The following is a 71,838-nucleotide window of genomic DNA, read 5'->3' on the forward strand; positions in this document are numbered from 1 at the left end:
TTCCGGATCCCCCTTTCTCTGACAAAACCACGAGGTGGTGCTGTCCGCGGATGCAGTACCTCATCCAGGGCACCTGGTGGTGCTGTCCGCGGATGCAGTACCACATCCAGGACACCTGGTGGTGCTGTCCGCGGATGCAGTACCACATCCAGAACACTCGGTGGCGCTGTCCGCTGGTGCAGTACCTCATCCAGGGCACCTGGCGGTGCTATCCGCAGGTGCAGTATCTCCTCCTGGACACCTGGTGGCGCTCCTCCGACCCCACAATCCGCTGTAGTATTATAATGCAGACTCTGGGGGGCGCTCTCCATTGCAATGTCACTGTGAGGCCGAATGGCGACGCTGTTCCCAGTTTGTTAACTTTTTCCGCAACTTCTGACTTTGTGCAATGTCCTTGGGCTCGGCTCGCAGCTAGTGACTTGCCAGTCAGTGCTCAACAGCGCAGCCTAGATTATACATTTCATAAATCCTTTTCAATCAAATTATAACTATAAAGACAAAAACAGAAAATGCAATACACAGGAGCCTGAATGACAATGTTTATTTATAAAACAACTTGAACATCAAAAATTCCCAATCCCTTTATTGTGGAGTGAACTGAAAGAGGCGACACGAGGTGGGGCAACAAACCTCATCATAGAGAAAAATCTGAACAAGTCAGGCGCAACATATCGGAAACACAGAGAGTGCAGGTCAGACAGAGGTTGAGATAATCAGACAATCTGGGCGTGGATCCTTCAGATCTAAATTACAGATGGAAAGATTTTTAAAAATCTATAAAATTTTAACCTATCACATTTCTACCCCTCCAATTCTGATAAGTCTGACTGGACTTGAAACGTTAACTCTATCATAGAGTCATACAGCACAGAAACAGGCAAAGGGCTCATCGTGTCTGCACCAGCCATCAAGCACCTATCTATCCTAATCCCATTTCCCAGCACTTGGCCCTTAGCCCTGTATGCGATGGCGTTTCAAGTGCTCATTTAAATACTTCTTAAATGTTGTGAGGGTTTCTGCCTCTACCACCCCCTCGGGCAGTGTGTTCCAGATTCCAACCACCCTCTGGGTGAAAAAATCCCTCCTCAAATCCCCTCTAACCCTCCTGCCCCTTACCTTAAATCGATGCCCCTGGTTATTGACACTTTCACTAAGGGGGAAAGTTGCTTCCTATCTACCCTATCTATGCCTCTCATAATTTTGTACACCTCTATTAGGTCCCCCCTCAGCCTTCTCTGCTGTAAGGAAAACAACCCCAGCCTATCCAGTCTCTCTTCATAGGTGAAAATCTCCAGCCCAGGCAACATCCTGGTGAATCTCCTATGCACCATCTCCAGAGCAATCACATCCTTCCTATAGTTTGGCGACTAGAACTGCACACAGTACTCCAGCTGTGGCATAACCGGCGTTTTATACAGTTCCAGCATAACCTCCCTGCTCTTATGTTCTATGCCTTGGCTAATAAAGGCAAGTATCCCATATACCTTCTTAACCACTTTATCTACCTGTGCTGCTGCCTTCAGGGATCTATGGACATGTACACCAAGGTCCCTCTGATCCTCTGTACTTTCTGGGGTCCTACCATTCGTTGTGTATTCACTTGCCGTGTTAGTCCTCCCAAAATGCATCATCTCACAGTTCTCGGGATTAAATTCCATTTGCCACTGCTCTGCCCATCTTACCAGCCCATCTATATCGTCCTGTAATCTAAAGCTTTCCCCCTTTCTGTTTACGACACCACCAATTTTCACGTCATCTGCAAACTTACTGATCATACCGCCTACATTCACATCTAAATCGTTAATGTGCACTACAAACAGCAAGGGTCCCAGCACCGATCCCTGCGGTACACCACAGGCTTCCAATCACAAAAACAACCTTCTACCATCACCCTCTGCCTCCTGCCATTAAGCCAATTTTGGATCCAATTTGCCAAATTGCCCTGGATCCCATGCGCTCTGACCTTCTTGACTATTCTCCCATGCGGGATCTTATCAAAAGCCTTACTGAAGTCCATGTCGACTACGTCAACTGCACTACCCTCATCTGCACAACTAGTCACCTCCTTGAAAAATTCAATCAAATTTGTTAGACATGATCTCCCCCTGACAAAGCCATGCTGACTATCCCTGATTAATCCCTGCCTCTCCAAATGGAGATTAATCTTGGCCCTCTGAATTTTTTCTAATAATTTCTCTACCACTGATGTTAGAATCACTGGCCTGTAATTACCTGGTTTATCCCTGCTACCCTCCAGTCCTCCAGCCCTCTGGCACCTCTCCTGTGGCCAGAGAGGATTTGAAAATTAGGGTCAGAGCCCCTGCAATCTCCTCCCTTGCCTCACACAACAGCCTGGGATACATCTCGTCTGGGCCTGGGAATTTATCCACTTTTAAGCCTGCTAAAACTTTTAATACCTCCTTCCCTTTCAATGCTAATTTGTTCAAATTTATCACAATCCCCTCTCTGATTTCTACACCTACATCGTCCTTCTCCATAGTCAACACAGATGAAAAGTAATCATTTAAAACCTCGCCTATGCCCTCTGGCTGCAAGCACAGATTACCACTTCAGTCCCTAATGGACCCTACTCCTTCCCTGGTTATCCTCTCACCCTTAATATATTTGTAAAATGCCTAGGGATTTTCCTTTAATCTGCCCGCCAGTGTTTTTTCATGCCCCCTCTTCGCTCTCCTAATTACTTTTTTAAGTACCCCCCCTACACTTTCTATACTCCTCTAGGGCTTCCGCTGTTTTCAGCCCTCTGTAGCTGCCATAAGCCTCCTTTTTTACCTTATCCAATCCTCTATATCCCTTGACTTCCTGAGTTCCCCGGACTTGTTGGTCCTACCCTTCACCTTTTTGGGAACATGTTGGCCCTGAACTCTCACTGTTTCCTTTTTGAATGACTCCCACTGGTCTGATGTAAACTTTTCTACAAGTAGCTGTTCCTAGTCCACTTTGGCCAGATCCTGTCTTATCATATCGAAATCAGCCTTCCCCCCCAGTTCAGGACCTTTATTTCTGGTCCATCTTTGTCCTTTTCTATAACTACCTTAAATCTTAGAGTTATAGTCACCATCCCCGAAATGCTCCCCCATTGACACTTCTACCACTTGCCCAGCTTCATTCCCTAAGATTAGGCCCAGTACCGCCCCTTCTCTTGTAGGACTTTCTACATGCTGGCTCAAAAAGCTCTCCTGGTTGCACTTTAAGAATTCTGCCCCCTCTAAGCCTTTCACACTAAGACTATCCCAGTTAATATTGGGGAAGTTGAAATCCCCTACTATTATTACCCTATTATTTTTACACTTCTCTGTGATTTGCCTACATATCTGCTCCTCTATCTCCCCCTGACTGTTTGGAGGCCTATAGCCCACTCCCAGCAAAGTGATTGCCCCCTTTTAATTTTTAAGCTCCACCCATACGGCCTCATTTGAGGGACCTTCTAAGATACCATCCCTCCTCACTGCAGTGATTGACTCCTTGATCAACAGTGCAATGGCACTTCCTCATTTACATCCTGCCCCATCACACCTGAAGATTCTATACCCTGGAATATTAAGCTGCCAGTCCTGCCCTTCCCTCAACCATGTCTCGGTGACAGCAACAATATCATATTCCCATGTGTTAATCAACACCCTCAATTCATCTGCCTTAATTGTAAGCCTCCTTGCATTATTCTCTTGTGCCTTAACAGGTCTATATTTGCTCTGTCTTCCAGACTGACTTAGTTTTTCTTCTATACTTGGCTGTGCATCACCCCTACTGTACCTCCACTCTGTATCCCATCCCCCTGGCAAATTTGTTTAAACCTCCCTGCCCCTAACAGCACTAGCAAACCTACCCGCAAGGATGTTGGTCCCATTCTTGTTCAGGTGCGACCCGTCCAACTTGTACAGGCCCCACCTTCACCAGAAACAGACCCAGTGATCCAGGAAACTGAAGCCCTCCCTCCTGCACCATCTCTCCAGCCACATATTCATCCTCTCTATCCTCCTATTCCTATACTCACTAGCATGTGGCACAGGGAGTAATCCAAAGATTACAACCTTTGAGGTCCTGCTTTTTAATCTGCTACCAAGCTCCCTAAATTCTTGTTGCAGGACCTCATCCCTCTTTCTACCTATGTTGTTGGTACCAATGTGAACCACAATCTATGACTGTTCACCCTCCCCCTTCAGAATGCCCTGCAGCCGTTCTGTGACATCCTTGACCCTGGTACCAGGGAGGCAACACACCTTCCTGGAGTCACATCTGCGGCTGCAGAAGTGCTTGTCTGCACCCCTCACTATTGAGTCTCCTACCACTATTGCTCTTGCACTCTTACTCCTCCCCTCCTTGTGCAGCTGAGCCACCCACAGTGCCGTGAACTTGGCTCTGGCTGCACTCTCCAGAGGAACCTTCACCCTCACCATTTTCCAACACAGAAAAATGGTTCTTGAGTGAGATGCACTCTGGGGCTTTCCTGACTACCTGCCTCCCTTCTCCTGACTGATGGTCATCCATTCCCTTTCTATCTGCGCTTACTTAAGCTGTGGAGTGACCACATCTAAAAACATGTTATCCACATAACTCTCAGCCTCGCGGATGCACTGCTGTGTCTCCAGCTGAGGCTCAAGCTCCGAAACCTGTTGCTGAAGCAGGTCAAGCAGAACCTGTTGAAGGGCCATGAGGACTTGAAACGTCAACTTTGCTCTTCTCCGCCGATGCTGCCAGACCTGCTGAGTTTTTCCAGGTATTTCTGTTTCTGTTTTTGTTTTGGATTTCCAGCATCCGCAGTTTTTTGTTTTTATCCCTCACAGGTAAACTCCGCTCCTGCTCTTTATACAGCCGCCCTGCTCCCTCACAGGTAAACTCCGCTCCCTCACAGGTAAACTCCGCTCCGCTCCGCTCTTTATACAGCCGCTCCGCTCTGCTCTTTTTTGTTGTTTTTCCTATATTATTTATTTAATTCCCCCTATCCTTAAGTTACTAATTTACTAATAATCAACAAGTGATTGTTACTTAGCTGGTTATATAAATCTAAAACCAATCTAAAAGCTGAAATATTCACCAGCCAATCACCTGCCTGCTCTCCTATGACGTCACTCTTTGTTTATTCGGTGTTGGTTTGAATTGCTGTTTGGGGGGCAGCGGGGATCTCTGTCTCTCTCCCCTGCCCTTTATTCACTCTCTCTCCACACTGTTTTCACCCAGGGCTGCTCTCACTCCTCCTCTTGCACTCTCCTCTAGGTGCTGCTGACTGCCTGTCCCATGGTCCTCCTCTCGCACTTTCCTCTGTTTCTCTCTCCCCTTGATAACAAGGCAGCATTTCACCGAGTGTGGCATCAAGGAGCCCCAGCAAAACTGGAGTCAATGGGAATCAGGGGGGAAAATCTCCGCTGGTTGGAGTCATACCTAGCACAATGGAAGATGGTTGTGGTTGTTGGTGTTCAGTCATCTCAACTCCAGGACATCACTGCAAGAGTTCCTCAGGGTAGTGTCCTCAGCCCAACCATCTTCAGCTGCTTCACTAATCACAGAATCACACAGTGCAGAAGAGGCCCTTCGGCCCATCGAGTCTGCACCGACACGTGAGAAACACCTGACCTACCTACCTAATCCCATTTACCAGCACTTGGCCCATAGTCTTGAATGTTATGACGTGCCAAGCGCTCATCCAGGTACTTTTTAAAGGATGTGAGGCAACCCGCCTCCACCACCCTCCCAGGCAGTACATTCCAGACCGTCACCACCTTCTGGGTAAAAAAAGTTTTTCCTCACATCCTCCCCTAAACCTCCTGCCCCTCACCTTGAACTTGTGTCCCCTCATGACTGACCCTTCAACTAAGGGGAACAGCTGCTCCCTATCCACCCTGTCCATGCCCCTCATAATCTTGTACCCTCGATCAGGTCGCCCCTCAGTCTTCTCTGCTCCAACAAAAACAACCCAAGTCTATCCAACCTCTCTTCATAATTTAAATGTTTCATCCCAGACAACATCCTGGTGAATCTCCTCTGCACCCCCTCCAGTGCAATCACATCCTTCCTATAATGTGGCGACCAGAACTGCACACAGTACTCCAGCTGTGGCCTCACCAAGGTTCTATACAACTCCAACATGACCTCCCTACTTTTTTAATCTATGCCTCGATTGATAAAGGCAAGTGACCCATATACCTTTTTCACCACCCCACTACCATGCCCCTCCGCCTTCAGAGATCTATGGACACACACGCCAAGGTCCCTTTGTTCCTCAGAACTTCCTAGTGTCATGCCGTTCATTGAATACTTCCTTGTCAAATTAATCCTTCCAAAGTGTATCACCTCACAATTTTCAGGGTTAAATTCCATCTGCCACTTATCTGCCCATTTGACCATCCCGTCTCTATCTTCCTGTAGCCCAAGACACTCTACCTCACTGTTAACCACCCGGCCAATCTTTGTGTCATCCGCAAACTCACTAATCCTACCTCCCACATAGTCATCTATGTTGTTTATATAAATGACAAATAATAGGGGACTGAGCACAGATCCCTGTGGTATGCCACTGGACACTGGCTTCCAGTCAATAAAGCATCCTTCTGTCATCACCCTCTGTCTCCTACAACTAAGCCAATTTTGAATCCACCTTATCAAATTACCCTGTGCATTCGCCTTCTTTATAAGTCTCCCATGTGGGACCTTGTCAAAGGCTTTGCTGAAATCCATATAAACTACATCAGCAACGCTACCCTTATCTCCACACCTGCTCATCTCCTAAAAAAATTCAATCAAATTTGTTAGGCATGACCTCCCTATAGCCATGCTGACTATCCCTGATCAAACCTTGCCTCTCCAAGTGGAGATAGAGTCTCTCCTTCAGAATTTTCTCCAATAGTTTCCCTACCACTGACGTGAGACTCACTGGCCTGTAGTTCCCTGGCTTATCTCTACAACCCTTCTTAAATAGCGGAACCACATTAGCTATTCTCCAGTCCTCTGGCACCTCCCCCGGATTCTCTCTCCCCGAGTTCCATACCTTCTTCCTCATTCTCTTGGAAGATGGATGTGAAGTATTCATTCAACACTCTACAGATGTCCTCTGGCTCCACCCATAGATTGCCCCTTTGGTCCCTTATGAGACCTACTCTTTCCCTGGTTATCCTTTTCCCATTGATATACTTATAGAATATCTTGGGGTTTTCCCTACTTTTGCCAGCCAGAGCTTTCTCATATCCTCTCTTTGCTCTCCTAATTGCTTTCTTAAGCTCCACCCTGCACTTTCTGTACTCGACTAATGCCTCTGCTGATTTGCTTCCCTTGTACCTGCTAAAAGCCTTTCTTTTCCTTCTCATCGTAACCTGAATATCTCTGGTCATCCATGGTTCTCTGGGCTTCTTACTCCTTCCTATCACCCTGGAGGGAACATGTTGTGCCTGTACCCTCCCCATTTCCTTTTTGAATGCCCCCCACTGTTCCTCTGTAGATTTCCCCACAAGTAACTGTTCCCAGTCTACCTTGGCCAGATCCTGCCTTATTTTACTAAAATCCACTCTCCCCCAATCCAAAGCATTTTTTTGCAACTTGTCGATTTCTTTGTCCATAACAAACTTAAACTGTACCATGTTGTGGTCGCTATTGCTAAAATGCTTGCCCACCACCACCTCAGCCACCTGTCCGGCTTCATTCCCCAGAATTAGGTCCAGCAATGCACCATCCCTTGTTGGACCCTCTACATATTGACCTAAAAAGTTCTCCTGTACACATTTCAAGAAATCCACTCCATCCAAGCCCTTAACATTATGTCTATCCCAATTAATGTTGGGAAAGTTGTAATCACCTAATATAATTACCCTATTGTTATTGTTTTTACACACCTCCACAAATTGTGCACATATTTGCTCCTCAATTTCCCGCTGACTATCGGGGGGTCTATAATAAACACCTAACAATGTGGCTGCCCCTTTTTTATTCCTAAGCTCTACCCACAAAGCTTCATTCGATGCCCCCTCCAAGATGTCATCTCTCCTTACTGCAGTAATGAACTCCTTAACTAATAATGCAATGCCTCCACCTCTTTTACCCCCTCCCCGTCTTGCCTGAAGATTCTATATCCCGGAATGTTGAGCTGCCAATCCTGCCCCTCCCTCAACCACGTCTCTGTGATGGCTACTATATCACAATTCCACGTGTCAATCCTCACCCTTAACTCATCCGTTTATCTGTAATACTACTGGCATTAAAGTAGAAGCCATCCAGCCTTGCCTTACTCCCTTGAAGCTTAATGCAGCTGTATTCCCTCTGACTTGATTGTTTTACTGTATTATAATATGTCCCTATTCCGCTAACATTCTGTGTCCCCTTCCCCTGCCGTATTAGTTTAAACTTCTGCCAACAGTACTAGCAAACCCACCCGCAAGGATGTTAGTCCTGCTCTGGTTCAGATGTAGACCGTCCCGCTTGTACAGGTCCCACCTTTCCCAGAAACGGTCCCAGTGATCCAGGAATCTAAAACCCTCCCTCCTGACCTTCCTTCCATCATAAGGTCAGAAGTGGGGATGTTCGCTGATGATTGCACAATGTTCAGCACCATTCGCAACTCCTCAGATACTGAAGCAGTCCATGTCCAAATGCAGCAAGTCCTGGACAATATCCAGGCTTGGGCTGACAAGTGACAAGTAACATTCATGCCACACAAGTACCAGGCAATGACCATCTCCAACAAGAGAGAATCTAACCATCGCCCCTTGATGTTCAATGGCATTACCATCACTGAATCCCACACTATCAACATCCTGGGGGTTACCATTGACCAGAAACTGAACTGGACTAGCCATATAAATATTGTGGCTACAAGAACAGGTCAGAGGCTAGGAATCCTGCGATGAGTAACTCACCTCCTGACTCCCCAAAGCCTGTCCACCATCTATAAGGCACAAGTCTGGAGTGTGATGGAATACTCCCCACTTGCCTGGATGAGTGTGGCTCCCACAACACTCAAGAAGATTGACACTGTCCAGGACAAAGCAGCCCACTTGATTGGCACCACATCCACAAACATTCGCTCCCTCCACATCCGACACACAGTAGCAGCAGTATGTACCATCTACAAGATGCACTGCAGGAATTCACCAAGGCTGCTTTGACAGCATCTTCCAAACCAACGACCACTACCATCTAGAAGGAGAAGGGCAGCAGATGGATGGGAACACCACCACCTGGAAGTTCTCCTCCAAGTCACTCACCATCCTGATTTGGAAATAAAGCGCTGTTCCTTCACTGTCACTGGGTCAACTCTCTTCCTAACAGCACTGTGGGTGTACCTACACCACATGGACTGCAGCGGTTCAAGAAGGCAGTTCACTACCATCCTCTCAAAGGTAATTAGGGATGAGCAATAAATGCTGGCCTAGCCAGCGACACCCACATCCCATGAAAGAATAAAATAAAAAGAAATGCTGCCAGATCGGCTGAGTTTTTCCAGCATTTTCTGTTTTTATTTCAGCTTTCCAGCATCCACAGTATTTTGCTTTTATTATAAAACACTGGTTCAGCCACATCTGGAGTATTGTGTCCAATTCCTGGAGAATTGTGCCCAGTTCCTGGGGTGTTGTGTCCAATTCTGGACACCACACTTTAGGAAGGATGTGAGGGCAGTAGAGAGGGTGCAGTAAAGATTTACAAGAGTGGTCCAGGATTGAGGAATTCCTGTTACCAGGATAGATCGGAAAGGTTGGGGCTGTTTTCCTTGGAGAATAGAAGGTTGAGAGGCAATTTAAGTGAGGTATTCAAAATCATGAGGGGTCTGGACAGAGTAGATGTGGAGAGTCCATTCCCAATGGCTGCATGGTTGAGAATTTGGAGGACCCCGATTTAAAGTGATTGGCAAAAGAAGCAATGACGACACTGGGACAAACATTTTCACTCACAAATGGTTAGAGTCTGGAACACACTGACTGAGAGTGTGGTGGAGACAGGATCAATCACGTGGTTAGGGTCTGGAACGCACTGACTGAGAGTGTGGTGGAGACAGGATCAATCGCGTGGTTAGGATCTGGAATGCACTGACTGAGAGTGTGGTGGAGACAGGGTCAATCGCGTGGTTAGGATCTGGAATGCACTGCCTGTAAGTGTGGGGAAAGCACGTTCAGTTGTGACTTTTGAAAGGGCATGCGAGTGCATGAACTGAGTTGCTCTGGCACAGACCCAATACAGACATCCTCAGCTACATGGCCTCCTCCTGCACTCCCATTATTCTATGATTCCATGGTTTTATCACTCACGGACACACAGTCACCACCCCCCACACCTCCCACCATCATCCCCCCACCCACAGTCACACAACAGATACAGGCACGATACAGAGACACCCGTACAGACAGACATATATAAATACACACACACACACACACACATGCAGACACAGACAGGCACACAGAAAGAAAACAGACACTAGGCAGATCCCCAGTGAAAATACACGACTGATACACACATACACAGGTACAAATAAACAAACACAGACACAGATACACAAAACACACAGACAGTTACACGTAAACTATACATACAGACACACTCACAACTCCCACTTACATAGACACACAAAACACACAGAAACAAGACACCTAGTGACAGCACACAAGTGATGCACATACGGATATAAATAGACACACACACACTGACACACAGCAACATTGATCTCCCTGGGTCACCAGCACTGCCCTGGATGTCAAACATCCATTCTGTGCTTTACTGACCAATCATCATGTTATTTGGTACCAAAGAGGTTAAAGTGATTTGCTCTCAGTTCCTGATTCAATCTTGAACAGGAAGGAGGCAACTCCCACCCATGGGAGGTGAGGCAGACAGTTTAGTAACTCAGGCAGCAGATTTCACTGTATGTCAGGAGTTAGCAAATCGGCCCTAAAATGGGAACTATTGAGACAGATTTCGATGTGCAGTAAAGAATTCTCATGGTATTTTCACAAACACAACTTGCACCAGCTGTTCAAATCTATAAAAGCACAAATCCTGCCACAATCAGAATTCAAAATGTTTCATTTGAACTGCAGCTGCTCATAGCTGGTGAATGTTGGGCGTTTGACAGGATTCTTCATCTATGGCTCCCTGAGGGGGACGAAGATCACCCCAAGTCAGCTTTACTCTGTATCTAACCCCGTGCTGTACCTGTCCTGGGAGTGTTTGATGGGGACAGTGTAGAGGGAGCTTTACTCTGTATCTAACCCCGTGCTGTACCTGCCCTGGGAGTGTTTGATGGGGACAGTGTAGAGGGAGCTTTATTCTGTATGTAACCCGGTGCTGTACCTATCCTGGGAGTGTTTGATGGGGACAGGGTAGAGGGAGATTTACTCTGTATCTAACCCTGTGCTGTATCCATCCAGGGTGTGTTTCGTGGGGACTGTGTTGGGGGATTTTTTGACCGGTCAGTTTAGCAGAAGCCTTTGGCAGGATGGCAGATGGAGTCACGAGCTCCCCTTCCTTCAGTACTGTGCCCCCCACTGGCACCGAGGCCCAGACAGCATCTGGCCCTGTCTTGCCCTGCTTTTCTCTCTCTGAGGTAGGGTGAAGGAGGGTGATGACCTGGCAGGGAGGCTTCAATACACCTGGTGTAGATCACACAGCCTAAATAAAAAACAGCCTATGCTGTGTATTTGCTGAGCAGGCCAGCAGCTGCAGGGCTTCTCCCAGTGACAGGCTCGGGTTAATGGCCACCATCTTTATAGGGGGCAAAATGGAGCTGGACCATTGTATCTAATGGATCCTTTCCTGATTTAAAAGCTTGCCTTCCTTCAGGCTCTTCGACTATGTGGAGCATCTCCCTCACTATGTCTTTCCCTGCGCTGGGACTTCTCTGGTCTTGAAAGGTCCGAGGAATACTCTGGTACAAAATTTCAACACTCGGAGTCCAGATGCAATATTCAAGTGGTTCCTTTATTACACATGCAAGGAGCAAACACTGGGCAATGCAGGCGCTTCTCCACCGAGGTTTCAACTGAGCAGAGTTTATATATTTTTTTACTATCAGTTACAACTTAATGGTATTCGTTAGACAAAGGCCACAGCACAATGACCTCCCCGGTGGGCTGATAATTGTGTTCCTGTACAGTAATTGCAGTGCAGAGACTGGGCATTGTCTTTTTTGAAGATGGCTATCAGACGGTGCGAAATGGCCTTCCCCAACTCTTGATCGAGTTATCCCGTGTCCCCGCCCGTGTGAATCCCATTTCCTAATTTCAAATTTACAGCTGAGCCCTTTGTACAAGTTTTTAGCTTTGATGTAAGGCTGCGACTGTTTGTGTATGCTTTGGTGCCTTAGCTGCTGGTCCTGGCTAGTACTTTAAAATAAATCCAAATTTTCTGCATCTTCAGTCCCCCCTTTCGGATGCGTAACCGTTAGGTTAAGCTAGCCAATTAATCTGCGTCCGATGATCTTCCTAATGTCCGGGATTTCTGTCTTTCCGGTGGTGCGCAGCCACCAAGACAGGAGGCTGGGACCCTACTACACTAATATTGTGTCCTGTCCCAGCAGCCAATGTTGCTCTTTGAACATTATTTTTACCCTTTGTCTAAGGGCTTTCTTCTTACAGGTGTGACATGCTGCAATTCCCCACGCCAATGCTAACACTAGCTGCACAGTGACGAGTATATGAGAGATTATTCTTATCCAGGGGTGTATATCCACATTCAGCTCCCAGTCCCACACTTGCTCCCACCATGTCAGATCTCTCAATTGTTCTTCCGTATCATTGATTAGCTTTTTAAACACCGCCTGTAACACGTAATACTGTTTCATCACCTTTCGTAAGTCACCTTTAATCTTTGTCAGACTTTCAGGAAGGTGGGGAATTGGGGTCTGCTTAGGTTCCTCATACTGTTCCAGGGTATGGTGGAGTGTGTCGGAGGCGTTGACTGAGACCTGGCACCTTTGTTGGACGTACACCATTCGCGTGTATCCGATAATAACTGGGAGCCGGGGTTTAAAGCAGAAGTTGGGGGTGGTGATGTTGCAATGTAGGCTCAGTAGCTGTCACACAGTATTCCCCCTTTCCCTTGTATCCTGAGCGGGTGTGATGGTTTTCCCTGTGGGTAATTTTGAACATACAACCCTCCGTTCGGTTATACCTGCATTCGTCCAGCCCCCCAGTTCCGAATGGATGGGGGCAAATTGTGAGGCTACCTTCCCTCCTGCACCCGCTCAGTGATACCCCGTGTATACCCTCATCATCCTTGTGTATGGTATGCATGTCTATGGGGTAGTACCGGAGGGAGTCATTGTCCCGGATTAACCCAATGTTCTCCACTTGGTACTGAGGGTGCGGACCCATGTCTGCTGTGACTGAGGGGATTGCCCATACCATGTCTATCATGTTCATTTGGTTTGTGGTGCACTTCTGACCGGATACACCCTGGTCATTCCTTTCAACGTACAGGCATCAATGCCGCCTGGGTCCTTGGCCATCGCCCGCAACCGGGCACTGTTGACCCAGCCAGGTACCTCCACCCTTTGGGTCGGGGCCAGATTGTGTCTTAATTGCCCGATCATCCACTGGCCATAAGCGTGGCACAGCTGGCTTTTTTGGGTGCTGTCCTCTTGCCTTTCCTCCCTTTCTATTAATTGGTTGGTGGTTTTGGCATGGGTCTCTATAACGTGTACACTTTCCAGTACAGATGCCACACTCTTGCCCCCTCGGGCCGCTGCTGAATCACCGTCCTTCGCTGCTCTTATGAGCAGCTGCCTCATCATCCCTTTAAGATTCGTGACCTTGGAGTTAATTCCTTGAATGTCGAGAGAGTTTACCAGGGAAGTACCTGTGTTCACCCCTGTCAGTACATTGTTAACTCACCCTCTCTTCTGGTGGTGGAGAGCAGCAAGTCCCCTGAATCTAGTGGCGCCCATGGCGTCGGCCACCTGATTAATCACGGCCTTACTCAGTAATTTGTATAGTTTCCGTAGGGGTGCATGGTTACTGCAATATGCAGGCAGTTGTATACCTGCCAGGTTCACAATTACCGGTACAGTTTCATGTTTAATATTATCATACAATAGTTCTCCGTCCGTATACAGTACCAGTCCATTCTATGGCCCAGGGGTCATGTCTGGGCAAGATAGTCTCTGTGGTGTTGTTGTGTCCTGTGATAGCGGGGTGGTGTCAGTCCAGGGGTCCGCCGTTGTAGTCAACTCTGCGTGTTTGGGCCTCAAGATCCAATGCCAGGTATCTGTCATTCCTAAGTCCTCCTCCCCGGGGCAGTGACCCCAGTTGTTGTTGTGAAGGTAAATTGCGAAAAATCTCTCACACATTGTATCTGGACCTGTGCCCCCTTCGCACATGTCCAGGGTCCGTCCGAACCATCGCTGATCTGGAAGTATATTGGGCTTTCATTTTTCCATCGGAGTTCCATTCCCATATGCGAGTTCTGCCCTAGGCTCTCTCCATCGCTCATTCCAATGGATAGTTGCATAAGCCCCAGTGCCACACTTGAAGAGCATTGGCCTTTCCATTGTGACATTCACACCTCCTTTCACGCAATATCCGTCGCTGACATTCTTGTAATATAAGCCCATACCGGCCGCTGCTTCACGGTTTACATTCTGTATGCCGGAGGCTGCGATAGCCAGGGTAATGATCATCGATACCCAGCTTTTTTCCATCTTGGCGTGGAGGTTACCTGGTTATTGTTATTTCTGTAATGAAGCACACTGCTGGTGATCACCAGGGGTTAGGTTGTATATAAGAGGCAGCTTTCCCCTTTTCACCCCTCCTTGTGCACAGCCCACGGCGACCCTCCCCGTAGTTGAGGATTCCCCCTTTGTCTTTCGGATGGCCAGTCCTCCAGATCGGGAATGAATCCTAAACCACTTGGCTAACACAGGATGGACAGCTCGTTGCCCGTTTTCCCCCCACTGCCCGGTAATTCAGTCTTTCTTACTTACATCCACCTTTTCAGCTGCGACCAGTGTTTCCACCTACCTTTTCCCTTCATATCGACACAGGCACATGAATCGCTGGTCAAAATAATTTCGTATGGTCCGGTCCATTTTGGGGCAAAACCTGGTTGGCTCGGGGTGATTTGAACAAACACCATGTCTCCGACCTCAGCTGGTGGTGACGGAGGGGTCCTCCTTTTGTCCTTTCTTCTAAATCCCTGATAGCCTGTTGGTCCTTCACTTCCTGTTGTAATTCCTTTAACTGTCCATCCAATTGCTTAATATAGTTTTTAATTTTATCTCTGATGGGTCCCATATCCTCGCTTCCGGTGGCTATCCCTCTGGCAAGCGCATAGCCCCCCCCCCGGTCATCAACTCATAAGGGGTTAACGCAGTTGTCCTGTTGGGGGTAGCCCTCAGTCACATCAATATGGAGGGGAGTATATCCGCCCATCCCCTACCAATTGCTGTGATTGCCTTTCCAATAGCGTTTTTTAATGTGCGGTTCATACATTCTACCATTCCTGAGCTTTGTGGATGGTAAGGTGCGTGAAATTTCTGTTTTACTCCGAGCAGCTCACACGTCCTTTTCATAACACTGCCCGTAAAATGCGTTCCTAGATCCGAATCTATCTGTAAAGGGATTCCCCACCTTGGTACTACTTCAATAGCGAGGATCTTTGCGACTGTGGTGGTGCTGCAGTCCCTGGTGGGGAAAGCCTTCACCCATCCAGTGAACTGGTCGATTATGACCAGGCAGTATTTCTTTCCCCTGCTGTCGGGAAGGGGGTCCCGTAAAATCTATCTGTAGGTTTTCCCATGGGCCCTTGGGGCGCGGCTGGTGCGATAGTCTTACTCTGACCGGTGCAAATGATGCATCTCTGACACTACTTGGCTATATCCCTGCCAATGCCAGTCCACCACCAGTTCTGAAGCAGTCTATTGAGCATACTGCCCCTTCCACTGTGGTCTGGTTCGTGATACAGTTTCAACAGGGTGTATTGTCTACAATGCAGGGCCATTGCTAACAACCCTTTCCTCCAAATTCCGTCTTTTCCTGTGGTGGCCCCCTCCCTTCTCCATTTTTTCTTCTCCTCAGGATCTGTATCTGCTGTAATTTCTGCACATTCATCTCCTCTGGGCTATATGCAGCCACCCGGACTATGCACGCTTCCTGTTTCTCAGCTGCCTCTTTGGCCGCTGCGTCTGCCAGTATTTACCCCTTTGTTGCTGGTTTCCCACCTTCCTATGTGCCTGTATTTTAATAACTGCTGCCTCTGCGGGCGCCCGAGCTGCTTCCACTAACTCTCGTACTACATTCTCGTGCCTTATGTGCCCCCCTCCTAAGGTGATGAATCCCCTCCTATTCCAGGCTGCCATGTAGTCGTGGATTACCCCAAATGCATACCGGCTGTCAGTGTACACGTCCACCCTCTTGCCTTTAGCTGCTTTGAGGGCCTCCGTAAGGGCAATCAGTTCAGCTACCTGAGCTGACAGGGCCCCTTCTAATCCCCCTTTTAGAATAGCCTCTTCATTCTGGTCTACGACTGCCCAGCCAGTCCGAAATTGCCCGTTTATGTATCTTCCAGATCCATCCACATAGAGGGTCAAATATGGGTTCTCAAGTGGTTCATCTGAGTTGCCCACCTCCACCTCTTGGCCTAATCTCATCTGACACTGGTGCAGTTCCCCTTCGGATATCATTCTATTTGCTGGATTAACTTTAGTAATCCCTTATGATCTGTACGGCCTTATCTTTTCTTAGTAACACAGCTTCCCATGCCGCCCGTCTGGAGTCTGACACTGCTTCCAGTTTCCCAGTGTTTAACAACGCCACTAAAGTATGCTGGGTGTGCAGTGTTATTTGTCCAGACATGGTGACAGGTTCACACTCCTGGACTGCCCACGCGACACAGTCTAACTCTGCCACGCATCTGGACAGTCCCTTCACTACAAGGGACTGCTGAGTGGAATAATATGCTACGGGTCTCATACTTTCTCCTCGTTGTCGTGTCACTACCTGCATTGTAAACACCCCCATCCATCCTGCTGTAAATGTGGAATGGTCGGGACATGTCGGGTAGCTTGAGGGCCAGTGCTGACATGAGACCAGCCTTCAACTCTGCATACGTTGTCTCTTGCTCTGGTCCCCATTCGACCTTTCCTGTCCCGGGTTTTTCTCCCTTTACTAAGCTCTGTCTCGGCGCGGCCATTGCTGCAAACTGGGGTAGGTAGTTGCGGCCGTAGTTGAACAGCCCCATGACCTTTCAGACCCCCTCACTGTGGTGGGGCGAGGCATGTCCGCGATGGCCATTTTCCTGTCCTGTGGTAGGATCTTGTTTCCCTGACTGATCTCGTGTCCTAAGTACTTAACCAGTGTTTGCCCTACTTGTGCCTTTTTGGGGTTTATCTTGAATCCAGTATTTTACAGTGTCCTTAAGACTGCCAAGAGGGCTCCGATGTGGCCCCTTTCTGATTCTGATGCTCTTAGGATATCATCTACATATTGTAAAATTGTACTGTTGTACGGCTCGACGTCGCACTGACTCAGCTTCTCACTCATAACCCGATGGAAGATGTTGGGGCTGTTGTGGAATCCCTGTGGGACCCTCGCCCAAGTATTCTGTCTCCCTCCCACTTTGAAAGCAAATTTATCTTGGGATTCCTGGTCCAGTGGTATCGACCAAAATCTATTGGCTACATCTAAAACAGTAAATATTTTATGTTCGGGTTTTTACAATGAAAGCACACCTTGGGTTTAGGGATGGCTGTCGCAGTGGCCCACCGTTTGAGTGGGGTCTGTAACCTTCACTGCCGACACCTTTATCTTAGTTTTCCCTATGTGGTTATCTACCCCGGTGGCCCATCTTTCTAGCTCATCATATGTGTTCTTGTCTACTAGCCCGGTGTCTAGGATTGCCTGGTGGGCCCGTGCCCGGTGTTTAGGATTGCCTGGTGGGCCCGGGCCCGGTGTTTAGGATTGCCTGGTGGGCCCGGGCCCGGTGTTTAGGATTGCCTGGTGGGCCCGGGTCCGGTGTCTAGGATCGCCTGGTGGGCCCGGGCCCGGTGTCTAGGATCGCCTGGTGGGCCCGGGCCCGGTGTTTAGGATTGCCTGGTGGGCCCAGGCCCGGTGTTTAGGATTGCCTGGTGGGCTCGGGCACGGTGTTTAGGATCGCCTGGTGGGCCCGGGCCCGGTGTTTAGGATTGCCTGGTGGGCCAGGCTAAGGCCATCCTTGTACAATTGCATAAACTGTACATCGTCTTTGTCCAAGGCAGCACCTACACCCCCGTAATTACAATACGCCTCAAACTTCCGATTGCCATATTCCTGGGCACCCTCGCCCTTTTCTTGTTTTACTCCAGTCACTATATTCCATTTGACTGGGGGTGGCCCTAAGACTTGTGCCATTTCTGCTCGAAAGGCTGGGAAATCAGCTTGCTGCTGTGCCTGGTCTGCAGCGATATCATTACACCAGGTTCCGTCCTGATACGCTTGCTGCAGCCTTCCCCAGTATTCATCTGGACTAACCCGTGAATGTCCCTGTTATGGAGACCATGGCATTGCCGTATTTCCTGCAATTTTTGCCAAAACGTCTCGTCTCCGTATTTAGGTTTTAGTTGGGGTAATTTTTCCAATAGCTTCATGGTGTCGCTAGGTGACAGGGACACGTATGTGGTTCTTAGTTGCGCTGGGAACCCCCTTATAGCTCTCTGTCCGTGTATTGGTGCCTGGGTTGGCTGCCCATTTTGTGCTGGTACGGCCGCTTGAGCTGGTCTGCCTGGTTGTCTGGGCACCGGGGGCACATACTCTATCTTAATTGGGGCCACGGGATATGGGGGTGCTGATTCCCAACCTGCTTCCCGTTGTTCCTCATATCTCGCTGTCTGTTCCACCAGCCCGTTCCAATCTACATTATCTGTGTATTGTGGAGCTGCTGGTGGCTGTGTTAAAGCTGGCGAAACTGACATGAGATTTTTTGGCTCTTTATTTTGGGATTCGTTGGCCAACATTCTATTTACTTTCTTACTTAACTCTACATGATGTCTTCACATTAGGATCCTTGCTTTATCATCTGTGTCTTTTTTCTGATTATCCCACCATTTTCTCTGATCAGTGGGCGAGTCAAATGTGTTCCAATTGTTCTTTATAATTTTGCCTGTCAATTTCTTGTTTTTGTCAGCTAAATGCCGTGTCAGGGATCCCTCTGGTCCCCACTCGAGTTTGTCACTACTGGCCATCTCTGGGTCAGACGGTCAGGATATAGTTGTCGTCAGCGGTACGGTTCTTACCTGGGTCCTTTCTGACTGAGCTCGTTACTTGCGACTAATACCAGATGTAATTATAACAATCTATAATACAAGCGTTTCTACCCCACCCTTCCCTTGAACTGTTGCCTGGAGTCTAGGTTTCAGATGCGCGGGGCGCCTGACACTTCTTGGGTCCAGACGGAGTCGGATTTAGTATGAATAAAAATGTACTCACACTGTGACTCGTCCCAGTTCCCCGTCGGTGTCCTGTGTCCTTTGTACCCTGCTCGCAGCGCCAATTGAAATGTCCGAGGAATACTCTGGTACAAAATTTCAACACTCGGAGTCCAGATGCAATTTTCAAGTGGTTCCTTTTGTCTGTGACATCTTTTGGTTATCTCCACCTATCACTGGCCCTTTATCCAGCTCTACTTATCTCACCCCCCTTTAAACCAGCTTATATTTCACCTCTCTTCAATTTTTACTTAGTTCTGTTGAAGGGTCATTCGGACTCGAAACGTTAACTGTGTTCCTCTCCGCAGATGCTGCCAGACCTGCTGAGTTTTTCCAGGTATTTTTGTTTTGGTTTTGGATTTCCAGCGTCCGCAGTTTTTTGCTTTTATCTTGGCCTTCCCCATCTCTTGATCGAGTTATCCCGTGTGCCCGCCCGTGTGTCTCCCATTTCCTAATTGCAAATTTACAGCTGAGCCCTTTGTACAAGTTTTTAGCTTTCATGTAAGGCTGCGACTGTTTGTGTATGCTTTGGTGCCTTAGCTGCTGGTCCTGGCTAGTACTTTAAAATAAATCCAAATTTTCTGCATCTTCAGTCTGTGTTTAATTCTGGGATACCCTGTGAATCTATTTTAGGTTCCAGTGGTCTTTCTTGGGCCTCTTTTAACTTTACTGGCCTGGCTTCGGCCTTGTGACATTCAGGCAGCCATCGCTTGATGGTTATGGGTGCTATTTCACCTTTTTGGGCCTCTTTTCCTTCACTGGATAACACCTTGCTGCAGCCAAATTCGTCCAAAGGAAGAAATCGATTCCTGCTAGTTCAGGGGACAGGGGAAATCCCGACTGTAACAGGGTCTGAAACAAGGTCACACTCTAGGTGGACCTTGTGGAGGTGGGGGAGGGGGGCAAACACAGATCCTCCTCCCACTCCACTGATCAGGGCTTTGGTCTTCAGGGAGCACTCGGGTGGCGGGGGGTGGGGTAGGTTTAAGTTTCCCTTCAACATTAAGGACTGAGTGGCCCCTGTGTCCCGGAGCAGTACAACAAACTTGGGACGGGTAGGGGGACACTGTTCCTGAAAGGCTGAAACTCCAGAAGCTCTCAGGGGTTTGACTGGCTCAGTCACACACAGTGCCGTGCCCTCCAAAGGGTAAGTTTCAGTAGCGAGGGACTCTGCCTGCTCTGCTGCAACACCCATGGTGGGGGGGTGGGGGGAGGGTCATTCGGGGCACGACTCATGGAGCCCGATTAGACCAACAGGCTTCACTCGCAATCTCCAGCACTCAGGCCTGGAATGGCCTATTTTATTGCTGTGAGAACACACCGGTCTCCGGAGGTTCTGCTCTCAGGCTTCAGGGGGCCTTCTTGGACCCTCCTTTGCGTTTTCCTTTCCAGGTGGGGGTCTTTTCTATCTAGATCGCCCTGTTTCTCTTACAAATGCTCATGGGAATGGCTTGGAAAGAGTCTGCCTGAGTTTCCAGGTCTATGAGTGGAGATCACATCTGTCTGCTGGATTCTTTGCTCCTCCAAGTGCATTCGAAGGTTGGAGGGTAGGCAATTTTTTAATTCCTCCAACAATACCAACTCCCCCTCATAGGTGCGTGGGATTCTTAAGGATCTGATCCATCGGTCGAATGTGATTTGCTTCAGCCGTTGAAACTCAATGTAGGCCTGTGCTGGCTTCTTACAATCATTCAGGAATTGCTGGTGGTATGCCTTTGGAACTAACTTGTAGGTACTTAGGATGGCAGCCTTGGTCTGCTCATAATTCATGGACACATCAGGAGTCAACATGGAGTAGACCTTGTGGGCTCTCCCTGACAGCTGCTCTTGAATTAAAAATGTCCACATATCCGATGGCCAGTTTAGCATCTTTGCTATTTTCTCAAAAGTGGCAAAAGATGACTCCACATCACTCTCTTCAAATTTGGGAATGAATCTCGCATACCTCAGGGCTTCTGAGAGTAGTTCCAGGTTAGAGAGATAGGGAGTGCTACCAGGTAGAGAGCGATTTTCCCTGGCAGGCTCCAGCTGTCTTGGTCTTTCTATCTCCTTGAGCTGCTAGCTTCATTTCCAATTTTCGGAGCTGGAATTCTCTTTCACTTTCTTGTTTCTTTCTCTCTCTCTCTCTCTCTCTCTCTCTGTTTCCTGAGCTTCCCTTTCTTACATTCTTTCCCTCTCCTGTTCCCTTGCTCGTGCTTTTCTTCCCCTCTCCTGAAATTCTAGCTGTGTTCCGAACTTTTCCAGCTTGAAATTGGGCTGGGGGATGGGATTCAGAATCATGTGAGCTCCACATCTAACTGCTCTACCAGTAACATGACATCCAAATGTCCCCCCAACAACTGGATCAATTCACCCCTCCTCACTTGGCTGGGCAGTTTTAACTGTACCTCCTTAGCTACAGCTTTCAGTTGTTCTGTGCTAAGGGCCGCCAATGATTCACTCTTCAAATTCCCTTGTTTGACCTACATCTGGGCCTCAAAAGTTGATATTTTCTTAGTGTTAGGGAAAAGGAATTTGCTGTGGTAAATTACTTGTGCTTTAAAATTTGTTCCAGCCACTGAATTTTCCTTTTAGCCTCTAATTGGCGCTTTTAGCCTCAGATTTGGCTCATCTCTTAACTTGGACTCTGGTCAAATTCACATGGGTTATCCTGGACGTGCCCCCAATTTCTGTTATGGACAGGAGGGAGTTTAATTTAAACAGCCCTGGTTTCTCCTTTCACCAGCAGTCCGTAAACAGAAAGATGTTTGGATTTTGATTTCTCCCTTTATAAGCGGTGGTGTATTTCCCAACTCCTCAGTTTTGGCATGATCCAATTTCTATTAATAACCCCACAGAAAACTCGATATAGGGTAAATGCAGAGGGTTAGTTTATCTGCACACACTCAAAACGCAGGAAGGAGTTGTCGCTATGCATTCAGATAATAAACGAGGGATAGAGAAAGAAAGATTTTACAGGCTAAGACCACAGAGCAAAGAATTATTATTTCACGTGAGCCCAGAGTCCAGAATCAAAGTCTAATGGCGTATTCCTTAACAGAGGTCGGCAGGTTGAAAACTGATGCTGGATTATTAACTGTTCCAGTAGAGATGAGATAGGAACACAGAGATGAATTAGTCTTATAGGTGATAGTATATAAGTTCAGACATTCCAGTAGAAGCAGTATAGATGGGGGCCGGGCATTCAAATGTGGACGGAGCCCCTTTTCTATGTTGCAGCTTGGTGGATGGTAGATAGCAGACTGACATGAAGTACTGCAAGACAGTATAAATGGTGCTTCCAGCTAGGTGGGAGGGTGGGGGAGGATGGGGTCATGTTACATGACTCTCAGCTCCCCACTTTGGCTTTGACTAAGGATGTATATTCCTTTGTCAGAGTTCCTGAGATTGCTAATCTTCCAACCAGAACAGCAGAGTGTGTCTGAGCAGAGTGTGTGTCTGAGCGGAGTGTGTGTCTGAGCGGAGTGTGTGTCAGCAAGGAGCTGGAACCTCAGTTTAACATCTCATCTGAAAGACAGCCCCTCTGACAGTGCGGTGCTCTCTCAGTACTGCACTGGAATTCCAGCCTTGATTTTTGTGCTGAACCCTGAATCCTGTGATTCAGCGGTGAGTGTGCTTCACTCTGAGCCATGGCTGACAGAGCCTTTTACCCTTGACCCCACTGTTCCTGCAAACTACCATCTCATCTTCAACCCTCGTTTCACCTCCAAAGCCCATGAACATGTTGTCACCTCATAAATCTCTTCCCACCTTTCTCAGAACTCCATGTTTGAATCCCTCCAATCAGGTTTCTAACCCCTGCCTTGGTACTGAAATGGCTCTTATCAAAGTCACAAATTAAATCCTATGTGACTGCAACAGGAGTCAACTACCTTTCTTTGTCTTTCTCAACATGTCTGTAGTCGCCCATTTAGCTCAACCCTTCCAATCACCCCCAGCCCTTTCGTTCACCTGAACACTTCTGACCACTCCCCCGGCTTTTCTCATTTCCTCATGAGGTCTCCAATCTTCCCCAGAACTCTGCAGTCTTTCCAATCTCTCCCTCCCACTCTCCACTCACTGGCTGCTCCCTGGTGTCAAAGGGCCTGAGGAATACCCACTTTTCTGGCTTTTCTAAACATCCACCCACTCTCTCCTCGTCTCACATCAACTCTCGAATGACAATGTCCAACCTGATCCCAGTGTACGTACCATATACTGCAATTTTCAGCTGTAGTCTAGCACATATGCCATACCTACAGGTATATGCTACATACATACACCATACATACAGGTATACTTTACATGCATACACAATACCTACTGGTATACTCTACATACATACACCATACCTACAGGTATACTCTACATACATACACCATACCTACAGGTATACTCTACATACATACACCATACCTACAGGTATACTCTACATACATACACCATACCTACAGGTATACTCTACATACATACACCATACCTACAGGTATACTCTACATACATACACCATACCTACAGGTATACTCTACATACATACACCATACCTACAAGTACACTCTACATACATACACCATGCCTACAAGTATACTCTACATACATACACCATACCTACAGGTATACTCTACATACATACACCATACCTACAAGTACACTCTACATACATACACCATGCCTACAAGTATACTCTACATACATACACCATGCCTACAAGTATACTCTACATACATACACCATGCCTACAAGTATACTCTACATACATACACCATGCCTACAAGTACACTCTACATACATACACCATGCCTACAAGTATACTCTACATACATACACCATGCCTACAAGTATACTCTACATACATACACCATGCCTACAAGTATACTCTACATACATACACCATGCCTACAAGTACACTCTACATACATACACCATGCCTACAAGTATACTCTACATACATACACCATGCCTACAAGTACACTCTACATACATACACCATGCCTACAAGTATACTCTACATACATACACCATGCCTACAGAGCTGGAAACTCTGACAGATATGTTGAGTTCACGCCAGACCCACATTCAGCATCTTCCACACCATGTGCTGCACCATCAGGCCTATCCAAACCCTCATTAGAGACAATAAGGAAATAAATAGATGAGAGTTTGAGGGAAAGTTTCCATTTATTCTGTTCAGACAGAGCCTCAGATCTACTGCTGATTGAACCAACTCTTTTTCATGAAATCATGACAGGAGATTGCAACAAGAATAAGGTTTCATTTATCCAGAGATTCACAATGACAACAACATCTTGAATGTATATGGAGTCTTTAATAGAGAAAAACCTAATGTGCTACAGAGTCATAAAGGGAACAGGGACAAAGATCTAAGGAACGACACATTAGGACAGGTGACAAGCTGCTTGATCAAAGAGGAGGATCATTAAAAAGGCGAGAGAGATTGAGAGGCAAATTAGTTTAAGGAGAGTTTTCCAGATGGTTGAAGGCACAGGTGAAGGGATGGGGGATGGACAAGAGGCCAGTCTGACAAACAAAGATTTTTTGTATGGGGGCAGGTAGTGAGGCTGGAAGAGGTAACAGAGATAAGGAAGGGTAAGGCCTAAACACAAAGGTGAGAATTTTAAAATTGAAGTATTGGGGGTCAGACAGTATTAATTAGCAAAGACTGGGGTGCTGGTGAATGGGATTTGGTGTAAGTTGGCAAAGTTGGATGACTTCAAGCTTATGGAATGTGGAAGATGAGAAACCAGCGGGAGTGCATTTGAATATTCAAAACTGGACATAACAAGACCTGGAAGAGAGTTTCAGCAGCAGATGCACTGAGGCAGCCTCAGTGGTGGTTGTGGTTGTGGTTGTGGTGGTTGTGGTTGCGGCGGCGGTTGTGGTTGTGGTGGCGGTTGAGGTTGTGGTGGTTGTGGTTGTGGTGGTTGTGGTTGTGGTTGTGGTGGCGGTCGTGGTTGTGGTGGCGGTTGTGGTTGTGGTTGTGGTGGTAGTGGTGGTTGTGGTTGTGATGGTTGTGGTTGTGGTGGTGGTTGTGGTGGTTGTGGTTGTGGTGGTGGTTGTGGTTGTGGTTGTGGTGGTTGTGGTTGTGGTTGTTGTGGTGGTTGTGGTTGTGGTGGTGGTTGTGGTTGTGGTGGCGGTTGTGGTGGTGGTGGCGGTTGTGGTTGTGGTTGTGGTGGTTGTGGTGGTTGTGGTTGTGGTTGTTGTGGTGGTTGTGGTTGTGGTGGTGGTTGTGGTTGTGGTGGTAGTGGTGGTTGTGGTTGTGGTGGTGGTGTTGGTGGTGGTTGTGGTGGTGGTGGTTGTGGTTGTGGTTGTGGTGGTTGTGGTTGTGGTGGTTGTGTTGTGGTGAAAGTAGGTGTCTTAGTAATTGGAGGAAATTGTAGCTCATCCAAGAACAGAGATTGGAATATGAGTGTGACAACTCCAAGGCAGTGGAGAGGTTGAGTGAGGTGATGGTGAGATCAAGCTGGATGTTGACAGTATAAATGTGGATGATGACCCGCTGACAGCGGTAACGCTGTGGGAGTGATAGAGAAGCTATTACAGCAGGTTCTCTGCTTACGACTAGATACATAACAGTGGAAGCAGCTGAGGGCAGGACCCATTCAGATGCTGAATGGCGGAGAGTTCTTGGAGAGGAGGGTGTGGTTAAGCGTGCCCAAGGGTTCAGAGAGTTTGAGGAAATGGAGGGAAAGTGCAGAAACTGAGCAGCGTAGCAGAGCAGGAAGCAGCATCGATCCAGGGAGGAATAATGAGAAATATGAACAGATTTGATGTTGAACTGAAAAAAGAGATGTGATAAGAGGAGTTCAGGGTGGATAAAAGGAATTATAAAAATGGATGGAACGAATGGGCCACTTTATTTTTTGGTGTTGGCTTCAGTGTTCTTGCTGCACCAGACCACCAGTGCCACCATGATAGGAATGATACAGATTGGAGCGATGATCAGCCCCAGCACAATGTTTTCAGGAGGGTCAATCAGAGTTCGATTCTCCACCATGTTGCAATCCTTAAAGTACCGAGTATGCATCAGAATTAATAATTGTTCACCAACTGCATTTGGCCAATAGGAATTGCAAACCTCCATTACCCTTTCTGAGCAATCAGTCAGGTTACTGTACAGACTGAAAAAAAGAGAAGAGGTTAGTGCATAAACCTGTGCAGTTAGACAGTGAGTGACTCTTACCCTGAATAAACAGTGAATCTGTACAGTTACACAGTGAGTGACTCTCATCCTGAATAAACAGTGACTCTGTACAAAAACAAACATACCTGGAAAAACTCAGCAGGTCTGACAGCATCTGCGGAGATGAATACAGTTGACATTTCGAGGCTGAGTGTCTCTTCGTTATAACTGAGGAAATAGAGAAATGATGTGAAATATAAGCTGGTAGAGGGGGGTGAGACAGGTGGAGCTGGATAGGGAGCCAATGATAGGTGGAGGCAAAGAAGAGATTGCCAAAGATGCCATAGACAAAAGGACAAAGGGGTGTTGACGGTGGTGATATTATCTAAGGAATGTGCTAATGGGGACATTAAGGGTAGAAAGCAGGACAAACTAGTGGCAGATGGCCCTAGTGGGGGTGGGGTGGGGGGAAGGGATCGAAATGGGCTAAAAGGTGGAGATAAAACAATAGATTGAAATAAATTTTAAAACAGGTGGGAAAAGAAAAATATATATTTTTTAAAAGTATAAATTATTGGAAAAGGGTGGATCAGAAAGGGGGTGGGAATGGAGGAGAGAGTTCATGATCTGAAATTGTTGAACTCCATATTAAGTCCAGAAGGCTGTAAAGTGCCTAGTCGGAAGATGAGGGACTATTCCTCCAGTTTGCATTGAGCTTCATTGGAACATTGCAGCAGGCCAAGGATGGACATGTGGGCATGAGAGCAGGGTGGTGTGTTGAAATGGCAAGCGACAGGGAGGTCTGGGTCATGCTTGCGGACAGGCTGAAGGTGTTCTGCAAAGCGGTCACCCGGTCTGCATTTGGTCTCTCCAATATAGAGGAGACCGCATTGGGAGCAGCGAATGCAGTAGACTAAATTGAGGGAAGTGCAAGTGAAAAGCTGCTTCACTTGGAAGGAGTGTTTGGGCCCTTGGACGGTGAGGAGGGAGGAAGTAAAGGGGCAGGTGTTGCACCTTCTGCGGTTGCATGGGAAGGTGCCGTGGGAGGGGGTTGAGGTGTTGGGGGTGATGGAGGTGTGGACCAGGATGTCCCGGAGGGAATGGTCCCTACGGAATGCGGACGGGGGCGGTGGCGAAGGAAAGATGTGTTTGGTGGTGGCATTATGCTGGAGTTGGTAGAAATGGCGGAGGATGATCCTTTGAACACAGAGGCTGGTGGGATGATAAGTGAGGACAAGGGGGACCCTGTCATGTTTCTGGGAGGGAGAGGAAGGTGTGAGGGCGGATGTGCGAGAGTTGGGCCAGACACGGTTGAGGGCCCTGTCAACCACCGTGGGTGGAAAACCTCAGTTAAGGAAGAAGGAAGACATGTCAGAGGAACTGTTTTTGGAAAGTGGCATCATCAGAACAGATGCAAAGGAGGTGAAGGAACTGAGAGAATGGGATGTAGTCCTTACAGGAAGCAGGGTGTGAGGAGCTGTAGTCGAGGTAGCTGTGGGAGTCGGTAGGCTTGTAATGAATATTGGTGGACAGTCTATCACCAGAAATTGAGACTGAGAGGTCAAGGAAGGGAAGGGAAGTGTCAGTGATGGACCACGTGAAAATGATGGAGGGGTGGAAATTGGAAGCAAAATTAATACGTTTTTCCAGATCCAGACGGGAGCATGAAGTGGCACCGAAGCAGTCATTGTTGTACCGGAGAAAGAGTTGTGGGAGGGGGCCGGAGTAGGACTGGAACAAGGAATGTTCCACATACCCCATAAAGATACAGGCATAACTGGGGCCCATGCGGGTACCCATAGCCACACCTTTTATTTGGAGGAAGTGAGATGAGTTTAAGGAGAAATTGTTCAGTGAGAGAACAAGTTCAGCCAGACGGAGGAGAGTAGTTGTGGATGGGGATTGTTCAGGCCTCTGTTCGAGGAAGAAGTGGAGAGCCCTCAGACCATCCCGGTGGGGGATGGAGGTGTAGAGGGATTGGACGTCCATGGTGACGAGGAGGTGGTTGGGGCCAGGGAACTGGAAATTGTTGATATGATGTAGGGCGTGAGTGGAATCACGGATGTAGGTGGGAAGAGACTGGACAAGGGGAGAGAGAATGGAGTCAAGATAGCAAGAAATGAGTTCCGTGGGGTAGGAACAGGCTGACACGATCAGTCTGCCGGGACAGTCCTGTTTGTGGCTTTTGGGTAGGAGGTAGAAGCGGGCCGTCCGAGGTTGGGAGACTATGAGGTTGGAAGCTTTGGAGGGAAGATCTCCAGAAGAGATGAGGTCAGTGACAGTCCTGGAAACAATGGCTTGATGTTCAGTAGTGGGGTCATTGTCCAGAGGGAGGTAGGAAGAAGTGTCTGCGAGTTGACTCTCAGCCTCTTCGAGGTAGAGGTTAGTGCGCCAGACAACAACAGCACCGCCCTTGTCAGCAGGTTTGATAACAAAGTCAGGATTGGACCTGAGAGAACGGAGTGCAGCAAGTTCGGAAAGAGACAGGTTAGAGTGGGTGAGAGGAGCAGAAAAATTGAGACGACTGATGTCACGCCGACAGTTCTCAATGAAAAGATCAAGAGCAGGTAAGAATCCAGAGGGAGGGGTCCAGGTGGAGGGAGAATATTGGAGGTGGGTGAAAGGATCCATTGAACGGGGAGAGGGCTCCTGCCCAAAGAAGTGAGCACGGAGACAATGGCAGTGGAAGAAGATTTCAGCATCGTGCCGAGCCCGAAATTCATTGAGGTGAGGGCATAATGGTATGAAACTGAATCCTTTGCTGAGCACTGAACGTTCAGCGTCGGAGAGGGGAAGATCAGAGGGCATGGTGAATACACGGCCGGGGCTGGGATTGGAAGACGAGATGGGGTCAGAGGGATGGGCAGGGGTGGAGGGTCCTGGATGGGCGTTGGTGTCGATGAGTTGTTGGAGCTTGTGTTCCTTAACACCTGAAAGAAAGAGACAAAGTTTCTTGTTGAGGCAACGGATGAGACAAAGAATAAAATGAAACTGGGGGCACGGACAGCTTAGAGATAGGGTGAGGCGGTGCTGCTGGAGGGAGAGGTTGAGTGTGTTCATATGGCGGCGCATGGCACTGAGTGTGGATCTCAGGATGCGATGAGAACAGCAGTCCGAGGAGCGTTGTATGTCCCGGAGATACCTGTAATCCTGGGTGGGTTCGAAACATGAGGGACGGAACTTCAGTTGGAATCCACATGGGGTACGTCGGAGACGGAGACAGTCACTGAGGAATGAAATATGGCTGTGAAAGCGAGTTTTAGTAAACACCTTGTTAAACCCAGGGGAGAAATGGAAAGTTATGAAGGTGAACAGGGCAAAAGATACAGGCGGAAATCCTGTCGGAGAGAAGAGCAATACTTCTTCAAGGTAGACATCCCTCGGCGTGACATCAGTCATCTCAATTTCTCTGCTCCTCTCACTCACGCTAACCTGTCTCTTTCTGAACTCGCCGCACTCCGTTCTCTCAGGTCCAACCCTGACTTTGTTATCAAACCTGCTGACAAGGGTGGTGCTGTTGTTGTCTGGAGCACTGACCTCTACCTCGTAGAGGCTGAGCGTTAACTCACAGACACTTCCTCCTTCCTCCCCCTGGATCATGACCCCACTACTGAACATCAAGCCATTGTTTCCAGGACTGTCACTGACCTCATCTCTTCTGGAGATCTTCCCTCCAAAGCTTCCAACCTCATAGTCTCCCAACCTCGGACGGCCCGCTTCTACCTCCTACCCAAAAGCCACAAACAGGACTGTCCCGGCAGACTGATCGTGTCAGCCTGTTCCTGCCCCAAGGAACTCATTTCTTGCTATCTTGACTCCATTCTCTCTCCCCTTGTCCAGTCTCTTCCCACCTACATCCGCGATTCCTCTCACACCCTACATCATATCAACAATTTCCAGTTCCCTAGCCCCAACCTCCTCCTCTTCACCATGGACGTCCAATCCCTCTACACCTCCATCCCCTGCCAGGATCGTCTGAGGGCTCTCCGATTCTTTCTCGAACAGAGGCCTGAACAATCCCCATCCACAACTACTCTCCTCCGTCTGGCTGAACTTGTTCTCACACTGAACAATTTCTCCTTAAACTCGTCTCACTTCCTCCAAATAAAAGGTGTGGCTATGGGTACCCACATGGGCCCTAGTTATGCCTGTCTCTTTATGGGGTATGTGGAGCATTCCTTGTTCCAGTCCTACTCAGGCCCCCTCCCACAACTCTTTCTCCGGTACAACGATGACTGCTTTGGTGCGGCTTCATGCTCTCGTCTGGACCTGGAAAAACGTATTAATTTTGCTTCCAATTTCCACCCCTCCATCATTTTCACGTGGTCCATCACTGACACTTCCCTTCCCTTCCTTGACCTCTCAGTCTCAATTTCTGGTGATAGACTGTCCACCAATATTCATTACAAGCCTACCGACTCCCACAGCTACCTCGACTACAGCTCCTCACACCCCGCTTCCTTTAAGGACTCCATCCCATTCTCTCAGTTCCTTCGCCTCCGTCGCATCTGTTCTGATGATGCCACTTCCAAAAACAGTTCCTCTGACATGTCTTCCTTCTTCCTTAACCGAGGTTTTCCACCCACGGTGGTTGACAGGGCCCTCAACCGTGTCTGGCCCATCTCCCGCGCATCCGCCCTCGCACCTTCCTCTCTCTCCCAGAACCATGATAGGGTCCCCCTTGTCCTCACTTATTATCCCACCAGCCTCTGTGTTCAAAAGATCATCCTCCGCCATTTCCGCCAACTCCAGCATGATGCCACCACCAAACACATCTTCCCTTCACCCCCTCGGCTGATTTCCGCAGGGATCATTCCCTCCGGGACACCCTGGTCCACTCCTCCATCACCCACTACACCTCAACCCCCTCCCACGGCACCTTCCCATGCAACCGCAGAAGCTGCAACACCTGCCCCTTTACTTCCCCCCTCCTCACCGTCCAAGGGCCCAAACACTCCTTCCAAGTGAAGCAACACTTCACTTGCACTTCCCTCAATTTAGTCTACTGCATTCGCTGCTCCCAATGCGGTCTCCTCTACATTGGAGAGACCAAATGCAGACCGGGTGACCGCTTTGCAGAACACCTTCAGCCTGTCCGCAAGCATGACCCAGATCTCCCTGTCACTTGCCATTTCAACACACCACCCTGCTCTCATGCCCACATGTCCGTCCTTGGCCTGCTGCAATGTTCCAGTGAACCTCAACGCAAACTGGAGGAACAGTACCTCATCTTCCGACTAGGCACTTTACAGCCTTCTGGACTTAATATGGAGTTCAACAATTTCCGATCATGAACTCTCTCCTCCATTCCCACCCCCTTTCTGATCCACCCTTTTCCAATAATTTATAATTTAAAAAAATATATATATTTTTTTTCCCACCTATTTTTAAATTAATTTCAATCTATTGTTTTATCTCCACCTTTTAGCCCATTTCGATCCCTTCCCCCCCACCCCACCCCCACAAGGGACATCTGCCACTAGCTTGTCCTGCTTTCTACCCTTAATCTCCCAATTAGCACATTCCTTATCACTACTGTCAACACCCCTTCATCTTTTTGTCTATGACATCTTTGGCAATCTTTTCTTTGCCTCCGCCTATCATTGGCCCCCTATCCAGCTCCGCCTGTCCCACCCCCCTCTACCAGCTTATATTTCACCTCATTTCTCTATTTCCTTAGTTCTGTTGAAGAGTCATTTGGACTCAAAACATCAACTGTATTTCCCTCCGCAGATGCTGTCAGACCTGCTGAGTTTTTCCAGGTATTTTTGTTTTTGTTTCAGATTTCCAGCATCAGCAGTATTTTGCTTTTATCTTAGTGACTCTGTACATTTGGGCAGTGAATGTCCCTTACCCTGCTGAATAAACAATGACTCTATACAGTTACACAGTGAGTGATCCTTACCCTGAATAAACAGTGACTCTGTGCAGTTACATAGTGAGTGATCCTTACCCTGAATAAACAGTGACTCTGTGCAGCTACATAGTGAGTGACCCTTACCCTGAATGAACAGAGACTCTGTGCAGTTACATAGTGAGTGATCTTTACCCTGAATAAACATTGGGGGGAATTTTCTGTGCCCACTGCTGTCGGATGTGATCGGTGGTGTGAGAGGACGTTATTGCGCGATTGGTTTTCCGATGGTGGGAAACCAGTTTGCGATTGTCCGCCTAGCCTGCCAACGGCCGACCCTATTTCCTAGCATTGGGTGTCAGGAACCTCCCGTACACACTCTCTACATTCCTGTAAATCCCGCCCCCATCCACATTGGCCTCCCTGACCACCTCCTTCCCACCCCCAGGGTCCCTGTCTGCCTCCATGCCCCCCACCAACCACCTTCGCCCTCCCTTCTACCGGTACCGATGCACCCTCACCTTCCCACCCCAATGGCTCACTCTGCTCCCTGTCACACTCATCATTCCACACCCACCCTGAGTTCACTTCCCAGGAGACAGCTATAGACTCCATAGGCCTGTCCCTTGTACTTTCACCTTGACATTCCACCCCCCACTTACTCCCTCCTCCACCCTTACTCCTTCCTCCACTCTTACTCCCTCCTCCACCCTTACTCCCTCCTCCATCCTTACTCCTTCCTCCACCCTTACTCCCTCCTCCACCCTTACTCCCTCCTCCACCCTTACTCCCTCCTCTGCCCTTACTCCCTCCTCCACCCTTACTCCCTCCTCCACCCTTACTCCTTCCTCCACCCTTACTCCCTCCTCCACCCTTACTCCCTCCTCTGCCCTTACTCCCTCCTCCACCCTTACTCCCTCCTCCACCCTTACTCCCTCCTCTGCCCTTACTCCCTCCTCCACCCTTACTCCCTCCTCCACCCTTACTCCTTCCTCCACCCTTACTCCCTCCTCCACCCTTACTCCCTCCTCCGCCCTTACTCCCTCCTCCACCCTTACTCCCTCCTCCACCCTTACTCCCTCCTCCACCCTTACTCCTTCCTCCACCTTTACTCCCTCCTCCACCCTTATATCCTCCTTACCCCAGACATCTTCCCCCCTCCTCCTCCTGGACACCTCCCCCCACCCCCTGAACTCCCTCTTTCCCCTAGATACCTACACCCCTCCGAACTCCCTCCCTTACACCTACCTCCCCACTTGCAACATTCTGCCATCTTACACCCCCTCCCCCAATAATCCTGCCTCCCTTTGGGCATCCTCCCTCCCCCCACCCCCCAACCCCCCCATCCTCATTCCCGACACCTTCGACACCCCCTCTCTGAACCTCTCCCCCTTCGTCCCTCCCCCTCAACCTCACCCTCCGCCCCCCTCCACCAACATCTTTGTCCCGCCCCTTCCAACCTCACCCCCTGGTAGACCTTCCTCTCCCACTCACACCTCGACCTTCCTCTCCCCCCCCTCCCATCGCTGACCACCGCGTGGTGAAACCTGGGAAGTTCTGAAGCCTCAGCAAAGTCGAAGCTGCTGCGCGGTGGAGCCACGTCCATGAGGATCCGCCCAGCGTGCGATGCGCGCGTTCCTCCAGGGACCGGGAGCTGTCGGGCTCCAGCATCTCCTGCTCCTCGGACGTCCGCAATCTGAACAAGGCCCTAACGGTAAGTCCCGGCTTCTGCACGTCACGCTTATCCAGACGTGTTCTGGTCCAGACATGTTTCCCGGCCGACGTAACGGTAAATGGGGCATGGGGGAGCGAGGGGGCATGGGGGGTGAGGGGGCATGGGGGGGTGAGGCGGGTTGGGGTGGGGGGACAATTCCAGTCGGGCCTGACTTTGCATCCCATTAGCTGGATGCAAATCAGGTTCACGCCGGCCTCCATCGGGACTCACGATGGCGGACACGTCATCGCAAGTTCCCGCTGTGATTTTGTGCCAGGGTGAAACCGATTCCTGCCTCTCCTACCAAATTCTCCACCCTCCTCCCCCCAACCCCCCCCCCCCCGCCCCCCCCCCCCCACCGCCTTCCCCCCCCACCCACCATGACACCCACCGCCAATGTGAGAGGACGATTCTGGTCAGTGACTCCGTCTGATAGGGCCAATGAAGCTGAATGGATAGATGGTAGTTTAATATAATGGAGCTTTATTTTCCAAATCACCCACCTGGCTATGGCCGTCCAGTTACACCACTGTTGATCGCCAATATTCTTAATCTGTCGTTCAAATCTTGTAGCGCAGATTGTATAAGCTAAGTCGAACAAATCAAGGTGGAACAAAGCTCCCGTGTCGTTGCCTATTAATTGAATAATTGATTAGGCATTACAATCATTGGCACAGTGACTGCTGAAACAATAGGACAATTTCCAGCAGAAAATCTTGTCAACTGAGAGGGAGGATCATAACCGAAGGGAGGAATAAATGAGAGGAGGGAAAATAACCGAGGGGGGGATTAACCGAGGGTCGTGGAATAACTGACGGGGAGGGGAAAATAACTGAGAGGGAGGAATATAACCAAAGGGGATATATAACCGAGAGGAGGGAATACAGCTGAGAGGGGGGAATATAACTGAGGGGGAAATATAGCCGAGAGGAGGGAATATAACTGAGAGGAGGGTATATAACTGAGAGGGGGGAATATAACCGAGAGGGGGGAATGTAACTGAGAGTGGAAAATAACCGAGAAGGGGTAAAGAACCAAGCGGGGGAATATAACAAAGACGAGGGTTAAAAGGGAGTCTTCTTATTCTTAAACTCCCCCACAAGAGGAAACATCTTCCCAGTTTCCACCCTATCTAGTTCCCTCAGGATCTTATACGTTTCAATAAGTTCACCTCTCATTCTTTTAAACTCCAATGGGTATCGACCCAACTTGCTCAACCTTTCTTCATAGGATAAGCCCTTCATCCCAGGAATGAGTTGAGTGAACCTTCTCTGAACTGCTTCTAACACAATTATATATTTTTTTCAAATAAGAAGGCCAAAACTGCACAAAGTATTCCAGATGTGGTCTCACCAATGGCCTGTACAGATGCAGTAAAACTTCCCTACTTTTATATTCCAATCCCCTTTCAATAAACACCAACATTCCATTTGCCTTCCTAATCACTTGCTGTACCTGCATACTAACTTTTTGTGATTCATGTACCAGGACACCCAGATCCCTCTGTACCTCAGAGCTCTGCAATCTCCCTCCATTTAAATAATATGCTGCTTTTCTATTCTTCCTGCCAAAGTGGACAAGTTCACATTTTCCCACATTAAACTCCATCTGCCAGATTTTTGTCCACTCCTTTAACCTGTCTACATTCCTTTGCAGGCTCTTTACCTCCTCTTGACAACTTACTTTCCTACCTAGCTTTGTGTCATCAGCAAATTGAGCTACCATATGTTTGGTCCCTTCATCCAAGTCATTGATATAGATTGTAAATAGTTGAGGCCCCAGCACTGATCCCTGTGGCACTGCACTTGTTACAGCTTGCCAACCCCAAAAATACCCATTTATCCCCACACCCTGCTTCCTGTTAGCTAATCAATCCTTTATCCATGCTAATATGTTACACCCTATACCATGTGCTCTTGTGTGACGCCTTATCAAATGCCTTTTGGAAATCCAGGTATAAGACATCTACAAGCTCCCCTTTATCCACCTTGCCTAATACTTCCCCAAATAACTCTAATATATTAGTTACACCATGATTTTCCTTTCAAAAAGCCATGTTGAGTCTGCCTGATCCTATTATGATTTTCTAAGTACCCTGCTATAACCTTCTTAATAATAGATTCTAACTATTTCCCCGTGACAGGTGTTAGACTGAGGTGAAAACCCCTATTTCTATCCAAAAGAGAATATAGGACCTCAAATGACATTTTAGGTTGTGTGAAAAATGGATTTTTTTATATTTTGGGGGACTATTGTGTTATTCTTTGGAAAGGTCTGTGGGTTTGAAAAAGTTCAAAGGCCACTTGGCCTTTTCGCCTGCCCGCCAACCATAAGGTTGGACGTGCAGAGAAAAATAACATTTAATCGGGACTTTAATGGCCTTAATAGGCCTGTAATTGTTGGCGGGCACGCTGCCAACTCTCGTACGTGCCCACCAACCGAAATATGGTGCAAGTGTGCGATGACGTCGGGATGCTTGCCTGATGTCATCGCGCGTCATTTTACGTTCGTTCGGGTCAGGCGCACATGTGCCCGCCTGACGAGCGTAATAGTCTGGCCTCTGAGAGCGTGTGTGTGTGATTTAATTCAGCTGGTCAGTGACTAATAGGAGATATGTTGTCTGGGGAGGTTGAAACATGAAAAGGATAGAGGTATTAGGTTTGAGGTACAAGTAAATAGGTTAGATATAACATTTGTATTTTTAGATAATTTGAGAGTTTGTTTGAATATCAAAGGAGAGTCAGGGGTAACAAGAAACATATTTGCATCTTGCAGGAGTTCCATGGGTAAATGGAAGGGGGTATTATATTTTATTGACCCGAAAGTGAAGACAAAATAGAGACATGAAAGATTTTATATTTGGAAGGATTTGAGTTTCAATGAGGTGTGAGAACAATGGAACCTGAAATGAAAGGGGAAAAGGGTATTTTGGAGTTGCTGTTTGTGCTGTTGAGCTGAAGCTGCTGGATCTGGGAGAGGATGCAGTTTGAATCAACCATCCAGCCAAGCGAGAAAAGCCTTGGGCTGCAAAAAGCAGTTTTATTTTGAAGTTTGGATTTTCACAGCAGAGTGGAAGAGAGCTACAGGTCATGTGGTATGGCTTTATTGCAGCTACAGCTGTTTGCCTTGGGTAATATTATTGGATTTCTTATAGTTAAACATCAATAAGGGCGTGTTGCCTGGAAGGCGTTTTAATTGTGGGTCTGACCAAGTGGAGAGTCTTTCTGGGGGGAATGTTTGTAAGACTAACCTTAATTGTGCAACTGTAATCTTGAGTGCTTAAGTTTTCTTATATTCTTGTTAATAGAACTTTTACTTTTATTTTTTAAAATCCCAAAAGTGTTACTGGACCTCTTATTGCTGGGATCGGTACCTCTTCTCGTTTTCAGAATACAAAATAAAAGGGCATGGCCCATAAGCCAAGTTTCCCTCTGGGATTTGGTTTGCACAGCAATTAACATCAGCTGTGGTCATAACAAAAGTCGAAGTAAGCATTGTCCCCCTGACTACTTCCATGGGCAATGGATTATGTAACTCACTGGATTTTGTTGGACTGTGTAACAGTTCCCAGTTTATGCAGATACAGGGAGGGTTTTATTCTGAAGGAAGGTGCCACACTCACCCTCTGAATTGTTGAAATTGGGTGTGAGAGTTTCTTGCTCTGTATATGCCATTGTGGATTCAGGCTTTGATACAGGATTAGGATGGAATCCTGGTGCTATTGTGGAGCCTACATCCATGGTTGCATTAAATTGGTACAGGTTAGTATTGTTGGTCATGATTTCAGCGAGACCTGAGAAAACAAGGAAAGATGTCACTTTTAGATATTAAGTAATAATATTTAAATTGATAATTAAACAGTAAAAGTCAAAAATACTGTCACAATTCATCGTATTAAATACAAAACATTGCTTCATGTTCATTAGTGAGAACAAAACTGGAATGACAGTAATTTGGAATAAAAGGCAAGGATGGACAAAGGCATATTGGCACGAGAAAGGGGCACCCCATGGGCAGAGAGATCAAGAGTAATGATGGAGCAGAGCGATTCACAAAAGGACTTAGTCATAGAACATGAGTGAGCAAAAGAGTTTGGCCCCGTTATTAGATGGGAAGCGGTTTTGGAGTGAGGGATGGTTCTAGTTGGGAAAACTGGAAATATGGGTTTGCTTGAACACTGTGAAGTTTTAACTTCAGGGCATAGTTGATATTTTTCCTCAGATTCCTGCAATGTAATGAGCAGGTTTGCTGTTGGGGTGGGGGACTTGGGAGGGAGGGATCACAAGGTCTGGGCAGGATGGGTGGAATATGGTTGGAAGGGACAGGCAATCTTGGGTAAAAGCAAAAAGCTAAAAGCTACTGCGGATGCTGGAAATCCAAAACAAAAACAGAATTACCTGGAAAAACTCAGCAAGTCTGGCAGCATCGGCGGAGAAGAAATCAGTTAACGTTTCGAGCCTTCATGGCCCTTCGGCAGAACTGCAGCATAGTTTCAACAAGGGAGAAATATAAATTGGTTTAAGGTGGGCGGGGGGTGGGGGGGGGGGAAGAGACACATTGAGGGTGTGGTGTGAGCAGATAATCAAAAGATGTCACAGACAAAAGGGTCAAAGAGGTGTTGAAGGTGGTGGTCTTTGTCTGAGAAAAGTGCTAATTAAGAATGGAAAACAGGATATTCAAAGTACAGCTCTAGTGGGGGTGGGGTGGAAAGACTAAAGGTTTTAGTTTTAGATTTAAAAATAATGGAAATAGGTGGGGAAAGAAGAATCTATATAAATTATTGAAAAAAAAGCGGGTGGGGGGGGAAAAAAACGGGGTGGGGATGGGGGGAGGGGGAGTTTAAGATCTAAAGTTGTTGAATTCAATATTCAGCCCAGAGGGCTGTAAAGTGCCTAGTCGGAAGATGAGGTGCTGTTCCTCCAGTTTGCGTTGGGCTTCACTGGAACAATGCAGCAAGCCAAGGACAGACATGTTGGCAAGAGAACAGGGTGGAGTGTTAAAATGGCAAGCGACAGGGAGGTTTGGGTCTTTCTTGCGGACAGACCGCAGGTGTTCCGCAAAACGGTCGCCCAGTTTGCGTTTGGTCTCTCCAATGTAGAGGAGACTGCATTGGGAGCAACGAATGCAGTAGACTAAGTTAGGGGAAATGCAAGTGAAATGCTGCTTCACTTGAAAGGAGTGTTTGGGCCCTTGGACGGTGAGGAGAGAGGAAGTGAAGGGGCAGGTGTTGCATCTTCTGCGTGGGCATGGGGAGGTGCCATAAGTGGGGGTTGAGGAGTAGGGGGTGATGGAGGAGTGGACCAGGGTGTCCCGGAGGGAACGATCCCTACGGAATGCCGTCAAGGGGGGTGAAGGGAAGATGTGTTTGGTGGTGGCATCATGCTGGAGTTGGCGGAAATGGCGGAGGATGATCCTTTGAATGCGGAGGCTGGTGGGGTGATAAGTGAGGACAAGGGGGACCCTATCATGTTTCTGGGAAGGAGGAGAAGGCGTGAGGGAGGATGCGCGGGATATGGGCCGGACACGGTTGAGCGCCCTGTCAACGACCGTGGATGGAAAACCTCGGTTAAGGAAGAAGGAGGACATGTCAGAGGAGCTGTTTTTGAAGGTAGCGTCATCAGAACAGATGCGACGGAGGCGAAGGAACTGAGAGAATGGGATGGAGTCTTTACAGGAAGCGGGGTGTGAGGAGCTGTAGTCGAGGTAGCTGTGGGAGTCGGTAGGCTTGTAATGGATATTGGTGGACAGTCTATCATCAGAAATTGAGACAGAGAGGTCAGTGACAGTCCTGGAAACAAATCGAGATCTTGGAAATTGTTTCCAGGACTGTCACTGACCTCATCTCCTCTGGAGATCTTCCTCCCACAGCTTCCAACTTGATAGTCGCCCAACCTCGGATGGCCCGCTTCTACCTCCTACCCAAAATCCACAAACAGAACTGTCCTGGCAGACCGATTGTGTCAGCCTGTTCCTGCCCCACGGAACTCATTTCTCGTTATCTTGACTCCCTTCTCTCTCCCCTTGTCCAGTCCCTTCCCACCTACATCCGTGATTCCTCTGACACCTTACGTCACATCAACAATTTCCAGTTCCCTGGCCCCAACCGCTTCCTCTTCTCCATGGATGTCCAATCCCTCTACACCTCCATCCCCCACCAGGATGGTCTGAGGGCCCTTAGCTTCTTCCTTGAACAGAGGCCCCAACAATCCCCATCCACCACTACTCTCCTCCGTCTGGCTGAACTTGTTCTCACACTGAACAATTTCTCCTTTAACTCCTCTCACTTCCTCCAAATAAAAGGTGTGGCTATGGGTACCCGCATGGGCCCCAGCTATGCCTGTCTCTTTATGGGGTATGTGGAACATTCCTTGTTCCAGTCCTACTCCGGCCCCCTCCCACAACTCTTTCTCCGGTACATCGATGATTACTTCGGTGCTGCTTCATGCTCTCGTCGGGACCTGGAAAAATTTATTAATTTTGCTTCCAATCTCCACCCCTCCATCATCTTCACATGGTTCATCTCTGACACTTCTCTTCCCTTCCTTGACCTCTCTGTCTCAATTTCTGATGATAGACTGTCCACCAATATCCATTACAAGCCTACCGACTCCCACAGCTACCTCGACTACAGCTCCTCACACCCCGCTTCCTGTAAAGACTCCATCCCATTCTCTCAGTTCCTTCGCCTCCGTCGCATCTGTTCTGATGACGCTACCTTCAAAAACAGCTCCTCTGACACGTCCTCCTTCTTTCTTAACCGAGGTTTTCCATCCACGGTCGTTGACAGGGCGCTCAACCGTGTCCGGCCCATATCCCGCGCATCCTCCCTCACGCCTTCTCCTCCTTCCCAGAAACATGATAGGGTCCCCCTTGTCCTCACTTATCACCCCACCAGCCTCCGCATTCAAAGGATCATCCTCCGCCATTTCCGCCAACTCCAGCATGATGCCACCACCAAACACATCTTCCCTTCACCCCCCTTGACGGCATTCCGTAGGGATCGTTCCCTCCGGGACACCCTGGTCCACTCCTCCATCACCCCCTACTCCTCAACCCCCACTTATGGCACCTCCCCATGCCCACGCAGAAGATGCAACACCTGCCCCTTCACTTCCTCTCTCCTCACCGTCCAAGGGCCCAAACACTCCTTTCAAGTGAAGCAGCATTTCACTTGCATTTCCCCTAACTTAGTCTACTGCATTCGTTGCTCCCAATGCAGTCTCCTCTACATTGGAGAGACCAAACGCAAACTGGGCGACCGTTTTGCGGAACACCTGCGGTCTGTCCGCAAGAAAGACCCAAACCTCCCTGTCGCTTGCCATTTTAACACTCCACCCTGTTCTCTTGCCAACATGTCTGTCCTTGGCTTGCTGCATTGTTCCAGTGAAGCCCAACGCAAACTGGAGGAACAGCACCTCATCTTCCGACTAGGCACTTTACAGCCCTCTGGGCTGAATATTGAATTCAACAACTTTAGATCTTAAACTCCCCCTCCCCCCATCCCCACCCCGTTTTTTTCCCCCCCCACCCGCTTTTTTTTCAATAATTTATATAGATTCTTCTTTCCCCACCTATTTCCATTATTTTTAAATCTAAAACTAAAACCTTTAGTCTTTCCACCCCACCCCCACTAGAGCTGTACTTTGAATATCCTGTTTTCCATTCTTAATTAGCACTTTTCTCAGACAAAGACCACCACCTTCAACACCTCTTTGACCCTTTTGTCTGTGACATCTTTTGATTATCTGCTCACACCACACCCTCAATGTGTCTCTTCCCACCACCCCCCCGCCCACCTTAAACCAATTTATATTTCTCCCTTGTTGAAACTATGCTGCAGTTCTGCCGAAGGGCCATGAAGGCTCGAAACGTTAACTGATTTCTTCTCCGTCGATGCTGCCAGACTTGCTGAGTTTTTCCAGGCAATTCTGTTTTTGTGTAGGCAATCTTGTGGTTAGGGGAAGATGACAGATCACGGGGAGGCCAGTGATGGTGGACGTTGGGGGAGATCTGGGGGCATAGATCCTGAAGGTGGCAGTTTACAGGGTGAAGGAGCTGGGTTCCTGTTCACCATCAGCTCTGGAAAGGAGCTTACTTGATGGATCCAGTCCTGTCTGTTAATACCTGTCCAGCATCTCATGGCTAGGAAACCCTCCCAGTGTGAGTGAAAACTCTAAACCATGTCCAAGCGAAGGCTCAGGACCTCCTTAAAGGATTTCACTGACCGACCCTCCTCTTGAGAGCAACTTGGCCACCCAGCCTTCACCTATTTCATGAGGCAGGCTGGACTTCTGTTTGAAATTTTTAACATCTTAACTTTCCAACCAACTCAAAACCAGCCATTTTTATGGGTTAAAATGACCTGAAATGAATCAGAGGGATTCTGAGAGTAATTGTGGGATAGAGCAGGGGTCTCAGAGAGTGACTGTGGGACAGAGGGGGTCTCAGAGAGTGACTGCGGGACAGAGGGGGTCTCAGAGAGTGACTGCGGGACAGAGGGGGTCTCAGAGAGTGACTGCGGGACAGAGGGGGTCTCAGAGAGTGACTGCGGGACAGAGGGGGTCTCAGAGAGTGACTGCGGGACAGAGGGGGTCTCAGAGAGTGACTGCGGGACAGAGGGGGTCTCAGAGAGTGACTGCGGGACAGAGGGGGTCTCAGAGAGTGACTGCGGGACAGAGGGGGTCTCAGAGAGTGACTGCGGGACAGAGGGGGTCTCAGAGAGTGACTGTGGGACAGAGGGGGTCTCAGAGAGTGACTGCGGGACAGAGGGGGTCTCAGAGAGTGACTGCAGGACAGAGGGGGTCTCAGAGAGTGACTGCGGGACAGAGGGGGTCTCAGAGAGTGACTGCGGGACAGAGGGGGTCTCAGAGAGTGACTGCGGGACAGAGGGGGTCTCAGAGAGTGACTGCGGGACAGAGGGGGTCTCAGAGAGTGACTGTGGGACAGAGGGGGTCTCAGAGAGTGACTGCGGGACAGAGGGGGTCTCAGAGAGTGACTGCAGGACAGAGCGGGACAGAGGGGGTCTCAGAGAGTGACTGCGGGACAGAGGGGGTCTCAGAGAGTGACTGCGGGACAGAGGGGGTCTCAGAGAGTGACTGTGGGACAGAGGGAGTCTCAGAGAGTGACTGCGGGACAGAGGGGGTCTCAGAGAGTGACTGCGGAACAGAGGGGGTCTCAGAGAGTGACTGCAGGACAGAGGGGGTCTCAGAGAGTGACTGCGGGACAGAGGGGGTCTCAGAAAGTGACTACGGGACAGAGGGGGTCTCAGAGAGTGACTGCGGGACAGAGGGGGTCTCAGAGAGTGACTGTGGGACAGAGGGGGTCTCAGAGAGTGACTGTGAGACAAAGGGGAAACTGAGGGGGGTACTCGGTGGAGATAGAATCAGAGGCAGTTATGGAAATATTGAGATGTTTCCGATGTCATGACTCACTGGGGACAGTGCACTGCAATGTCAAGCCCCGAGCTGTGACAAATGTGAAAAGTATGACCAAACCACCTGATTGCCCCAATTCTACATAACTGTTTAATTTAGGTTAACAGAATATGAGCACTAGGTTTGTAAACTTAATAAATAAATAACTGTTTATTGAACAAATTATCCTTAACTAGTGACAAAAGAAAGAAATATGAACTGCTATCTTCTAATTCTATAACTTAAACTCTACCCCTTCTTAAACCCCTATACACATACACACACATGCACACACACACGCACACACACATGCACACACACACGCACACACACACATGCACGCACATGACACACAAAACATGGATTTTAAGGATGGGATAAAACAGTTCAATAGCACCAATTCTGGAGTACAGGATTTGATGGGTTGATTTTGATCAATGTCTTCCAAATCCCTTTCAGTTCTTGTTGATGATGCGAGGCGGTCTTCCAACACTTTCAATATTTAGTTCACTGGTTGAGAGCTTGTCTTTCAATGTCTCTAACAGTGATTTTTCCCCTTTGCCTCTTGACAGGGGTTTTCAGAGAGAGAGAGAGCAGGTTAAAGAGATATGAGAAGAAAAACCAGCTAGCTGTTATTGTGGAATTACTGGAATCTTCCACACACAGGAGAAAGAGGTTTTATGTCTTGTTCCTTTCAGGCTAGCAGCTATTCAACTGCACTGCCCTCACATAAAAACCTAGTCACCTGGTCAGGAGCCAATTAAAATGCTGTTGCCAGGCAGCTCCCTTGGTCCAGGACTCATTTTAAGCACCACCCTGTCTTTCATGGTATACTCTGTTCCAGGACTGCAACATTATATATATCTCTCATCCTGTTCCAGTGGATATGGCATTCAAACTGCATCCATCGTAATTCTAATCCACAGTCCAACAGAAATAAGAAGATATGTTCCTCACACCAAGAACAGGATATTGTACTATTACTGTGAAAGCTGCCCCCGATTCCTTGCCAACTCATTAAATGCAGATTCCTGTTCCTGTTGCAGTTTCCTGATGAATGATCCTTAGACAATGACCGAACAATGGACTTGGTCTCACTAACTGCTCACAGAATGGATACTGCAATCTATCAGAAACTTTTCACCTCAGTGTGACAAGGAGTCTGCCTTAGTTCCCCAAAGGGAATGTACATCACCCCAATTTAGCTCATAGCCACTGCAAAAACACTGGCAGGCCCTTGTTTGTGATGCTGAAATGTAATGTTATGGGTTTCTTTGGTTTGAATAACTCTAGCTGAAGGTTCTCGTTTTCCATGCGGAATTCTGCCACCATCCTGAGCTCATCCCGGAAATTGGCCATGATACTCCCAACTCTTCCAGCTTCCTGTAGGGCAGTTCCCAGCATCCATCAGAACCGGCTCAGAACCTGCAACTGTACTGTCTATCCTGCTATTGGCTAGTCTATCTGTTTAACTTAGCGTCTGTCTGCCCCTCTCTCTGCTTGCCCCTCTCTCTTTCTGCCCTTCTCTCTGTCTGCCCCTCTGTTTGCCTGCCCCTCTCTCTCTGTCTGCTCTTCTGTCAGTCTCTCCCTAGGTCTGTCTGCTCCTCTGTCTGCCTGCCCCTCTGTCTGTCTGCCCTCTCTCTGTCTGCCCCTCTCTCTCTGTCTGCTCCTCTCTCTGCCTGCCCCTCTCTCTGTCTGCCCCTCTCTCTGTCTGTCCCTCTGTCTGCCTGCCCAACTCTCTCTGTCTGCCATTCTGTCAAACTCTCCCTAGGTCTGTCTGCCCCTCTGTCCTCTGTCTGCCTACCCCTCTCTCTGTCTGCCCCTCTCTCTGTCAGTCCCTCTGTCTGTATGCCCTTCTGTCAGTCTGCCCTCTCTCTGTCTGCCCCTCTGTCTGCTGCCCCGAGGTCTTTCTTGTCAATGGCTCCTCCATAAGTTTTTAAACCATCACAATTAGATGAAATTAAATTTCTCATCATCTCTTCCAATCTTAATGGAGCTCCTCCATCCCAAAAACTGCTCCAAAAAGCTTTCCCATTTGTGTCAAACATTTATCCCCTCAACCAATATTAACTCTTTATAGATCACCTCCTTCAGAAAAACCATTCACCCACAGAAAAACACAGCACTAAAAACACATCACCCTCAGAAAAACACAGCACTAAAAACACATCACCCTCAGAAAAACACAGCACCCACAGAAAAACACAGCACCCATAGAAAACACATCACCCACAGAAAAACACAGCACTAAAAACACATCACCCTCAGAAAAACACATCACCCTCAGAAAAATACAGCACCCACAGAAAAACACAGCACCCACAGAAAAACACAGCACCCATAGAAAACACATCACCCACAGAAAAACACAGCATCCACAGCAAATTAAATCACCCACAGAAAAACACAGCACCCACAGCAAAACACACAACCGACAGAAAAACACAGCACCTCAGAAAAACACATCACCCACAGAAAAACACAGCACTAAAAACACATCACTCACAGAAAACACATCATTCACAGAAAAACACTGAACTCACAGAAAAACACATCACCCACCAAAAATCTTATCACCCACAGAAAAACATATCTCCCACAGAAAAACAAAATGCCAAAAAACAGCATCCAGAGAAAGTACTGCACTCACAAAAAAACAAGGCACCCAGAGAAAAACACAGCACACACAGAAAACTCATCACCTACAGAAAAAAACATCACCCACTGACAAACACAGCAGCCACAGAAAAAGATATCACCCACCGAAACACACAGTGCCAAAAACACAACACCCACAGAAAACCAAGGCAACTATAAAAAAATACAGCACCTACAGCAAAACACATCATCCACAGAAAATCACAGCAACACAGAAAAACACGTCACCTACACAAGAACACTGTGTCAAAAACACAGCACCCACAGGAAAACAAAACAACCATAAAAAACCCATCACCCACAGAAAAAAACATCACCCGCAGAAAAGCACAGCACCCCCAGAAAAATACAGAACACAAAAAACACAGGGAAGAGAAAGAGTAGCTGGAAATTCTCAGGAAGTTTTTTCTCAGAATAAAAAGGAAGGTGCTGAAGGTAGAAGCGACATTCGAAAATTGAGCTGTTTTCATTATAATAAAGTGGGGCACACAAAGTCAGTGTGTTGGAAATTGCAGGGAAAATCTGTTGGAATTATTGGGGTGCAGAAAAGTTCTGGAAGTAAAAGTACTGTGGGTTCTGAGGTTCAGGCACAGGAAAAAACAACGGTTTGTGTACAGGTAAAACAGGAAGCATCAGTAATAGGTAAAGAAGTGGGAATATGTTCACAGTTTACCCAAGAGAATTCTGAGGAGCAGGTTGCAGAAATGTTTAAAGATGTTGTGTGTGAAGGGAAAGCCTTTCCATATGTACAGGGTGGAGTAGGTAAAGATGTTAAAATTTTAAGAGACACAGGGGCGAGTCAATCCTTAATGTTGTGGGACAGTGATATTTGTTGTTAAGAGGGAGTATTGCAGGAGCAGGTGATAATAAGTGGGGTTCATGGAGATGCTAAACTTATTCCCTTATGGAAGGTAAATTTAAAGAGTAAACGGAAGTCGGGTGATGTTATTGTTGGAGTATGGAAGAATTGCCCATTGCAGGGTTGAATTTATTTTGGGTAATGATATAGCTGGGTCACAGATGTGGGTGATGCCTGTGGTAGTTGAGCAGCCTGTAGAAGTGCTTTCAACAGAAGTGTTACAGAAGGAGCATCGTGGATTGTTTCCAGATTGTGTGATAATTAGATCACAGGCTCACAGGTTGAAACGAGAAAAACAAGAAGTGCAGGCAGTTCAAAGGCAAGAAGAAGATGTCAAAATCCAATTAGCTGGCACTGTGTTTGATAACATTGTTCAGGAAGAAAGACTACAGGACAATTCAGCTGAAATGTTTATCTCAAGGAGGTTAGTGGAGTTACAGAAAAATGATTTGCAATTAAAACAGTTATATCAGGCAGCTTACTCAGAAAGAGAAGCAAAATGTATTCCAGTATGTTATTACCTTAAGGGAGATATTTTAATGAGAAAATGGAGGCCGGATCATGTCTCAGCAAATGAAAGCTGGAGTGAGGTGCATCAGATTGTTATCCCATTAGGACATAGAAATGAGATTCTGAGAATTGCTCATGAAATTCCAATGGGGGCACATTTAGGAATTGGGAAAACACAGGAAAAGGTACAGAGATTTTCTTTTTTGGTCAGGGTTGCATAAGGATGTAATCAAATTCTGTAGAACCTTTCACACATGTCAAGTAACAGGGAAGCCACAAGCAGTGATTAAGCCAAAAGGAAAATACTGCGGATGCTGGAAATCTGAAACAAAAACAATAATTGCTGGAAAAACTCAGCAGGTCTGACAGCATCTGTGGAGAGAAAGACAGAGTTAACATTTCGAATCCATATGACTCTTCTTCAGTGATTACGCTGGTGCCTTTAATCCCAATACCAGCTTTTGAAGAACCTTTTACCAGGGTCATGATTGATTGTGTGGGACCCCTCCCTAAGACTAAAAGTGGAAAGCAGTATTTATTGGCAATAATGGATGTGCCTACCAGGTTTCCTGAAGTGATACCTGAAGAAGTATTACAACTAAGAAGATTGTGAAGGAACTAACAACATTCTTTACAAGATAGGTTTACCTAAGGAAATACAATCAGATCAGGGTTCAAATTTCATGTCACAGCTGTTTAATGAAGTAATGAACAGTTTGGAGATAAAACAGTTTAATTCAACAGCTTATTATCCAGAGTCACAAGTGGCTTTGGAAAGATGGCATCAAACTTTAAAAGCCATGATGAGAGCATGCTGTCGGATTATGCACAGGATTGGGAAACAGGAGTTCCATTCTTGTTATTTGCTATTAGAGATATGCCTAATGCATTGACTGGTTTTAGCCCTTTTGAACTAGTTTATGGTCATGAGGGAAGGGGACCACTAAAATTGATTCATGAGAAAGTGAAGGCAGATAAGAAAGTTACAGCTTGCAGTTTTGCTGCTGGGGGAAAAGTAGTGGTTTTGCTACCAGTACTAGGTTATCCATTAAATGGACATTACAGGATTGAAAATAAATTGAGTGAAGTAAATTATTTAATAAATACTCCAGATAGAAGAAAGAAGCAAAGGAAGTGTCATATAAGTATGCTTAAAAAGTACTTTGATAGGGAAGAGGAACAAAAAGAGATATTAGCAATGGTGGATGATGAGAAAGAGGTAGAAGTGCAGGACTCTGAAATTGATTTTCCTCTAATCAAATTGAATAATGAGGGGGTACTTGAAAATTTAAATGAAATATTGAGTTATCTTCCAAACAACTGTCAAAGTGATTTGGAAAAGCTATTGTAGTCACACAAACCTATTGTTGGGAATAAATTAGGAAAGATAGATTTAGCTATACATGATGTCTCTGTACAGGTTTCATCTTCAATAAGGCAACATCTTTATAGATTAGATCCAGCAAAGTTGTCACAAGTACAAAAAAATTGACTTTATGCTTCAAAATGATATCATTGAGTCCAATTGCAGTAACTGGAGTTTGCCTATTGTACTGGTACCGAAATCAGATGGAACACAAAGACTGTGTGGACTATCGAAAGGTGAATGCAGTGACAAAAGCGGATTCATATCCTATACCACAGTTGGAGGATTGCATTGAGAAAGTGGGACAATTGAAATTTATCACAAAAATTGACTTGCTATAAGGATATTGGCAGGTACCATTTTCGGAGAGAGCAAAGGAGATATTGTCTTTTGTGATGCCAAATGGGCTACATCAGTTTAAAGTCATGCTATTTAGTATGAAGAATGAACCTGTGACATTTCAAAGACTGACAAACAAAGTAATTGCAGGTCTAAGCAATTGTGCTTTTTATATTGATGATCTGATAGCTTTCAGTCAGACATGGGAGGAGCATTTACAGCATCTGGAAGAATTATTCGCTTGATTACAGGAAGCTAATTCGGTGATGAACTTGGCTAAAAGTTAATTTGCAAAAGCGCAAGTTATGTATCTAGGCCATACCATTGGACATGATAAGGTGGTTCCGAGAGATGCGAAAGTCAAGGCCATCGTGGATTTCTCAGTGCCTATGACAAAATAAGAAGTTTTGAGATTTCTGGGCATGCGTCAGTTTTACTGGAAATTTGTACCAAATTTTAGCAGTGTGGCTGCTCCATTGACTGAACTATTAAAAAGAACAAGAAGTTTCGATGGACACTGGAGTGTCAGAAGGTATTTCATAGTTTGAAAACTGTTTTAACTATGCCAGCAGTTTTGGCAGTATCCAACTACGCCAGGCAATTTAAGTTGGCCATTGATGCAAGGAATATAGACTTTGGGACCATACTGTTACAAGAAGATGACAGTGGAATTGAAAAACCCATCGGGTATTTTTCATGGAAGCTGAATGTACAACAGAGAAGATAATCAATGATCAAAAAAGAGACCTTGGGTTTGATGTTAGCATTGCAGCATTTTGACATCTACTTGGCAAACAATTGTTTATACAGACCACAATCCTTTGAAGTTTTTGGACAAATTTCAAGACAAAAGTGCAAGACCTTTCAGCTGGAGTATATTATTGCAACAATTTAATCTATGGATTATATATTGCTGGTAGAGAAAATATATTTGCAGATGCATTGTCAAGAGCTTGAAGCTTAAAGGGAAGATTGGACATTTAAAAAAAACCTGGACACTGAATTGAAATGATTTCTGTTGATACAAAGGACTTGTATGTCTATATATATATATATATATATTTATATAATATATTGTTATGCTAATGCATGCATCTGGTAATGTAATAGTGTAATAAGCATAGGAGATAGTGTGAGATGGGTTATTAAAAATGAAGCCATCTTTTAAAATTATGATGGTTCATTTTTCGAAAGGGAGGGGGATGTCATGAAGAAGTATTAATGTCTATAATGTTATTGGAAATTATTTTTAAATTGGACTTACAGTAGGGCCTGTGTCTGTGTATGTGTGTGGCTTAGTTGGATTAAAGCAAGCTAGTCTGGGTGCTTTGATGTATAGTAGATTGAGATGTTAATTAGATAAATGTAAGTTTGGTAAAAGATAAAGTGCAATTTGCATTTGTTGAATAAACCATTCATAAGAATGGGTAAAATCTTGTACCTAGCTGACAGATGCCAAGCAATGTATTTATTTTACTAATAACATTGGTGGAATGAAAGGATTATTGTTAGGAAAGGTAAAATTAAGAGACTTAGTAACACAATGGAAAATTTACATTCAAAAGGAAAGCCAGGTATAAACAGAAAGGAGTTTTGTGTGTGCAGGTCAGAGGCATGTAAGATCTAACCAGCCTGTAAGCCAACAACTGTGTCTGCAAACTTCAAGAAAGCTCATTTTAAATTCATACAGTCAAATGCGCTTTGCCTGGTGTCTGTTTAAAGTCTATGGATTATTGGTACCTTGGTGAAGATTTACCTGGGAGTGATTAATTTGGGGATTTGTTTAAAAGTTATTATATAATTTGTAGACATGTGTGTGTGTTTAATTATTTGTTTACTTAATAAATGTTTAATTTAGTTTTATATAAAAAACCTCTTGAGGCTTGGCGGTTTTATTCCTGAATTCAGAGCTGCATCTCAAACATACCAATTGAAAATATAGGTTATGACAGTTGTTCTAGTTTCCCTCTGGGATTTAAACAACTCAGCCTTTGCCAACTGCTGTGTCACAACAGCACTCACAGAAAAATGCATTGCTGACAGAAAAACACATCACCCAGAAAAAGTATAGCACCCACAGAAAATCACAGCACCCACAGAAAAACACCATACACACAGAAAAATGCCTCATCCACAGAAAAACACATCACCTACAGAAAATCACAGTGCCAAAAACACATCACCCACAGAAAATAACAGTGCCAAAAACACGTCACCCACAGAAAATAACAGTGCCAAAAACACGCCCACAGAAAATCACAGTGCCAAAAACACGTCACCCACAGAAAAACACAGTGCCAAAAACACGTCACCCACAGAAAAACACAGTGCCAAAAACACGTCACCCACAGAAAAACAAAGCACCCATAAGAAAACACAGCACAAACAGAAAAACACAGCACCCACAGAAAAGCACAGCACCAAAAACACAGCACTCACAGAAGAACACAGCAGCCACAGAAAAACACAGCACTCACAGAAAAACACAGCACCAAAAACACAGCACTCACAGAAGAACACAGCACCCACAGAAAAACACAGCACTCATAGAAAAACACAGCACTCACAGAAGAACACAGCATCCACACAAAAACACAGAACTCACAGAAAAACATATCACCCACAGAAAAATACTTCACCCACAGAAAAACACATCACCCAAAGAGAAACAGATCACCAAAAACACAGCACCCACAGAAAAACACAGCACTCACAGAAAAACACAGCACCCACAGAAAAACGTAGTGCCAAAAACACAGCACCCACAGTAAATCACAGCACCTAAAACACAGCATCCATAGAAAAACACAACATGCAAAGAAAGACACATCACCCAAAAGAAAAACAGAACACCAAAAACACAGCAACCATAGAAAAGCACAGCACCCACACCAAAACACAGCACCCACAGTAAATCACAGCACCGACAGAAAAATACTTCACCCACAGAAAAACACAACACCCAAAGAGAAACAGATCACCAAGAACACAGCACCCACAGAAAAACACAGCACTCACAGTAGAACACAGCACCCACAGAAAAACACAGCACTCACAGAAAAACACAGCACTCATAGAAAAACACAGCACTCATAGAAAAACACAGCACTCATAGAAAAACACAGCACCCACACAAAAACACAGCACTCACAGAAAAACACAGCACTCATAGAAAAACACAGCACTCATAGAAAAACACAGCATCCACAGAAGAACACAGCATCCACAGAAAAACACTGCACCACAGGAAAAGGAGCACAAAAAACACAGCACCCATACAAAAACACAGCACTCACAGAAAAACACATCACCCACAGAAAAACAGAGTGCCAAAAACACACCACTCACAGAAAAACACAGCAGCCACAGAAAAACACAGCATCCACAGAAAAACACAGCATCCACAGAAAAACACACCACTCACAGAAAAACACAGCACCCACAGAAAAACACAGCATCCACACAAAAACACAGCACTCACAGAAAAACACAGCACTCACACAAAAACATATCACCCACAGAAAAAATATCACCACAGAAAAAATAGCACCAAAAACACAACACCCACAGAATAACACATCATCCACAGAAAATCACAGTACCAAAAACACAGCACCTACAGAAAAACACAGCACCCTTAGTTAAAAAAGGTCTGAGTAAAAACAGCATTAATTCACATCACACAAGGAGGAGCATGTGCAGGGTCACTAACAACAGATTCTAAATATTTACATTGGTAAAGATCATAGAATAGATTTAGAGCAGATTTATTAACTTATTGAAACCATAGAATCAAGAATCTCAGTTTAGAAAGAGACCATTCGGCCCCTTCTTTTCTGTGCTATCCAATTATTCCTGCTTCCCAAATATTTTCTTGTCATTCTGCAATGTTTTCCCCTTCAAGTATTTATCCAATTTCCTTTGCAAGTTATTATTGAATCTGCCTCCACCACCCGTTTATGCAGTGCATACCAGGAATTGCAGCAGTGTGAGCTAGATCTCTTGGTTTAGGAGCTGAGTCTCAGCCGTCTCGAAAAGGGGAAACCAGAGACACCAGGTCAGGAGGAAATAGCCCAGGAGCCTGCTCACAGGTTAAGTAATCATAAGTTAAATGGAGCTGGAACCTGCATCATTGGGACTCCAACTGCATGTACTGAAAGGAGAAGCAGAAGTAATGACTGTGAACATTATCCACTTATTTGTCCATTGCCCAAGGACCACATGAATTGTTTAACATGCCCAGTCTCCTAAAGACAGAATTGGTTATTTATGTACTTACTTGGTGCCAACAGAAGAGCCAGAATCAGATTACGGCAGGCAGTGATCTGAACACAGAACGCCATGGTTGTGATCTTTTCTGTCACTGACTGAACAATGAGTTTAAAACAATCTCAGTCTCAGTTCTGAAAACAGGAAACAGCAGGCGTGTCATTATCCGGCAAGAAGAGAATGATCATTAACTGATAATGTGTCCTTACTGCATGGGAACACCACCACCTGGAAGTTCCCTCCAAGTCACTCACCATCCTGACTTGGAAATATATCGCCGTTCCTTCACTGTCGCTGGGTCAAAATCCTGGAACTCCCTTCCCCACAGCACTGTGGGTGTACCTACACCACAGGGACTGCAGAGGTTCAAGAAGGCAGCTCACCACCACCTTCTCAAGGGCAACCAGGGATGGGCAATGAATGCTGGCCCAGCCAGCAAAGACCACATCCCATGAAAGAACAAGAAAAAAGTATGAAGCCCAGGCCCAAAGGATAAAAGAGATTTAATTGACACTTAGAGAATCCATTCTCTGAGAGTTCTCTCTGGTGTCTTGGGGACAATATTTATTCCTTAAGCGTCATCACTAAATCAGATTACATGACCATTTATCTCACCATTATTTATGAGATCTTGCTCTGCGCTAATTGGCTGCCAGGTTGCCTACATTAGAGCAGTGAGTCTACTTCAAAGTACTTCATTGGTTGAAAAGTGCTCTGGGACAGGGAGGTCATGAATGGTGCAGTCGAATTTAAATGTCTTTCCTTCTTTCTCACGATATGTTAAGTTATATATTGAAATGAACACTGGAGACTGAGGTTGGAGGAGTGTAAAGGGAGATGGGATGAGGGAAGAGGGAGGGAACGCTGGGAGGGAGGGGGGGGAAGTAGGAGAGAGGCTGAGGAGGGAAATTCTGGATGTTGTGGAGGGCCAGGAGTCGCTCGGTGTTGAGTCTAAATGTGCTGGAGCCGTCCTGCGAGTCTAAAGTTACTCAGCCATTGGCCCCGCCTCCTGTGTAACATTTGACATGTTGTTCAAACTGAGCAGCTCAGGGAGCTTCTGAGATGGAGTTTAATTCTTTCAAATTCTATAACGTTCATTTACTCACCCGTTACGATTCGCATCAAGAATTGAATCTCTGCCCATTTATTGCACTCAATAGATAAATCTCTCATGTTAAAGATTTGTTTGAGTTTCTTGCAGGTGCAATCAATGAGATAATAGTTTTGAGTAAACAGGAAGCTGTTTCCTGTGATTGGGACAGAATTAGGCCCCTATTATCTAGGACCAGGCATCAACTGATTAATGGGCAGAATTTTTCAGTCAGCATGCGGGGATGGGCCCGACACGCCAACGCCTAAAATGACGCACGGTGACATCGGGCATGTGTCCCGACGTCACCCCGCGCCATCGCGATATTTCGGAAGGCGGGCTATGTGTTCGGAGGGCGCGCCCGCCATTAATTAATGGGCCGGTTAAGGCCCCTGAGGCAGCAATTGAGAACGATTTTTCGCAGCCCGTGCGATCTTCAGGGTGGCTCACGGGTGCAACAGGCTGGCGGGTAGGCCACGTTTTTAAAACCTCACCCACGGGCTGGGTAAGAGGGGTGAGAGGGCTCACTAATTTGAATTGTTAGAACTTTAGTTTATTACTCACTGCTGCTTGCTTGTGTGAACAGGACAACTTCATTTCGCTCCTGAGCTGCTTTGACAGAAATAACAGGCCTCAGTTCAGGACTCCAGATGAATCATAATACTTGGGGCCTTCTAGGTATCAGACAGCCTTCCCTTACCCTAGGAATAGGGATTGCGGTCTCCGCTGGAGGCACCTCCTCTGAGGAGGAAGAGAGGGACAGAAGGGGGAGGGGCCAGGTGTCCCTATTCAGCCTCCAGGCGAGCCATCTATGGGAGGAGAGGCGCAGGCACAAGGGGCGCAGGGCCCACAGGAAGTCCAAGGCGGAAGGGGCCGCAGAAGATGCCACTATCCTGCTGCCAGGGTTTACAGGCAGCGATGCAGCTACCTCAATATGTCCGAGGTGCAATGCCGAAGGAGGCTCCGCCTCTCAAGGGAGACAGTGACCTCCATCTGTCAGATGATCGGGCCTGAGATCAGCTCTGACTGTGTGGGTGGACACCCCATGCCAGTGGCGCTGAAGGTCACGGTTGCCCTTAACTTCTATGCCCCCGGCTCTTTCCAGGGGTCGGTGGGTGATCTTTGTGGAGTCTCCCAATCAGCTGTCCACAGTTGCATCAGTTCAGGTGTTCATTGACTTTCGTTCGCTACCACACGGAGGAGGCCAGCCAGGCAGAGAGAGCCACGAGCTTCACAGCGATTGCTGGGTTCCCCCGTGTCCAGGGTGCCATCGACTGCACACATGCGGCCATCAAGGTGCCAGGGAGTGAGCCGGGTGCCTTCATCAACTGGAAGGGATTCCACTCCCTGAACGTGCAGAAAGGGTGTGACCACAGGCGGTGGTCCCTCTGCTTCCTGAGTCCGGGCGCGCTCTGGTGAGGCTGAAAGGAAAAACAAGGACATTTGATTAGTTGAAGTCCAATTACACTGTTAATGTGCATATCTGGCACCCAGATCAGGATGCGTTCCTCCTTCCATTATCAATGGGGATCCCATGTTGGAGGCTGAAATCAATATACAGTCAACAGTAGAATCTTTGCAATGACAATATTGTGGACTCAATACTCGGCACTTTTACCTCCCAGTGGCACCCCAACCTCACCGCAGCCGGCTGACCTGGGCGCATGGCGCCTCTCCAGCTCCAGTGCCTTCTGCTTGTATCTGGTGATGATGAGAAGGTGGGGCTGCCCTCCGCCAGTCCGCAGCCACTCAGCATTATTGTGCGCTGTCTTCTCCTGAAAGGAGAGAGGAGCATTGATTAGTCCACCCTGTAGCTGCATTGCCATTGTAGCCTGACCACGCCCGCCTGAAGGAAACCTTGCAGGGCTCATCCAATTCGTGACCCTGGAGCCACCATACACTCACTCCAAGCAGCCAGGGCTGAGGCCCTTGCCCAGATGCTGCCTCCATCACATTTGCCACTCACACTCTAAGAACTTCTGAACCACTACCATCTAGAAGGACAAGGGCAGCAGATAAATCGGAACACCACCACCTGCAAGTTCCCCTCCAAGTCACTCACCATCCTGACTTGGAAATATATCGCCGTTCCTTCACTGTCGCTGGGTCAAAATCCTGGAACTCCCTTCCTAACAGCACTGTGGGTGTACCTACACCACATAGACTGCAGCGGTTCAAGAAGGCAGCTCAACACCACCTTCTCAAGGGCAATTAAGGATGGGCAATAAATGCTGGCCCAGCCAGCGAAGCCCACATCCTGTGAATGGATGAATACAAAACAAAATTCTGAGGTGGTGGGTGGGTGGTGCCAGGGGGGTGACGGGTGGGGGGGGGTGGTGCCAGGGGGGTGACGGGTGGGGGGGGTGGTGCCAGGGGTGTGCGGGGTGGGGGGGGTGGGGGGAGCCTGACTGCTGTGCTAAGTGACCCATGCCAATGCGGTACTCACCCTTCCCGATTGCAGGAGGTCATTAAATCGCTTGCGGCACTGCACCCAGGTGCGTCGCACCACATCGTGGGAGCTGACATGTGATGCCACCTCCTCCCAGGAACATTTTGTTGGGTGGGGGGGGTGTGCCTCCTCCTCTCGTCCCTTGGCACCAGGATCTTGTAGCGTGCTGCCACCTCCTCGAGGAGGGCAGCAAGGCACTCATTGGAGAACCTCGGAAGGTGCTGTCGAAGGAGCCTTGATGAATTTCTGCAGTGCATCATGTAGATGGTGCACACTGCTGCTACTGTGCTGCACTAATGGAAGGAGTGAATATTTAAGGTGATGATGGGGTGCCAATCATGTGGGCTGCTTTGTCCTGATCGGTGTCCAGCTTCTTCAGTGTTGTGGGAGCTGCACTCATCTAGGCAAGTGGGGAGTATTCCATCACACTCCTGACTTGTGCCTTGCAAATGGTGGACAGGCTTTGGGGAGTCAGGAGGTGAGTTACCCTCCACAGAATTCCCAGCCTCTAACCTCCCCTTGAAGCCACAGTATTTATATGGCTAGTCCAGTTCAGTTTCTGATCAATGGTAACCCCCATTCAGTGGGGGGATTCAGCAGTGGTAATGCCATTGAATGTGAAGGGGAGGTGGTTAGATTCTCTCTTGTTGGAGACATTCAGTCCAAGCCTGGATATTGTCCAGGCCTTGCTGCATTTGGACATGGACTGCTTCAGTATCTGAGGAGTTGTGAATGGTGCTGAACTTTGTGCAAATCATCAGCAAACGGCCCCACATCTAACCTTATGATGGAAGGAAGGTCATTGTTGAAGCAGTTGAAGATGGTTGGGCCAAGGACACTACCCTGAGGAACTCCTGCAGTGATATCCTCGAGCCGAGATGACTGACCTCCAACAACCACAACCATCTTCCTTTGTGCTAGGTATGACTCCAACAAGTGGAGAGTTTTCCCCCTGATTCCCATTGACTCCAGTTTTGCTCGGGCTCCTTGATGCCACACTTAGAAATTCACAACCGTTCATTCACGATCATACTGTGAGTGAAACTGGTCAAAGGGTTGAACATTTTATTGCAAGGTTCCAGCACAACGGCTGCCTACCCCTCCCCACCACCCCCAGCCCTCCCCTGCTCCCCACTGGGCTGCCCAGCTAGAAGCTAGGAAAGATAAATGTACAGAGATCAAAGTTTCATTACAGCAAAAGCCCGTTGACAGTTATAAATGATATTTTAAAAGTCTAATGGGATGTTGGTCTTTATGTACAAGATAAAGGGGAGAGAGTGATGCTACTGTTACAGGAATTTATTGTTAGACCTCATCTGGTGTAACTGCAGTCCCACCACATCCAGTCGTGAATTGTGGTGGACAATTAAATAGGTGGAGGAGGAGGGTTCACAAAATGTTCCCTCCCCTGAGAAGATAAGACTGAAACATTTGCAACAATCATCAGCCAAAAGTGCTAAGTGGATGATCCAGCCTAGCCTCCTCTTGTGGTCCCCAGCATCACAGATACCAGTCTTCAGCCAAATCGATTCACTACATGTTGTTACAATTATGAGGTATATAAGTTTGTTATGTTTTGGGACAGTGTCTTTCATTTAAGGTAAAAGGAAGGGGGTCTATTCTGAAGTTTGCCTGAGAGCAAGCCTGGGTGGCTTGATTGTTGGAGATTAAACAGGGCCAAATTGTTTCACTGGGAAGAAGGTGTTTACACCTGGAGACAATAACAGCAGCCTTATTGCCAATAGTGGATAGACTGCGAGTCTCTAAAGTCCCAGAAAAGTGTTGAGAATGTCGGTTTGTAAACAGTTGTGCTTTAAAATGTCCATTTACTTCCAAGGTAAAAGAGAGTTGGGCTCTCAAGGGCAGCTAATCAGCAATTCTACCTGGATACAAGGTCCTTGTGATTCACATTGCCACAGAGACAGGCTTTGAAAAGGGAAAGGTCTAAGATACCCCTGAAAATTCACAGACAAGGTTAGTTTGCCACAATCCAGGAGAGGGAGAACAGCTATAGGCAGCAAGACACTATGGTTCACCACACAGGAATGGGGGTGGGAGGTCACACTCGGACTGAACAGACTGAATTTATGAGGAGTTAAAATGAGGCTGGAGTATTCACCTAGCTTTCACTAAAGGAAGAATCTTCAGGGAAAAAACCTCACCCTGAAAGACAGTTCTGAGATTAAAAGTTCCCAGGCTGAGGAAGGAAAAGAACAGAAGTAAACCCCTGAGAGCCAAAAATCACCTTGGGCTGGTTCCGGGAGAATTGAATGTCTACTTAAAGGGCAGTGTGAACTATATCTATGAAGTGTGTTTTCAGTTGTGCTAAAAGAAAAAAGGAAACGTTCTCCTTTGTGTTTTGAAGTATAAGTTGCCGACAATATATCCCCACCCTCAATGATGGGGGAGCCCAGCAAATCAGTACAAAAGACAAGACTGAAGCATTTGCAAGTATCTTCAGCCAGAAGTACCAAATGATGATCCATGTTGGCCTCCTGCTATGGTCCCCAGCATCACATATCCCAAACTTCAGGCAATTCATTTCACTCCGCATTAGTCAATAGTGTTTTTAGTCTTTTTATTACAGTAAAAGTCTGAAAACATTAAATCTGTGGTGTCATTCTTGCAACTAGTAACTGGAGTTCAGGTTTCTTTATATAAGTTATCAGCACCTGATACTGCAATGGCTATGGGCCCTGACACCACCCTGCCAATAGTACCGAAGACTTGTGCTCCAGAACTAGCTGCGTCCCTAGCCAAGCTGTTCCAGTACAGCTATAACACAGGTATCTACCTAACATTGTGGAAAATTGCCCAGGTATGTTCTGTCCACAAAAACCAGAACAAATCCATCTGAAAAATTACTGCCCCATCAACCTGCTCTCTATCATTAGCAAAGTGATGGACGGGGTCATCAGAAGTGCTATCAACAGTACTTACTTAGCAATAACCTGCTCACTGAAGCTCAGTTTGGGTTCTGCCAGGGTCACTTGGCTCCTGACCTAATTACAGCCTTGGGCCAAACATGGATGGAAGAGCTGAACTCCTGAGGTGAGTTGAGAGTTACTGTCCTTGACATCAACATAACATAAGAACATAAGAACATAAGAACTAGGAGCAGGAGTAGGCAATTCAGCCCCTCGAGCTTGCCCCGCCATTCAATACGATCATGGCTGATCTCATTTCGGCCTCAACTCCAATTTCCCACCCTCTCCCCATAACCTTTCACCCCGTTACTAATTAAAAATCTGTCTATCTCCTCCGTAAATTTATTCAGCGTCCTGGCATCCACTGCATTCTGAGGTAGTGAATTCCACAGATTCACGACCCTTTGAGAAAAGTAATTCCTCCTCATCTCTGATTTAAATCTACCACCCCTTAGCCTAAAACTATGGCCTCTCGTTCTAATCAAGGCAGCATTTGACCGAGTGTGGCATCAAGGAGCCCTAGTAAAACTGGAATCAATGGGAATCAGGGGGAAATCTCTCCACTGGTTGGAGTCATACCTAGCACAAAGGAAGATGGTTGTGGTTGTTGGATGTCAGTCATCTTAGTCCCAGGACATCACTTCAGGAGTTCCTCAGCGTAGTGTCCTCGGCCCAAACATCTTCAGCTGCTTCACCAATGACCTTCCTTTCATCATAAGGTCAGAGGTGGGGATGATTGCTGATGATTTGAACAATGTTCAACTTCATTTGCGACTCCTCAGATACTGAAGCAGTCCATGTCCAAATGCAGCGAGAGCTGGACAATATCCAGGCTTGGGCTGACGGGTGGCAAGTAATATTCATGCCACACAAGTGCCAGGCAATGACCAACAAGAGAAAACCTGACCATCGCCCCTTGATGTTCAATGGCATTACCATCACTGAATCCCCCACTATCAACATCCTGGGGATTACCATTGACCAGAAACTGAACTGGACTAGCCATATAAATACTGTGGCTATAAGAGCAGGTCAGAGGCTAGGAATCCTGCGACGAGTAACTCACCTCCTGACTCCCCAAAGCCTGTCCAAGGCACAAGTCAGGAGTGTGATGGAATTCTCCCCATTTGCCTGGATGAATGCAGCTCCAACAACACTCAAGAAGTTTGACACCATCCAGGACAAAGTTCACTTGATCAGCATCCCATCCACAAACTTAAACATTCACCCCTTCCATCTACACAGATGAAGCAATGTGTATTATATACAAAATGCACTGCAGAGACTCACAAAGGCTCCTTTGACAGAAAGGAATAGGCAATAAATGTTGGTCCTACTAGCGACGCCCATATCCCATGAAAGGATAAAAAAAAGTCCTGGGCATTAGACCTCAGCAAGACTTGGAGGGACGCAATTTAATTATATGGGAATTATAGATGGACTGAAATCATTCAGTGGTGAGCGGAGGTTCCATAGTCTCAGCTTGTATTCTATTCAATATGTAAATATTGCTGGGCCGGGTCTAGGGTGTACAATTTTGAAATTTCAGGGTGATACAAAACTTGGTTATAGTAAAAACAAAAAACTGGAAACACTCAGCAGTTAATGGCTGGGATTCTGTCAACAGTGCACCGCTCCCAACATTGTAACCACACCTGTGCACCACTTAGCTGCTCTCTCTCTCTCTCTCTCTCTCTTTCCCATGCCCCACACAATTACAATTAGAATTCTAAGTGCCAGAGGTGTGCAAGGAAAACACGTGCGATTTATCAGTAGGGGAAGCTTTTCATTGGTGAAACTCACAACCAGCTGACAATGCAGCAGATACAAGTGGGTTATAAAACCGTCTCCTGGTCAAACAGGGAGTTTCAGCAGCGCGGCCAAAATTTTCCTGCCCAACTCCATCTCCGTTAACATGTGATTTGAGAGCACAAGGTTGGCACATGTGTTTTTCAAATCTAAATTTCACTTGTAAATATTTCACATTACATTACTCCTGTGTGCATAATCTTTATTTGTTGAGACCAGCTTAGCCAGAGAGCTAACTGTACTGGCACATGTCATGGTTGGGAAGCACTGATGGTTATAGGAGAATTTTGGACACTTCCTTTATTGTGGAAGAAACAATGTTGTGGTTTTTTTTTGTTCACTCTTTATTGAATGTTCATGTTAGTTTCCAGTGTTGCACTCTCCACTCTGTGGGACTTGGCTGAACTTGCAGGCTCAGCTGGTCCTCCCTTCTATACATTGTAAAGGACGTTGTCTGAGATCACTCTCACGGAGGGTAATTGAAATGTTGTAGGTGAACTCAAAGCCCTTTAAAGACTCTGCCAGCCAACAGCCCAAGATGGATACACATTTGGAAGCACCCTTTAAGGCCCCCCATTTTCTTACTTTGATTGACTGGCCCCCACCTTCCCCCACCACCTTCCCCCACTGCACCCAGGACACCAGCACTTTCCCACTTCATGCCCCCGACTCCACCCTTTTTCCCCCCCTCGATCCCACTTCCATTCCTTCACACCCCCAACCCTACTCCAAAAATCCACTCACCACTGCCTCACCCTTGCCAGTCCTGAGCCTCCACGCAAGGTGCCATTCTCCTGCTCCCCTCCCTTGTGCTGCAGAGGTCAACAAGGGAAAACAACTACACAAAGCCGACAGGTGCATGCAACCTTTAAGTGATCGTGAACCGGGTGCCACAAGATTCTTGTGCACTCTGACTTTATCCCCAAGGTAGGACTTCATTAAAAAATGTTTCACACTAATGAGTATTCATGGATTACAGGTACAAACTCGCCACAGGATGGCCTAATGCTTGAAATGCCACAATCATGCCACTCACTTCACCTGTGCATCTCAACTGGCCGTTGGAAAATCAGAATTTCACATCCTGCCTAATTCAGATTCTAATTGAGTTTCTTGCTCTTGTTGGCTCCATAAAATCCCCTGCAATATTTCAGGTCTGTGAGAGTCTGGTGAAATCGGCAGACACATTGCAGATACAATTTAATGTGGATTAGCATGTAGTGACACACTGTGGGAGATCCATTGGAGACACTGTATAACCTAATGGGACTAATTTGAGGGGTTACAAGAGCGGAAAGACCTGGGGACATATTCACAAATCCTTGAAGGTGGCAGGACTTGGTAATAAGGTGGTTAAGAAAACATACAGGATACTTGATTTGGTAAATGGGGGCATTGAATAAAAAAGACAAGGAAGTCATTCTAAACTTTTACAAATGTCCTCAGTTGGATATTGTGTACTATGTGGGGTGGGGTGACAGTAATACAATGCTGTTGCATGTGGGGCTGGATTAGAGTGTTGCAGCATGTGGGGTTGGGTTACAGTGTTGCTGGGTGTGGGGGTTGGGTTGCAATGTTGCTGTGTGGGTTGGGTTTGGGTTGCACTGTGGGGGTTGGGTTGCAGTTTTGTTACAGTGTTGCTGTGTGTGGGGTTTGGGCTGCAGTGCTGGTTGCATTGTGGGGATTGGGTTGCAGTGTTGCTGTGTGTGGGGTGTGGGTTGCAGTATTGGTTGCAATGTGGCTGTGTGGGAGTTGGGTTGCAGTGTTGGGGTTGGGCTGTACTGTTGCTCTGTGTGGGGGTTGGGTTGCAGTGTTGGTTGCAGTGTTGCTGTGTGTGGGAGTTGGGTTGCAGTGTTGGTTGTAGTGTGGCATGTGTGGGGGTTTGGTTGCAGTGTTGCTGTGTGGGGGTTGGGTTGCAGTGTTGCTGTGCGTGTGGGGGTTGGGTTGCAGTGATGCTGCACGTGTGGGGGTAAGGTTGCAGTGGTGCTGCACATTTGGGGGTTGGGTTGGAGTGTTGCTGTGCACGTGGGGGTTGGATTGCAGTGTTGCTGCGCATGTGGGGGTTGGGTTGCCGTGTGGCTGCGTGTGGGGGTTGGGTGGCAGTGTTGCTGTGTGTGGGGGTTGGATTGCAGTGATGCTGCACGTGTGGGGCTAAGGTGGTGGTGTTGCTGCGCATGTGGGGGTTGGGTGGCCGTGTTACTGCGTGTGGGGGTTGGGTGGCAGTGTTGCTGCGTGTGGGGGTTGGGTTGGAGTGTTGCTGTGTGTGTGGGGGTTGGGTTGCAATGTTGCTGCATGTGAGGGTTGGGATGGAGTGTTACTGCATGCGTGGGGGTTGGGGTGCAGTATTGCTGTGCGTGGGGGGGTTGGGCTGCAGTGTTGCTGCGCCTGTGGAGGTTGGGTGGCAGTGTTGCTGCATGTGGGGGCTGGGTTGCCGTGTTGCTGCATGTGAGGGTTGGGATGGAGTGTTACTGCGCGCGTGGTGTTGGGGTGCAGTATTGCTGCGTGTGGGGGGATTGGAATGCAGTGTTGCTGCACGTGTGGGAGTTGGGTTGCAGTGTTTCTGCGTGTGGGGGTTGGGTTGCAGTGTTGCTACGTGTGCGGGGATTGGGAAGCAGTGTTGGTGCACGTGTGGGGGTTGGGTTGCAGTGTTGCTGTGCGGGTGGGGGTTGGGTTGCAGTGTTGCTGTGCGTGTGGGTGTTGGGTTGCAGTGTTGCTGCGTGTGTGGGCGTTGGGTTCCAGTGTTGATGCGCGGGTGGGGGTTGGGTTGCAGTGCTGCTTCGTGTGTGGGGGATGGGTTACAGTGTTGCTGTGCATGTGGGTGTTGGGTTGCAGTGTTGCTGCGTGTGTGGGGGTTGTGTTGCAGAGTTGCTGCGTGTGGGGGGGTTGGGTTGCAATGATGCTGCGTGTGTGGGGGTTGGGTTGCAGTGTTGCTGCGTTTGTGGGGGTTGGGTTGCAGTGTTGCTGCGTGTGTGGGGGTCAGGTTGCAGTGCTGCTGCGCGGGTGGGGGTCGGGTTGCAGTGTTGCTGTGCGTGTGGGGGTTGGGTTGCAGTGTTGCTGCGTGTGGGGGGTTGGGTTGCTGTGTTGCTACGTGTGCGGGGATTGGGATGCAGTGTTGATGCATGTGCGGGGGTTGGGTTGCAGTGTTGCTACACGTGTGGGGGTTGGGTTGCAGTGTTGGTGCACGTGTGGTGGTTGGGTTGCAGTGTTGCTGCGTGTGGGGGTTGGGTTGCAGTGTTGGTGCATGCGTGGGTTTGGGTTGCAGTGTTGCAGCGCATGTGGGGGTTGGGTTGCAGTGTTGCAGCGCGTGTGGGGGTTGGGTTGCAGTGATGCTGCGCATGTGGGGGTTGGGTTGGAGTGTTGCTGTGAGTGTGGGGGTTGGGTTGCAGTGTTGCTGTGTGTGACGGTTGGGTTGCAGTGTTACTGCGCATGTGGGTGTTGGAGTGCAGTATTGCTACGCGTGGGGGGGTTCGGCTGCAGTGTTGCTGTGCATGTGGGGGTTGGTTTGCAGTGTTGCTGCGTGTGTGGGTGTTGGGTTGCAGTTTTGATGCGCGTGTGGGTTGCAGTGTTACTGCGTGTGTGGGGGTTGGGTTGCAGTGTTGCTGCGCGGGTGGGGGTTGGGTTGCAATGTTGCTGCGTGTGTGGGGGTTGGGTTGCAGTGTTGCTGCGCGGGTGGGGGTTGGGTTGCAGTGTTGCTGCGTGTGTGGGGGTTGGGATGCAGTGTTGCTGCGCCGGTGGGGGTTGGGTTGCAGTGTTGCTGCGCGTGTGGGGAGTTGGTTTGCAGTAATGCTGCGTGTGGGGGTTGGGTTGCAGTGTTGCTGCGCGTGTGGGGGGTGGGTTGCAGTGTTGCTGAGCGTGTGGGTGTTGGGTTGCAGTGTTGCTGCGCATGTGGGGTTCGGGTTGCAGTGTTGCTGAGTGTGGGGGTTGGGTTGCAGTGTTGCTGTGCGTGTGGGGGTTGGGTTGCAGTGTACCTGCGTGTGAGGGTTGGGTTGCAGTGTGTCTGCGTGTGGGGATTGGGTTGCAGTGTTGCTGCATGTGTGGGGGTTGTGTTGCAGTGTTGCTGCGCGGGTGGGCGTTGGGTTGCAGTGTTTCTGCGTGGGTGGGGGTTGGGTTGCAGTGTTGCTGTGCGTGTGGGGTTGGGTTGCAGTGTTGCTGCGTGTGTGGGGGTCAGGTTGCAGTGTTGCTGCGCGGGTGGGTGCCGGGTTGCAGTGTTGCTGTGCGTGTGGGGGTTAGGTTGCAGTGTTGCTGCGTGTGTGGGGGTTGGGTTGCTGTGTTGCTACACGTGTGGTGGTTGGGTTGCAGTGTTGCTGCGTGTGGGGGTTGGGTTGCAGTGTTGGTGCATGCGTGGGTTTGGGTTGCAGTGTTGCAGCGCATGTGGGGGTTGGGTTGCAGTGTTGCAGCGCGTGTGGGGGTTGGGTTGCAGTGATGCTGTGCATGTGTGGTTTGGGTTGCAGTGTTGCTGCGTGTAGGCGTTGGGTTGCAGTGTTGCTGCGTGTGGGGCTTGGGTTGCAGTTTGCTGCGTGTGTGGGGGTTGGGTTGCAGTGTTGCTGCGCATGTGGGGGGTGGGTTGCAGTCTTGCTGCGCGGGTGGGGGTTGGGTTGTAATGTTGATGCGTGTGTCAGGTTGGTTTGCAGTGTTGCTGCGCGGGTGGGGGTTGGGTTGCAGTGTTGCTGCGTGTGTAGGGGATGTGCTGCAGTGTTGCTGTGTGTGAGGGGGTTGGGTTGCAGTGTTGCTGTGCGTGTGGGAGTTGGGTTGCAGTGCTGCTGCGTGTGGGGGTTGGGTTGCAGTGTTGCTGCGCGTGAGGGGGTTGGGTTGCATTGTTGCTGCGCGTGTGAGGGTTGGGTCGCAGTGTTGCTGCGCCTGTGGGGGTTGGGTTGCAGTGTTGCTGCGTGTGTGTGGGTTGGGTTGCAGTGTTGCTGCGTGTGTCGGGGATGGGTTGCAGAGTTGCTGCGTGATTGGGTGTTGGGTTGCAATGTTGATGCGTGTTTTGGGTTGGGTTGCAGTGTTGCTGCGCGGGTGGGGGTTGGGTTGCAGTGTTGATGTGCGTGTCGAGGATGGGTTGAAGTGTTGCAGTGCGTGTGAGGTTTGGGTTGCAGTGTTGCTGCGTTTGGTGGTTGGGTTGAAGTGTTGCTTCGCGCGTGGGGGTTGGGTTGCCGTGTTGCTGCGTGTGGGGGTTGGGTTGCAGTGTTGCTGCGTGTGGGGATTGGGTTGCAGTGTTGCTGCGTGTGGGGTGTTGGGTTGCAGTGTTGCTGCGCGGGTGGGCGTTGGGTTGCAGTGTTGCTGCGTGGGTGGGGGTTGTGTTGCAGTGTTGCTGTGCGTGTGGGGGTTGGGTTGCAGTGTTGCTGCGTGTGTGGGGGTCAGGTTGCAGTGTTGCTGCGCGGGTGGGGGTCGGGTTGCAGTGTTGCTGTGCGTGTGGGGGTTGGGTTGCAGTGTTGCTGCGTGTGGGGGGTTGGGTTGCAGTGTTGCTACGTGTGCGGGGATTGGGATGCAGTGTTGATGCATGTGCGGGGGTTGGGTTGCAGTGTTGCTACACGTGTGGGGGTTGGGTTGCAGTGTTGGTGCACGTGTGGTGGTTGGGTTGCAGTGTTGCTGCGTGTGGGGGTTGGGTTGCAGTGTTGGTGCATGCGTGGGTTTGGGTTGCAGTGTTGCAGCGCATGTGGGGGTTGGGTTGCAGTGTTGCAGCGCGTGTGGGGGTTGGGTTGCAGTGATGCTGCGCATGTGGGGGTTGGGTTGGAGTGTTGATGTGAGTGTGGTCGTTGGGTTGCAGTGTTGCTGCATGTGGGGGTTGGGTTGCAGTGTTGCTGTGTGTGTGGGGGTTGGGTTGCAGTGTTGCTGTGTGTGACGGTTGGGTTGCAGTGTTACTGCGCACGTGGGTGTTGGAGTGCAGTATTGCTACGTGTGGGGGGGTTCGGCTGCAGTGTTGCTGTGCATGTGGGGGTTGGTTTGCAGTGTTGCTGCGTGTGTGGGTGTTGGGTTGCAGTTTTGATGCGCGTGTGGGTTGCAGTGTTACTGCGTGTGTGGGGGTTGGGTTGCAGTGTTGCTGCGCGGGTGGGGGTTGGGTTGCAATGTTGCTGCGTGTGTGGGGGTTGGGTTGCAGTGTTGCTGCGCGGGTGGGGGTTGGGTTGCAGTGTTGCTGTGTGTGTGGGGGTTGGGATGCAGTGTTGCTGCGCCAGTGGGGGTTGGGTTGCAGTGTTGCTGCGCGTGTGGGGAGTTGGTTTGCAGTAATGCTGCGTGTGGGGGTTGGGTTGCAGTGTTGCTGCGCGTGTGGGGGGTGGGTTGCAGTGTTGCTGAGCGTGTGGGTGTTGGGTTGCAGTGTTGCTGCGCATGTGGGGTTCGGGTTGCAGTGTTGCTGAGTGTGGGGGTTGGGTTGCAGTGTTGCTGTGCGTGTGGGGGTTGGGTTGCAGTGTACCTGCGTGTGAGGGTTGGGTTGCAGTGTGTCTGCGTGTGGGGATTGGGTTGCAGTGTTGCTGCATGTGTGGGGGTTGTGTTGCAGTGTTGCTGCGCTTGTGGGCGTTGGGTTGCAGTGTTGCTGCGCGGGTGGGCGTTGGGTTGCAGTGTTTCTGCGTGGGTGGGGGTTGGGTTGCAGTGATGCTGTGCATGTGGGGGTTGGGTTGCAGTGTTGCTGCGTCTGTGGGGGTCAGGTTGCAGTGTTGCTGCGCGGGTGGGTGCCGGGTTGCAGTGTTGCTGTGCGTGTGGGGGTTGGGTTGCAGTGTTGCTGTGTGTGACGGTTGGGTTGCAGTGTTACTGCGCACGTGGGTGTTGGAGTGCAGTATTGCTACGCGTGGGGGGGTTCGGCTGCAGTGTTGCTGTGCATGTGGGGGTTGGTTTGCAGTGTTGCTGCGTGTGTGGGTGTTGGGTTGCAGTTTTGATGCGCGTGTGGGTTGCAGTGTTGCTGCGTGTGTGGGGGTTGGGTTGCAGTGTTGCTGCGCGGGTGGGGGTTGGGTTGCAATGTTGCTGCGTGTGTGGGGGTTGGGTTGCAGTGTTGCTGCGCGGGTTGGGGTTGGGTTGCAGTGTTGCTGCGTGTGTGGGGGTTGGGATGCAGTGTTGCTGCGCCGGTGGGGGTTGGGTTGCAGTGTTGCTGCGCCTGTGGGGAGTTGGTTTGCAGTAATGCTGCGTGTGGGGGTTGGGTTGCAGTGTTGCTGCGCGTGTGGGGGGTGGGTTGCAGTGTTGCTGAGCGTGTGGGTGTTGGGTTGCAGTGTTGCTGCGCATGTGGGGTTCGGGTTGCAGTGTTGCTGAGTGTGGGGGTTGGGTTGCAGTGTTGCTGTGCGTGTGGGGGTTGGGTTGCAGTGTACCTGCGTGTGAGGGTTGGGTTGCAGTGTGTCTGCGTGTGGGGATTGGGTTGCAGTGTTGCTGCATGTGTGGGGGTTGTGTTGCAGTGTTGCTGCGCTTGTGGGGGTTGGGTTGCAGTGTTGCTGCGCGGGTGGGCGTTGGGTTGCAGTGTTTCTGCGTGGGTGGGGGTTGGGTTGCAGTGTTGCTGTGCGTGTGGGGGTTGGGTTGCAGATTTGCTGCGTGTGTGGGGGTCAGGTTGCAGTGTTGCTGCGCAGGTGGGTGCCGGGTTGCAGTGTTGCTGTGCGTGTGGGGGTTGGGTTGCAGTGTTGCTGCGTGTGGGGGGTTGGGTTGCTGTGTTGCTACGTGTGCAGGGATTGGGATGCAGTGTTGATGCATGTGCGGGGGTTGGGTTGCAGTGTTGCTACACGTGTGGTGGTTGGGTTGCAGTGTTGCTGCGTGTGGGGGTTGGGTTGCAGTGTTGGTGCATGCGTGGGTTTGGGTTGCAGTGTTGCAGCGCATGTGGGGGTTGGGTTGCAGTGTTGCAGCGCGTGTGGGGGTTGGGTTGCAGTGATGCTGTGCATGTGGGGGTTGGGTTGCAGTGTTGCTGCGCATGTGGGGGTTGGGTTGCAGCGTTGCTGCGCGGGTGGGGGTTGGGTTGCAGTGTTGCTGTGCATGTGGGCGTTGGGTTGCAGTGTCGCTGCGCGTGTGGGGGTTCGGTTAGAGTGTTGCTGCGTGTGTGGGTGTTGGGTTGCAGTGTTGCGTTGTGTGAGGGTTGGTTTGTAGTGTTGTTGCGTGTGTGGGGGTTGGGTTGCAGTTTTAATGCGCGTGTGGGAGTTGGTTTGCAGTGTTGCAGCGCGTGTGGGGGTTGGGTTGCAGTGATGCTGCGCATGTGGGGGTTGGGTTGCAGTGTTGCTGCGCATGTGGGGGTTGGGTTGCAGTGTTGCTGCGCGGGTGGGGGTTGGGTTGCTGTGTTGCTGCGCATGTGGGGGTTGGGTTGCAGTGTTGCTGTGCGTGTGGGGGTTGCATTGCAGTGTTGCTGTGTGTGTGGGGGTTGGGTTCCAGTGTTGCTGTGCGGGTGGGGGTTGGGTTGCAGTGTTGCTGTGCGTGTGGGGGTTGGGTTGCAGTGTTGCTGCGTGTGAGGGTTGGGTTGCAGTATTGCTGCGTGTGGGGGTTGAGTTGCCGTGTTGCTGCATGTGGGGGTTGGGTTGCAGTGTTGCTGCGCGGGTGGGGGTTGGGTTGCAGTGTTGCTGTGCGTGTGGGCGTTGGGTTGCAGTGTCGCTGCGCGTGTGGGGATTCGGTTAGAGTGTTGCTGCGTGTGTGGGTGTTGGGTTGCAGTGTTGCTGCGTGTGAGGGTTGGTTTGTAGTGTTGTTGCGTGTGTGGGGGTTGGGTTGCAGTTTTAATGCGCGTGTGGGAGTTGGTTTGCAGTGTTGCTGCGTGTGTGGGTGTTGAGTTGCAGTGTTGCTGCGTGTGGGGGTTGGGTTGCAGTCTTGCTGTGTGTTTGGGGGTTGCATTGCAGTGTTGCTGCATGTGGGGGTTGGATTGCAGTGTTGCTGCGTGTGGGCGGTGGGTTGCTGTGTTGCTACGTGTGGGGATTGGGTTGCAGTGTTGCTGTGCGTGTTGTGGTTGGGTTTCAGTGTTGCTGCATGTGTGGGGGTTGGGTTGCAGTGTTGCTGCGCCTGTGGGCGTTGGGTTGCAGTGTTGCTGCGGGTGTGGGTGTTGGGATGCAGTGTTGCTGCGTGTGTTGGGGTTGGGTTGCAGTGATGCTGCGCGAATGGGGGTTGGGTTGCAATGTTGATGCGTGTTTTGGGTTGGGTTGCAGTGTTGCTGCGCGGGTGTGGGTTGGGTTGCAGTGTTGCTGCGTGTGTAGGGGATGGGTTGCAGTGTTGCTGTGCGTGTGGGGGTTGTGTTGCAGTGTTGCTGTGCGTGTGGGGGTTGGGTTGCAGTGTTGCTGCGTGTGGGGGTTGGGTTGCAGTGTTGCTGCGCGTGTGGGGGTTGGGTTGCAGTGTTGCTGCGCGTGTGGGGGTTGGGTTGCAGTGTTGCTGCGTGTGGGGGTTGAGTTGCAGTGTTGCTGTGCGTGTGGGGGTTGGGTTGCAGTGTTGCTGCGTGTGTGGGGGTTGGGTTGCAGTGTTGATGCGTGTGTTGGGGTTGGGTTGCAGTGTTGCTGCGCCTGTGGGGGTTGGCTTGCAGTGTTGCTGCGTGTGTGGGTGTTGTGTTGCAGTGTTGCTGCGCGAATGGGGGTTGGGTTGCAGTGTTGCTGCATCGGGTGGGGGTTGGGTTGCAGTGTTGCTGCGTGTGTAGGGGATGGGTTGCAGTGTTGCTGTGCGTGTGGGGGTTGCGTTGCAGTGTTGCTGTGCGTGTGGGGGTTAGGTTGCAGTGGTGCCGCGTGTGGGGGTTGGGTTGCAGTGTTGCTGCGCGTGTGGGGGTGGGGTTGCAGTGTTGCTGCGTGTGGTGGTTGAGCTGCAGTGTTGCTGTGCGTGTGGGTGTTGCGTTGCAATGTTGCTGCATGTGGGGGTTGGGTTGCAGTGTTGATGCGTGTGTGGGGGTTGTGTTGCAGTGTTGCTGTGCGTGTGGGGGTTGGGTTGCATTGTTGCTGCGTGTGTGGGGGTTGGGTTGCAGTGTTGCTGCGTGTGCAGGTGTTGGGTTGCAGTGTTGCTGTGTGTGTGGGGATCGGGTTGCAGTGTTGCTGTGTGTGTGGGGATCGGATTGCAGTGTTGCTGCGCGGGTGGGGGTCGGGTTGCAGTGTTGCTGTGCGTGTGGGGTTTTGGCAGCAGTGTTGCTGTGCCTGTGGGGGTTGGGTTGCA

At 48.6% G+C, this 71,838-nt stretch overlaps 1 protein-coding gene across 1 annotated transcript; it reads right to left on the bottom strand.

Moving 5' to 3' along the window:
* Nucleotides 1-24,531: 24,531 nt before the first annotated feature.
* On the bottom strand, nt 24,532-53,724 carry ramp2 (receptor (G protein-coupled) activity modifying protein 2). The gene is made up of 4 exons (XM_078529554.1): nt 53,506-53,724; nt 37,704-37,874; nt 34,585-34,714; nt 24,532-26,511 (listed from the first exon to the last, which is right to left on the bottom strand). The coding sequence occupies exons 1-4, from the start codon at nt 53,567-53,569 to the stop codon at nt 26,247-26,249; spliced, it is 630 nt and encodes a 209-aa protein (XP_078385680.1). The 5' UTR covers nt 53,570-53,724; the 3' UTR covers nt 24,532-26,246.
* Nucleotides 53,725-71,838: the final 18,114 nt, after the last annotated feature.

Source organism: Cetorhinus maximus, chromosome 25, assembly GCF_964194155.1.
Source record: "Cetorhinus maximus chromosome 25, sCetMax3.hap1.1, whole genome shotgun sequence".
NCBI lineage: Eukaryota > Metazoa > Chordata > Chondrichthyes > Lamniformes > Cetorhinidae > Cetorhinus > Cetorhinus maximus.

Excerpts from the sequence above, each read along its gene's own strand:
- ramp2 (XM_078529554.1), bottom strand. The coding sequence starts at position 53,569 with ATGGCGTTCTGTGTTCAGATCACTGCCTGCCGTAATCTGATTCTGGCT. Across the intron at positions 37,875-53,505 it reads GGCTCTTCTGTTGGCACCAA|GTCTCGCTGAAATCATGACC; the intron begins GTAAGTACATAA and ends TTGTTTTCTCAG. Across the intron at positions 26,512-34,584 it reads AACTGGACGGCCATAGCCAG|TCTGTACAGTAACCTGACTG; the intron begins GTGGGTGATTTG and ends TCTTTTTTTCAG.